At 33.5% G+C, this 72,089-nt stretch overlaps 1 protein-coding gene and 1 long non-coding RNA gene across 2 annotated transcripts; one reads left to right on the top strand and one right to left on the bottom strand.

Annotated features, from left to right (window-relative positions):
* Window positions 1-28,728: 28,728 nt before the first annotated feature.
* LOC127835006 (uncharacterized) lies at window positions 28,729-29,192 on the bottom strand. Its single transcript, XR_008028306.1, has 2 exons — window positions 29,089-29,192; window positions 28,729-28,801 (listed from the first exon to the last, which is right to left on the bottom strand). It is a non-coding gene; the product is annotated as an uncharacterized LOC127835006 (long non-coding RNA).
* A 990-nt stretch (window positions 29,193-30,182) lies between these two features.
* Window positions 30,183-32,426, top strand: LOC127833394 (zinc finger protein 60-like). The gene is made up of 2 exons (XM_052358622.1): window positions 30,183-30,300; window positions 31,389-32,426. The coding sequence occupies exons 1-2, from the start codon at window positions 30,257-30,259 to the stop codon at window positions 31,666-31,668; spliced, it is 324 nt and encodes a 107-aa protein (XP_052214582.1). The 5' UTR covers window positions 30,183-30,256; the 3' UTR covers window positions 31,669-32,426.
* The last annotated feature ends 39,663 nt before the right edge of the window (window positions 32,427-72,089 follow it).

Here is a 72,089-nt window from a genome sequence, read left to right as displayed (position 1 = left end):
TGCCAACCGACACCAATATTAGCACTAAATTGTTGCAAAATTGGGATTTCAATCAACTGATACGACTGATATAAAACTAAAATTTAATGTGAGCATGTATATACATTGGTTTTAAATTAACTTTTAATGACATATTTAAATAAACTTGTATTGCGCTGGAGATTACGGTTACTGCATTTGAATGGCGAACAAATCTCCCTGTATATATCTCCAATACAGTACGGAGAAGGACCTGTTTAGCCCTTATGTAAATATTCGTAAATACTTGTTTTTTTGTAAGCCACATATGTTGACATTTACTGTTGAGATTAACATTCCAACGTGATGTAAGGAAATTCGGACTCACTTAACTGTTTAAATTGTTTTGACAAATGGTGAATTTAAGTTGCAGCCTGTGTATTTCTTATACCAATAGATTGAATAAATGTTCTTTCTATTAAATAAACAGAATCATTTAACCGCTTAAAATGAACGAGTTTTGTTATTTTATTTGTAATTAAAATAATGGGGTTATTATTAAATTAGTGTATGAACATATGAATACGTGTGTGTGTGTAATCCCGGTCAAGTTAAAAATGATATTTTAATAAGTTTGGGATGCACATTAGTTTATCTCTCATGTATGTTGGTAAATATGAAAGTTGTATTTAATTATATTTTGATATGATAATACTAGAGACACGTAGATAATGATTTATCATTTATGCTGGTTAATATGTAAGTTGTATTTAATTATATTGATGTGCTAATACCAGAGACCCTTAGATAATGATCAAAGTGGATTCAGGGACACTTATAAGTAAATAGTTCCACCAGGTTAAGAGATAGACGGTTACAATATGTGTGAAATAGTAGGGGAAACAGGTGATGAAAATGATGTAAGTGTCAGTTGGATATGTAGAAGATATTAATATGGCCGATGACTGAAAGATGCTTATTAAGATAATTAGATTTGATTGGAAGAAAGGAACTAGGAGTGTGTCAGAATGTTGTGAGAAGGGAGTTAGCGATGGGAATGATAGTCAGTGAGGAATATACAAAGATTAAGAAATGGATGTCTAAAAGCGAGACACAACTATTAGAAATTAAGTAATGTGGACATTTTGTTGAGTAGAATAGAAATTAAATATAGAAATAGAACTTGTAATGAATGAAACTTTATTACACCTACTATGATAATAGTGTAAAAAGAGTCCTTTGACATATGTAAAACATAATAAATTCGCCAGTATTGAAACAATACTATATTTTGTTATTGTTGTTTTGCTTCATACATTTTATATAACATATCTCTTTAACTGTAGTGCTAACAGAAATAATCCATAAGTTTATACATATTAAAAGGGGTTAAGAATCGATATTGTAAGAATAATTAAACAACGTATTCATGAAGACTGATTTGAATTGTTTAAAGGTAGGACAAAACAAGGTGATTTGACTTTTAAAAGAGCTTGAGAATAGTAGAATTATAACTCGCAATATAAAATAAACAGTGTGATTGATAGTGGAGGTTAATTTCTTATTTGATGTGCAGTCGTTTACGTCTTTTATACCTTGTACAGTAGGACACATCTATTGAGTTGACAATCTCAATCAATGTGTGTTTGGTACACTGTCTCTGACACAGCGTTTTAACTTAAATTGATACATTGTTATTGCCTGTAATTGCCTATTCATAAATACACGATACGTTATTATTCATCATAATTCGGCCGGAAACTCGCACGTCTTTTTGGAAAATCCTGTACAATTATTAAACTTATCACTGAGAAGAAGACTTTATCAAGAAGTTATATTTAACCATAGTTACACTATATATCATGTCTCAGCTTTTACAATTAGCCGTTTTATGGGTTAATGGACTACATATTATATATATTTGTAACACGTCTGTCATATCGTATGTGTTTTATGGCATTGACGGGACTTTATATTTCGCTCGGAACACAACCTAGTTATAAGAATCCCAATGAGGGCTCTAGTACCAAATGGTAACCAGCCAGACAGCCCGAAAAGGTATATTCAACAAAGGCTAAACCATTGGGCAAGAAGTGGTGCTTTATATTCGTTATATTTTACAAAAAATGTTTACCCTGTTTATCAACCTATGTATAGTCAACGAGTTTATCAGCACTGATACACAATTACCAAAAGTCTATAACTCTAAAAATCATTCGTTATACGGCAAGTATTTCAAATGAACATTGAGAAGAAACATGTTCAGTTTTCAACAAGCACCATTGTTTACATCCAAATGTTATACAGCGCTACCGCATAGTGAAATGAAGGTGAGTATAACCTGTTCGACGTAACTAATTAATATTTTGTATGTGCGGCCCATATTAACCACGCGCAGTATGTATTAGACAATAGCGACATATACTCTTAATTGCCTATTCTACTGTATTCTATTTTACGGACCACACAACGGGCAAAATACATAAAGAAGGTTAATTGTAGGTCAGGTGCAATACTTATGTATTACATACGTGCCATATTGACCTATAATGTAGTATATGTTGTATTGTACATGCTTGACAACCATATCAAAAGTAGTAGTTGTTTTAATAGTAGAAGCTGTAATTATAAAATTGCTTTAAGAGAAAAACACGCGATCTAATGTATACTTGTTATTTATAATTTTATCAACTGCCCAGTTTAAGATGAACTCATAATATCTAAAAACAAATGAGTTATAATTGTTTTGTTTTTAAATGTACGTTCTTTCGTATACTTCTACATGGAATGCCATAGCTAATGCAGTATATGCTAAATATTAATTTGTACCTCCAGTATCAAAGCGTGATTAGTCGATTTTGTCAAATATTTATTAATTTATATACGATGTGTAAAGAAATATTAAACATATAATTCAATATAAATTAAAATAAAATTTAAAAAGAATATTTGTCGAAAAATGCGAAATAAGCCAGATATTCATTACCTGCCCAATTTAAGATGAACTCATAAATATCGAACAACAAATGAGTTATAATTGTTTTGTTTTAAAATGTATGTTCTAACGTTTACTTCTGCATGGAATGCCATAGCAAATGTATTAAAGCGAGATTATAAGATTTTGTCAAATATGTATTAATGTATATACAATGTGTAAAAAAATATTAAGCATATAATTCAATATCAATTAAAATAAAAGTTTAAAAAGAACATGTGTCGAAAAATGTGAAATTAGCCAGATATTTAATTCTGAAATCGAAAATGTCTGTACAGTCGAATTCGCCAGCATGGAAATCATGCATGTACGATGTGAATCTAAATTTAGTTTAACGGTTCTTTTTTAAATTATCCTGCAACAATTTATATTTATACGACACACGAACACTAACTAAACAGACGAATGCTTCGGTTATTGTAGGAAAATACGTACGAAATATCTATGTCACAATCGGGGCGCTAATTTGTCTTTGCTGCATTTTATGAAATTCGTCTTCAATGTATAATTGGTCTAGCCTATTTTGTGTTTTTGTATCATATTTTATCAATATATTACAATTTAGCAAATATAACACATCGTATAATCTCGCTTTAATAACGTCATGATTTGTTTTGTTCCATACGATTTCGACTGCTTTTATTATGTTTACTTTGTTCTTTACCAAAACTAGCCACGGGAAATAGAGGCTCTCGGATTTGAAACAGCGGAACTAAAGCCCTTAGTTATTGTTTCATCGGATGTCATTCCAATAAAGGATACATTTGCTCGAGGGATAAGTCCGTGCCATTTTAGTTGTATAAGCACCCTACGTCCAAGTGTTTACTCCTTGTTCAAGAGGCTTTTGGATCTCGATTTTTGTCTTTCTTGGTGTTTATCAGACAACATTATAGAAAAAATACCTGACATGTTTATGAGGCACATATGTTCATGACTTATATAAAAAAGTAGGTTAGTACAATTGTCTTATAATACAGATCCGGGCTTAATAAGAAGACGTCTAAGGCGCTGACCCCAGCTTAATCATTCTATGTGTGTATGTTGTTTCGTATTATGCTGTTTCATACTGTATATAATAAGAATACAATACTGATCCAGCAGCTGGAGAGTCACTTATTCATATTGCATTAAAACAACACGCTCCGAGGTCTTGTTTTACCCCTTGCTAAATTGTTTGTGCAAATTAACATAACAGCATAACATATAACAATGAAATTATCTCTTCTCCATACTTAACATGAAGGGCCATTTATCGCACAGTTTTATCATTGTGAATGCCATGTAACACCGTATTGTGTCGTAAAAATCGGAATCTATGAACACTGTAGGGCTATATATTCAAACATCATGAACAATTCTTCAGCTATAAGTATAAACATAAAAACATGTTGTTTAAATACCATCGGTTTGAAGCGATTGCTCTATGCATAGTTTGAACAATTACACAATATGTAATAGCAAAAAAAGCTATAGGGTAATACGTTTTAAAGTTATTACCATACAGAGAAATATGGCCCATCTTTACAAGCTATAAAGCTTTAAAGTAAGTTGCGCATGTAAATTTGTAACATTTGTTCCATTTTTAAAACACTGTGGTGTTCCTTTTCAGTATAAGAACATTATACTATCTAGTATAAGAACATTATACTATCTACTTTATGCGTTTTGTGCAATTGTTATTTAAGACAATTTCACAATTGTAAATAATTGTGTATGTTCTCGTGAGACATGAACATAAAACACACTTAATGTTGCATTGTAAACAATAGTGTTATTTTAATTGTTCAAGCAAAGATAACACACATTGTAAGGAGTATTTTAAGATGAAATTTAACTCTTTGTTAACATGTGTGACTTAAACATCAACGTTACTAAGTAACCACTGATTACAAGATAAAACACTGTGCAAGGCTGCAAGTGTACTATTTAGTGATGATGAACTGAAAGATATCCCCGATCAAACAAATATTAACAAGACATTGTAATATCAAAGATTGAGCCCAAAAGTAAGTAAAGATGATCTTATTGAATAGCATGGCCATAATGACATTCCTGAAAAAAGTCAGATATAGCATAGAAATAAGAACCATTGTCGATGTACGGAAAGAGTGTGACCGATTTTCTGAACACAAATCATTTGGGAGATTAGCTGACGTTACACTCTATATATTCACAACATCTTGAATTCAAGTTATATATCTTACAATAAGTAGTATAATACATGCGTGAGTATGCTCTTTTAAATGTTAAACATACATATGAAACTGACTGCAAACTTTGTGAGCGCCCAAATCTGCTTATAATGTAACCCGATTATGTTTATTGTGATTTATAATGACCTTAATTTCACCCTACTGAGCATTTTCATTCTGCAGGAACGTTACAATCATACCAATGATGTTATTTATTTCATGCAATTTCGTTTAATTACATTCATAATCTTATAGCAGATGGTAATGTGTTGTTATAAAAAACTTGAGAACAATTCAGCCTGTGCAGGGATAAATGAATAGTACAATCGTTGAGAGTTAATTAGATTTTTGAGATTAAATGTGTCGTCAATTTACGTTCAGAAAGTGTTGCTGAACAAATATTTACGCTCTTGTCACGATCTTTTCCGAAATAACTGAATTATGTTTGCTAAAGGACACGCACATAAATTAACTTCTCTTAAAAAAATTGTAATACATACAATTATGCTTTGAGCATTTATTATCTATACAATTATTTTAAAAAATGTTTGCTCTACTATTTCAAATGTTAATTTTGGTCAAAACTGGACAAACATATGTTTATAAAGGTTTTAAGTGTCCTATTTTTTACTGCTGGGATTTCCGAGTTGTTATATCACCTTTGGCCGTTACTAACGCCATGTACGTTTCGATCGTTCGTCCGTCCGTCCATAAGCCAACCGACTCAGAAATGAATAAAAGTCGTAGTTTAGTTTATTAATATTCATAATTTAAATCAATACCATAACCAAGCATTTGGCTAACCGAATTTCACATTCATCCAAACAGCACTCGTAAAATGAAACAGTAAACCGTCAGAAAAACAATTACAACGAAGTATTGGCAATATTGCAACATATCAACGTCACAAATATGTTTTAAAAACGAATTACTCTTGATTTATTACAATATATTGTTGGTATTACATTTATATTACTTATTGCCAAAGTCGTATTAATAAAGCGATTTTAACGTGATGATCAGATTGTGGTTGATGCGATATCCATGAGTAATGAGTCTTGCACTTTGACGCATTCATTGACTAGAAGTTTAATAATTATCTAACTGCACCGATTTCATGTTACCGTGCATTCAAACATATGGTCTGTATTCTAAAGAGGAATATTCTCGCATCACTTAGTGGTTGCTGTATTGGTCAAACATACATCGGTATAGATAATAGTATCAAAGCCAATGTTAAGGTTGATTACCTATTAGCTTATAGTTAAAAGAGAATACCAAAAGCTATGATGATAACATAACTGCATTTTTGTTACCGACTTACGCATTGTATATCATGTTATATTACCTTATTTACAGGATGTTATGGAATCAAATTGAATCTAGTTAACGTATTGTGAAGCGGTTATTTCGTAATAAAAAGCAATTGTGAATTTGCCGTTCTTATGTTTCAAAGTAAATAAAGTATTGGGATGCGTGAAGGTTTGTTTGTTGGCATTCAAATGTACAGTTTATAGCTTTATATTGCGCTGAAAATAACGGTTTGTACTTAATGAAATTATATATGATCACAATATACTCGAGCCATGACTACATTGTATGTGCTAGAAATACAATCCATTATAAAAGCAGCATTGAATGCTTCGTATTTGATAAATTAAATATTTATGTGAGCGCATAAAGAATATTGTTAAAAATATATGTTATATAATATATTAACACACTGCTTGGTTTTTGTGTTATTTGTAGACTTTAAAGAAGATTTGTGGTGTTCAGATCACAAACATGCGTGACATGACTAGAGGGAGTAAACTAACAACGAATAACAATAAACAACATATACAATTTACTCTCTAATTAATATAATTTATGTGCTGTACATCCTTGCCAACAAATCAATGTCGCAAAGTTATGTCGTCTTGACTAGCTGTGAATACAATTGGTAGAGGTTATCCATTTTGGGTGTGAATTTTAAAGATTGATTACATTATAATCCTTTAATTTACAAAACAAAAAGACATTTAACGCACACCAAGAGCCTGATGAGAAAATAAAAACATAAAGTTGTAAGGGAATCTTTATGCCCCAGAGCTTAAAATAATTTGATTTTATAAAACATTAAAGGGATCTTTTCACGCTTTGGTAAATTGACAAAATTGAAAAAAGTTGTTTCAGATTCGCAAATTTTCGTTTTAGTTATGATATTTGTGAGGAAACAGTAATACTGAACATTTACCAAGGTCTAATATAGCCAATATATGCATCTTTTGACGATTTTAAAACCTAAAAATTATAAAGCGTTGCAACGCGAAACGATTGAATAATTTGGAGAGTTCTGTTTTTGTCGTTAAAATTTGTGAAACTACGAAGATTGCTTATATAAGGTATAAAATACGTCAAGTATGAGTACTCGGCGGAATAGCTCAGTAGGCTAAAGCGTTTTTACTTCAGGACTCTGGCATGACTCCAGGGGTCACTGGTTCGAAACCTGCTCCGGGCAATGCTCTTTTTCTTTTTTTAATTTTATTCTTGATTTTTTACTGGAGCTTTTACGATCCAATGTTTACAATTATCAATATAAAACATTTAATGAATAAGTTAAAAAATGCCAAAATATGTGAAAAGGCCCCTTTAAACAATGGTTGTACACTTAAATATGTGTACGTTTTTTTTATTAGGCTTTTAATTTTCCGCTTTATTTTTCAACGTTAATGTGCCAATTATATTACAATATAATGTCTATGTATTTTCCGTATCACTGTTTTTCAATAATTATATTGTTTTATCTATCATTACTTCAGTTATTGTACTGTGTTACAATCCTCATTTCAATATATGTATCCAGGTTAATGAACATAAAATGCAAGTCAGTTCTTGAATGACGTAATATTAATGTCAGTATAGCTGTTAAGCCTTGTTCAGTCATAGTGTGACTGTTCATGTGAGTATATCGACAGTAAACATTTAGATATAGGAGGTAATTTCAAAAGTATAGTTTGATATTAATTATACTGAAATTTGAATTTGAAAATATCAACACAACCTTACAAAATCACGTTTATTTAAAACCATTGATTTGGATATTCCTCCCACGTGTACGGACGAGGTTACTATCGGTGATTTTGGACGGCATTGGCTAAACCCTTTACTCGAAGTGGCTGATTTTCTTGATACAGCCTTTAAGCCGATTTTTTGCTCAACCTCCAATTATATTATTTTGTGTTTTCCAACCACCTTATGCTCACATTTTGAAATAAAAAATTAAAACACAATCCTTTATGCAAGTAACTGTGAAGAACTTTCTTCTTTCGAACGTCTTCATTGTTTTTCCTTTTATGGAACTGTAATATGTTGTTAATCGTGTTTACAAACACACTTATGCGTTCCTATTTTGTGATATTATTACCTTGTTATACTGTTATCAATGTTGTCTGAATTTATATAGGTTAATTTATTCATTCGGGTCGAGGTGACTACAACCAAGACTGTAAAGGTCGTTATGCCTCTTCGGAGGGCAAGTATAAACATAATACCAATAAATTCCACGACAATTACTCATTAAAATTAAGCATTGTGATGGATTGTTATTTTTAAATTAGTTTTTATCTTCTTTAAGTGACTGAGTTTGCTCCTGGTCGAAGTATGTTAAGATCAACCCAATGAAAACAATTTATTTTCATCCGAAATACGCATAAGCCGGATGCTTGGATGTGTTAACTAGATAGCACCAATGCTGTAATATACTGTTATTTTAATCAAGTTAAAATTACTATCTATACAAATACAATCCGTTTAGTCAAACTTATGAAACAAAATTAAATCATTCCGTCAAATAGTAATTGCTTATAGGTATCACGCCTGGTATATTACATTACTTGAAAAAAGTTAATATTTCATTATATTCGGTAATACAATTTCGCGATGTAAATTCGAAAGTACATCGCGAAAATATGTGACATAACGATATACACACTATTAATATCGCAAGCAGATGGATCATTTTATATTTAAAATATATACAATTCACTAAGCATGCACCATTAGCATTCTTTGGTTTACTACGTGATGATGATGATCAATCTACTTGCGTTAACTGGTCGTTTCCTGGTACCGTTACCCAGTAAATTGTATTACCGAATATACTGAAAATATGGAAACTAAACTTTTTTTTTCAAGTAATGTTATATACCAGTCATGATATTTTAATCAATATAAACACATAATTGTAAAAAATACGGTACTTTACGACTTTTCTTTGTTCGTCATTCGTGGTTGACGGTACCTTTAAAACGTGTTTTGTTACCTTCATTAATTGTATCCTTAAACAAACAACGATTTAAATGTCTGTACCATTAATATCTTATCTATGTTTATCAATTGTATACGAGCTAGGTAACCAGAGTTCCCGCAGCGTTTTGGCATTCATAAGTTATTACATAAGGCAATGTATGCATTTTTGCAACTTCTAAATATGCTAATTAATTACACTATATTTTCTTTCATCCGTTTTGCGAAATTGATACAGTTTGTATTTCTTCTTTGAAGTAAAGGTCAAATAAGCTGAGTTCTTTAATTATTATATTCACTTCTTGCGTTCAATAAAACACCTTGTGTGTTTTGTTATAGTATATATGTTTGCATCATAAACATCGTAGTTATTAACTTGCAGAAATTCAAACTAGTGTGTGTTTTTGTTTATGGATGCTATTTGTCATACAATTTGTTGATAATGCAACAAATTGTTTGGTCGGTTTAAGAGGTGTTCATCAATTACTCAATTTGACAATCATAAACCCATTAACGTAGAAACTGCGTTAATTGGTGTTTTGATAACAAATCATGCACACAATGATAATGTTTATGAAATCATATATGTTCTCAATTACTTTCACATAAGTTTATCAACGATGTTCAACGTGATATGACCTCCTACTTGAACTAGTGATTTGGTTGTGTGATCAAGAGGAGCTCCCTAAAATAACAAATACATGATCTAGTACATATAAATTAACGTTTGGAAATTTACGACTGTCAAATTTTAAACAAATCAACTTGTTTCATATAATATAACCAATTATTAAAAGCGCGTGTTTAAGCTGGGTTAATCAACTTACGATTATTTCCTTATGATCATATTTCTTAATTAACATTATTCTGTTAATATTAGAACATACTTTATAAAATGAAATTCTAGACTCATTTTCATGTTAACTGCTCTTAGAAATAAAGATTGGATTATACATGGAATAGATGTATTGCAATTTAACATTTAATAGTCAGAAATATTAAGTAATCTCAAAGGACTCCTTTTATTAAGGGCGTTGGAAATGAGAACATTTTTATAAGCGATAATATACCATTCGTTCGTGCATACTGATGTAGTGAAATTGATGACACGTTTACTCATTGTAAGTTTTGTTTAGAGAAACACGGACAATCTAAAAGAAATTAAGAACCAGTCTTACAAAATTGCGTGTTATACCGGTGTACTTAGTGTTCATTGAATACGTTTGGCAAAGTATTACTGAAATCACATTTGCGATCACTTTACATACAATTGTCACACAAAGTTGTTTCAGTATCGAACATGTATTCAGGTTAATGGAATTGTAGTGGTAAATTTCAAATTTATCAACCGCTATCGTTTATAGAGCGTCATACATGAACTAAATATACACTTGTTAAAAAAATGCTTCAGAAATAGATGATACATTGAAATAGACATAACGATGGCTATTAGTTTGTCATTTTCTACTACGATACCATGTTGTATTCTTTTTAAATAGTCAACCGAAATTATAGCACTTTCCTGTTTACTATGAAGTACTTGCTGTTTGACATACATATACCTTTTAGGAAATCAAATAAAGTAATCGACATGGGCAAGAATAACATGAAATGTTTTAAATGTGTAATTATGTTACCTATATATTGCGATTCATCTTTGTTAGCCATTGCACTTTAATTTATAAATACCATTTTGTAATTTCCTTGTTTAATGTTAGCCATTGTAGGTGTACTGTTTAGTTCCTTGTGATTCGTTGACTCGTAATGCAATTCTAAACCTTAGATAATAAAAGCTACTTTTTATGAATCGTAACGTATTGCGTTTAATATAAAATATAAAATCAAATTATGTCAATACGTAGACGCCTCTTTATTAAAGTAAATTTAGAGAGCAAACATGATACGTTAATATTAATAACAGATATTGGTAATTCAATAAACAATATGTGTGTCTACACCTGTTTTATTAAATATTACGCATCGACATGTATATGTATGCATTTGTCAATTGATATGACAGATATCAGCCCACATGTGGGAGCAAAGCCAGTTTTCACTGTTTTGTTCGAGTTTCTCACACAATCTACGAGTCAGAGGTTGCTATTTTGGGTTCATCTGTGCTCATTTGTGTCAAAAGTATCCCACAAATTTCCGGTTATAATGGATTCGGAAATAAAATCTGCCTCACATTCGTATGCAATTTAACAGTGATAGGATTGTTGGAGTTGGACAATTCTTGATATGATTATCTCATATCTGTAAGCATTTCACCTAACGGAGATCATGCAACCAAGCAAGTGGGACCATGATCGCGTGGCGAAATGCTACTATGTCAGAATATAACGCAGCTTTATCAGTTTCACCCATTAACGAATTTTGTAAGTACAACTGAAGAAACATACTCACGAAGGACAATAGTGTACTCCTTAGGTAGTACATTATTGAAGACTAGTCACAATTGTATTATTCAATACATGATACAATGTATACCATAGCCTCAACCTCAAAACTCAATAACAATGAAGTCGAAATATTCGGCGGTCATTGCACATCGTTTCCGGTTCAAACTCGTTTTACTAACACCATATTCGGATTAGATCAATGTACTGCGATATTGATTAATGTCGTTTTAATATATGTTTTAATGTTGTTAACGTAAATTAATTGTTATTAAGATAGGTGAACCGTTAGACAGTTGATACCTTTAGAAAAATTTGTCTTTGCTGCATTTTATGAAATTCGTCTTCAATGTATAATTGGTCTAGCCTATTTTGTGTTTTTGTATCATATTTTATCAATATATTACAATTTAGCAAATATAACACATCGTATAATCTCGCTTTAATAACGTCATGATTTGTTTTGTTCCATACGATTTCGACTGCTTTTATTATGTTTACTTTGTTCTTTACCAAAACTAGCCACGGGAAATAGAGGCTCTCGGATTTGAAACAGCGGAACTAAAGCCCTTAGTTATTGTTTCATCGGATGTCATTCCAATAAAGGATACATTTGCTCGAGGGATAAGTCCGTGCCATTTTAGTTGTATAAGCACCCTACGTCCAAGTGTTTACTCCTTGTTCAAGAGGCTTTTGGATCTCGATTTTTGTCTTTCTTGGTGTTTATCAGACAACATTATAGAAAAAATACCTGACATGTTTATGAGGCACATATGTTCATGACTTATATAAAAAAGTAGGTTAGTACAATTGTCTTATAATACAGATCCGGGCTTAATAAGAAGACGTCTAAGGCGCTGACCCCAGCTTAATCATTCTATGTGTGTATGTTGTTTCGTATTATGCTGTTTCATACTGTATATAATAAGAATACAATACTGATCCAGCAGCTGGAGAGTCACTTATTCATATTGCATTAAAACAACACGCTCCGAGGTCTTGTTTTACCCCTTGCTAAATTGTTTGTGCAAATTAACATAACAGCATAACATATAACAATGAAATTATCTCTTCTCCATACTTAACATGAAGGGCCATTTATCGCACAGTTTTATCATTGTGAATGCCATGTAACACCGTATTGTGTCGTAAAAATCGGAATCTATGAACACTGTAGGGCTATATATTCAAACATCATGAACAATTCTTCAGCTATAAGTATAAACATAAAAACATGTTGTTTAAATACCATCGGTTTGAAGCGATTGCTCTATGCATAGTTTGAACAATTACACAATATGTAATAGCAAAAAAAGCTATAGGGTAATACGTTTTAAAGTTATTACCATACAGAGAAATATGGCCCATCTTTACAAGCTATAAAGCTTTAAAGTAAGTTGCGCATGTAAATTTGTAACATTTGTTCCATTTTTAAAACACTGTGGTGTTCCTTTTCAGTATAAGAACATTATACTATCTAGTATAAGAACATTATACTATCTACTTTATGCGTTTTGTGCAATTGTTATTTAAGACAATTTCACAATTGTAAATAATTGTGTATGTTCTCGTGAGACATGAACATAAAACACACTTAATGTTGCATTGTAAACAATAGTGTTATTTTAATTGTTCAAGCAAAGATAACACACATTGTAAGGAGTATTTTAAGATGAAATTTAACTCTTTGTTAACATGTGTGACTTAAACATCAACGTTACTAAGTAACCACTGATTACAAGATAAAACACTGTGCAAGGCTGCAAGTGTACTATTTAGTGATGATGAACTGAAAGATATCCCCGATCAAACAAATATTAACAAGACATTGTAATATCAAAGATTGAGCCCAAAAGTAAGTAAAGATGATCTTATTGAATAGCATGGCCATAATGACATTCCTGAAAAAAGTCAGATATAGCATAGAAATAAGAACCATTGTCGATGTACGGAAAGAGTGTGACCGATTTTCTGAACACAAATCATTTGGGAGATTAGCTGACGTTACACTCTATATATTCACAACATCTTGAATTCAAGTTATATATCTTACAATAAGTAGTATAATACATGCGTGAGTATGCTCTTTTAAATGTTAAACATACATATGAAACTGACTGCAAACTTTGTGAGCGCCCAAATCTGCTTATAATGTAACCCGATTATGTTTATTGTGATTTATAATGACCTTAATTTCACCCTACTGAGCATTTTCATTCTGCAGGAACGTTACAATCATACCAATGATGTTATTTATTTCATGCAATTTCGTTTAATTACATTCATAATCTTATAGCAGATGGTAATGTGTTGTTATAAAAAACTTGAGAACAATTCAGCCTGTGCAGGGATAAATGAATAGTACAATCGTTGAGAGTTAATTAGATTTTTGAGATTAAATGTGTCGTCAATTTACGTTCAGAAAGTGTTGCTGAACAAATATTTACGCTCTTGTCACGATCTTTTCCGAAATAACTGAATTATGTTTGCTAAAGGACACGCACATAAATTAACTTCTCTTAAAAAAATTGTAATACATACAATTATGCTTTGAGCATTTATTATCTATACAATTATTTAAAAAATGTTTGCTCTACTATTTCAAATGTTAATTTTGGTCAAAACTGGACAAACATATGTTTATAAAGGTTTTAAGTGTCCTATTTTTTACTGCTGGGATTTCCGAGTTGTTATATCACCTTTGGCCGTTACTAACGCCATGTACGTTTCGATCGTTCGTCCGTCCGTCCATAAGCCAACCGACTCAGAAATGAATAAAAGTCGTAGTTTAGTTTATTAATATTCATAATTTAAATCAATACCATAACCAAGCATTTGGCTAACCGAATTTCACATTCATCCAAACAGCACTCGTAAAATGAAACAGTAAACCGTCAGAAAAACAATTACAACGAAGTATTGGCAATATTGCAACATATCAACGTCACAAATATGTTTTAAAAACGAATTACTCTTGATTTATTACAATATATTGTTGGTATTACATTTATATTACTTATTGCCAAAGTCGTATTAATAAAGCGATTTTAACGTGATGATCAGATTGTGGTTGATGCGATATCCATGAGTAATGAGTCTTGCACTTTGACGCATTCATTGACTAGAAGTTTAATAATTATCTAACTGCACCGATTTCATGTTACCGTGCATTCAAACATATGGTCTGTATTCTAAAGAGGAATATTCTCGCATCACTTAGTGGTTGCTGTATTGGTCAAACATACATCGGTATAGATAATAGTATCAAAGCCAATGTTAAGGTTGATTACCTATTAGCTTATAGTTAAAAGAGAATACCAAAAGCTATGATGATAACATAACTGCATTTTTGTTACCGACTTACGCATTGTATATCATGTTATATTACCTTATTTACAGGATGTTATGGAATCAAATTGAATCTAGTTAACGTATTGTGAAGCGGTTATTTCGTAATAAAAAGCAATTGTGAATTTGCCGTTCTTATGTTTCAAAGTAAATAAAGTATTGGGATGCGTGAAGGTTTGTTTGTTGGCATTCAAATGTACAGTTTATAGCTTTATATTGCGCTGAAAATAACGGTTTGTACTTAATGCAATTATATATGATCACAATATACTCGAGCCATGACTACATTGTATGTGCTAGAAATACAATCCATTATAAAAGCAGCATTGAATGCTTCGTATTTGATAAATTAAATATTTATGTGAGCGCATAAAGAATATTGTTAAAAATATATGTTATATAATATATTAACACACTGCTTGGTTTTTGTGTTATTTGTAGACTTTAAAGAAGATTTGTGGTGTTCAGATCACAAACATGCGTGACATGACTAGAGGGAGTAAACTAACAACGAATAACAATAAACAACATATACAATTTACTCTCTAATTAATATAATTTATGTGCTGTACATCCTTGCCAACAAATCAATGTCGCAAAGTTATGTCGTCTTGACTAGCTGTGAATACAATTGGTAGAGGTTATCCATTTTGGGTGTGAATTTTAAAGATTGATTACATTATAATCCTTTAATTTACAAAACAAAAAGACATGTAACGCACACCAAGAGCCTGATGAGAAAATAAAAACATAAAGTTGTAAGGGAATCTTTATGCCCCAGAGCTTAAAATAATTTGATTTTATAAAACATTAAAGGGATCTTTTCACGCTTTGGTAAATTGACAAAATTGAAAAAAGTTGTTTCAGATTCGCAAATTTTCGTTTTAGTTATGATATTTGTGAGGAAACAGTAATACTGAACATTTACCAAGGTCTAATATAGCCAATATATGCATCTTTTGACGATTTTAAAACCTAAAAATTATAAAGCGTTGCAACGCGAAACGATTGAATAATTTGGAGAGTTCTGTTTTTGTCGTTAAAATTTGTGAAACTACGAAGATTGCTTATATAAGGTATAAAATACGTCAAGTATGAGTACTCGGCGGAATAGCTCAGTAGGCTAAAGCGTTTTTACTTCAGGACTCTGGCAGGACTCCAGGGGTCACTGGTTCGAAACCTGCTCCGGGCAATGCTCTTTTCCTTTTTTTAATTTTATTCTTGATTTTTTACTGGAGCTTTTACGATCCAATGTTTACAATTATCAATATAAAACATTTAATGAATAAGTTAAAAAATGCCAAAATATGTGAAAAGGCCCCTTTAAACAATGGTTGTACACTTAAATATGTGTACGTTTTTTTATTAGGCTTTTAATTTTCCGCTTTATTTTTCAACGTTAATGTGCCAATTATATTACAATATAATGTCTATGTATTTTCCGTATCACTGTTTTTCAATAATTATATTGTTTTATCTATCATTACTTCAGTTATTGTACTGTGTTACAATCCTCATTTCAATATATGTATCCAGGTTAATGAACATAAAATGCAAGTCAGTTCTTGAATGACGAAATATTAATGTCAGTATAGCTGTTAAGCCTTGTTCAGTCATAGTGTGACTGTTCATGTGAGTATATCGACAGTAAACATTTAGATATAGGAGGTAATTTCAAAAGTATAGTTTGATATTAATTATACTGAAATTTGAATTTGAAAATATCAACACAACCTTACAAAATCACGTTTATTTAAAACCATTGATTTGGATATTCCTCCCACGTGTACGGACGAGGTTACTATCGGTGATTTTGGACGGCATTGGCTAAACCCTTTACTCGAAGTGGCTGATTTTCTTGATACAGCCTTTTAAGCCGATTTTTTGCTCAACCTCCAATTATATTATTTTGTGTTTTCCAACCACCTTATGCTCACATTTTGAAATAAAAAATTAAAACACAATCCTTTATGCAAGTAACTGTGAAGAACTTTCTTCTTTCGAACGTCTTCATTGTTTTTCCTTTTATGGAACTGTAATATGTTGTTAATCGTGTTTACAAACACACTTATGCGTTCCTATTTTGTGATATTATTACCTTGTTATACTGTTATCAATGTTGTCTGAATTTATATAGGTTAATTTATTCATTCGGGTCGAGGTGACTACAACCAAGACTGTAAAGGTCGTTATGCCTCTTCGGAGGGCAAGTATAAACATAATACCAATAAATTCCACGACAATTACTCATTAAAATTAAGCATTGTGATGGATTGTTATTTTTTAAATTAGTTTTTATCTTCTTTAAGTGACTGAGTTTGCTCCTGGTCGAAGTATGTTAAGATCAACCCAATGAAAACAATTTATTTTCATCCGAAATACGCATAAGCCGGATGCTTGGATGTGTTAACTAGATAGCACCAATGCTGTAATATACTGTTATTTTAATCAAGTTAAAATTACTATCTATACAAATACAATCCGTTTAGTCAAACTTTTGAAACAAAATGAGGCAAGCGATTGCACGTTTCTCTGTGTGATAGTACATATTGCAATTCAAGGTCACACGATTGATCGTGTTCGTTAACACGTTGTATGTAGCTGAAATGCATACATTTGATGTTATCCATGACATACGGAATAAGCAATTTGTTTATGCATCTTAATTATTCAATTCAATTGATGTTAGCAGCTAATTTCTTAGAAACCATGCCTCTGGATTGGACAAGATTAGCTTAAAATGATACAACACTTAGAGTTTCGGGATGTAAGTGTAGCAGAGTTTAGAATAAGGAGAACGTAAACTGTCTAGCTATATGGGTCAGCTTTTAAAACGACAGTAGAGTGTCTTCATGATATGGAACAGGGAGATCCAGGGTTCAATTCCCATTGTGTTCGGCGTTTTTCTGGTCGGGTAACATACAAAACACTGCTATTCAATCACCGTACACTAAACCCATGCTTCACTGCTATTCATCATTTCTTGACGGTAACACCACAAGGCATTGCAGCAAACCTCGAACAATGTTTGCACTCATCAATCAACAATTGGAACTTAATTATCAGGGAGTTTTATCATACAATATAAATTAAATACTGAGCACACACTTAATGTATATAGTGGAATACCATTTCAAAAACAGCCGTAGTAATAAGTATCGGTAGTTGTAGCAGCAGTAGTTCGCATTTCTGCGTGTTATGGTTTCTTAAACTATAATAAACATCATCGTTACGGTCACCATTTTTACGATTTAACATTATCTACTTTTTTGATTTCTGGTATGCTTAAATTGTGCACAGTTTGTTGTTCCAATTTAAAACTGACGTTTTGAAATGTAGATACACATTACAAGGTGCTCCTAGATTGTTTAATTAATGTTCAGACGTAAATCACTCATTGGTATTGCATATCTTATATAGTATAGTTGTACCGTAAGTTTTATCTTAAGTATTGATTACTTCCTGATTTGCTCTGAGGCAATCGTGTGTGCCTTCCGATGGTCATATTTGCACTGTTTTTTCCAATACATGGAACGGTTAACTGAGGTACTCGAACATTATCCAGCATAACTACAAATCTTAGGTGTTATGTCATTAGAGGTCATTGCAATAAAGGGGATATTGGCGATGCAAATCCATGAGACTATTTGCTTTTTGATCATATAACGGAAGAAACATCTGTAAGTGTTTACTCTTTGTTCCAGGGGATTCTGGCATTTATTTCAATTCATGATTTTTGGGTAAAGTTATATGTATTGTGAATTGATTGTTTATTAACTCCCAAATGCCATGATTGTGTTATAAACACAATAAATATACAATTACTATCTTTAGTCTGAATCGTCTGAAATAGGAGGGTTGTAACACACATTTTCTGTAAGTTATTTATAATATTTTTTCTATATAGTTGCGAACATACCTTTTGTAACAGGCTAGTAGACTTAAATGTTATCAACATACAGCAACTTTTATATTAATAGCATAATTAATCATGTTTTAAATTCACACATAAAACTTTCATAAGAAAAGCAAACTGTACGATTTCTTTGATTGATTTTATTGTTGTGATCTTGCTTTATTCGTTAAGTGGGATTCAGCCGAAGAGTATAATATAGGGTATTACTTCGTCAATTCATTCTGAAGAAAGAACCACCAACCCACGATACCCCTTGCATTCGCTGAACAGTTTTATTAATTAACAATTTTGTTTAACGTTACTACATTTTCAGCTCCAGAATGAAATGAGTTGTGTGTATTTTTCCTCTTTCTACTCTCTCTCATTTTTTTGATGTATTTGTAGATTTTGATATGCCTTGATAAGTAAAGTCTTTCACCTCTTAACGTGAAATCAAATGCATACGGGACGCAATTCAATTCGAACAGTGATGGCAAACATTTCTAGTTCAAGAAGTATTTACAAACACTTAAAACTCACAATGTGTTTAGTTTAAAATGTTGTATTCATGTTATAAACATTTTGTATTTGAAAAATTGATATATTAAAATTTAATAAGTTATATGCCTATGGTTGGCATGCTTTTTGTACTATTGGAGTTTTATATCACATATATGTGATAGTTGCCTTTTATATTTTATTATAATTTTTATAAGAGTGTTTTCAATGCTTTGCTTTTACCTTAACTCTTCATATTTGAGTAAAATGATTAACATTAAAATAATTTTATAAGTGTATCTTAATAGCGTTTCCTGATATATATAGCATACGTTATTTAAAAAGGCATGCCGTTCTTCCTGTTTACTGTTGACCTTTCATGTTTCTCCTGAAAATACGACTTTAACATGCTGGCGTCCATCTCATGAAGGATATAGTTATTACGTTGTCTGATCTTGTTCCTTAATTACAGTTATTTTGTAGTAAGGTTACGTGTTTTATTAGTTTTATAAAAAATTTTTTGCATGTGTTTCAATTTATAACAATGTTGTATTATCAAGATATATTAGCAACACTCTGTAAATGATAGTATTATAACAGTATTACCAATGTAGAAGGCCATGATAGCTAACGGATCTTATATAACATACGATCATGTGTACTTTATATATCCCTTTAAGGTTAAGCTTCGACGATTTAAGATGTGGTATCGTGACACCGGTGGTTGCGTTGGAAACATGTATGTAATGTCATCGCCATTCACGTGTATTTGTGTCTCTCTATGATTGCAGTATTTTGCTAACGTGACAATCCCGAAGTAAATGTAGCAGAGTACGGTATAAGGAGAACTTATACTGCCTTGCTATATGAGCTAGCTTTTATAGCGACGCGGTAGAGTGTCTGCCTGATTTAGAACCGGGAGGTCCCGGGTTCGATCCCCAGTATGGTCGGGGATTTTTCTGGCTGGGTTACATTGGCGCCCAACGTAAAAAAACCACCATGTGTGTCAGACGTCCCACAGATGTCATTGCACTAGGAAATTCGTGGGAGAATTTCACGATTGGAGGGGGTATATATAGCAGGGTACGGTATAAGGAGAACTTATACTGCCTTGCTATATGAGCTAGCTTTTATAGCGACGCGGTAGAGTGTCTGCCTGATTTAGAACCGGGAGGTCCCGGGTTCGATCCCCAGTATGGTCGGGGATTTTTCTGGCTGGGTTACATTGGCGCCCAATGTAACAGGTCTATAAAATTAGTGTTTTGTAACCAATTTCTTGTATGTAAGGTGGTGTATCGGTTGTGACTAGTTAGACACGCAGAAGTTCCGGTTTATAATACTTGGTTTTACGTTTTGAGATTGACGGTTCAAATATCAATTGGAATCTTGCATGTTTTATGACATCTTTGTGCCAGGTGTGTATTTCCTGCATTTATGGCCCAACTCGCTTCTATTTTCTTCTTTCCTTTTTGATAAAACTCTTGGGCTGTCAATAACTTTTACATTGGCGCCCAACGTTGGGCGCCAATGTAAAAGTTATTGACAGCCCAAGAGTTTTATCAAAAAGGAAAGAAGAAAATAGAAGCGAGTTGGGCCATAAATGCAGGAAATACACAGGGACAGATACCTTTAAACAAAGATCACCATACCTGGCACAAAGATGTCATAAAACATGCAAGATTCCAATTGATATTTGAACCGTCAATCTCAAAACGTAAAACCAAGTATTATAAACCGGAACTTCTGCGTGTCTAACTAGTCACAACCGATACACCACCTTACATACAAGAAATTGGTTACAAAACACTAATTTTATAGACCTGTTACATTCTCCCCCTCTCCGAAAATCAAGTCGTCACGACTTGAACCTATGCTCACTAATATTAAGCACATAAACAACACCGATACCAAACTGGTAGTACTTCTACTTATAACAGTAATTTTTTTTTACTTCTAGTAAGTAATTAATTACTTACTACTCTAACCATGTCACTGGTATTGAATTGTTATTATTATGATTATATACAACATTTCCTCATAATAATGTCTAGTATTTACAGTATTTACTGTCTCTGGTTTGTGTCAAAAGTGCAAGCTTATCTGCAATAAAGACAAACGCAAAATTCATTAAAAACAACATATTAATTCACTTAAAAAATATTTTAAAAACAAATAAAAAATACAATTATCAGGTTATGTTGCTCTCCCCTCTCTTGATAATTGCTCCTGCAATAAATTGGAAAGTATAAGTATACAAAATTACTTTACAAATACTCATGTATCGCTCACCAATCCATATATCATACAAAGTTTAAAATCAATAAAACAATTATCATTGTTTGAGCAATGCTCTTAACAATTCAGCACTACTATTAGTACTTTGTAATTGCATTTCTAGCAATCTGGTCATATCCTGTTGCTGTCCCACATGGTAAGACTGAAACCAAACTGGTTACTTTCTTGTTCTTGTTGAACGTCTAGTTTCCATAGATGGGCCTAGATTAGATGCAGCTTCTATTTGGTCTTCTACTGGGTTTTCCTTAACTATATTAACTTCTTGTTCCCCTTCTTGTCCATCAGCATATGTTCCTTCTTGTACTACTTCCTCCATTTCTGTAGACACAGAAGATGACGTAGTCGCTCTTTTATCTTTGCTTTGTTGACCGGCCGGTCTGTCTGTATTCATTTTTACTACATAATAGTTGTCGAAATCCGATTCACTCGATTCTTCACGCCTGAAGTTCTCTAAACTTTCAGATTTTCTATAATCATGATCACCCTTATCTTTTCGTTTTACATCTACAATAGAATCATCCTTGGATTTCACTTTATTTCTAGGTTTTGGAACAGGTTTCTTTGCCACTGCTTCCTCTGCTGCATCTTGCTTTTCTTCTTCCTTTAATAGTAAAAGGTGATTGCGGTGTAAGGTTTTTTCATTACCACTGGTACTTTTCACAACGTAGACAGGAATGTCCTTATTTGGTTGACTTATGACTTCAAAAATATCTTCCTCAAATTTATCAGCTAATTTATGTGGTTTCGAAAATGCAAGGACTTTTACTAATACTTTGTCACCAACATCTATAGTGACTGCTTTTGCCTTCCGATCATAATTACTTTTTTGTTTTGATCTGGACTTGTTCAATGTTTGATCTGCAATTTTCCAGCATGTTTCTAGTCTTGACTTTAAGTCTTTAACATACTCATTCGACACCAAATCATCATTGTCAATGTGAAACATAGAATCAACCAGTAACTTTGGTGTTCTACCAAACATTAACTCAAATGGTGAGTATCCTGTTGACTCATGTCTTATGCAATTGTATGGGTATACTAAAGATGGCACAAATTTCTTCCAATTTTGTTTCTTTTCTGGTTCAAGAGTTCCCAGCATGTTAATCAATGTTCTATTGAATCTTTCTGCACTTCCATTGCATTGAGGGTGGTAAACCGTAGTTCTTACTTTAGAAATTTCCATGAGTTTGCACAATTCATGAATTACTTCAGACTCGAAGTTTGTACCTTGGTCAGATAATAATCTGGTTGGAACTCCAAAATTAAAAATAAAATTGTTTAAAATGGCTTCCGCGGTGGTCTTCGCGGTCTGATTTTTTGTAGGGACTGCAATTGCATATTTTGTAAAATGGTCAGTGATTATAAGAATATTGCTAATTCCTCCTTTGCATTCATCAACTTTTAGAAAATCTGTACAAACTAATTCTAATGGGTAAGATGACTGAATATTCACCAAAGGTGCCTTTATATTGGTAGAAGACTTCCTTCGTATACATCTTGGGCAATTTTCTACCCATTCAGCACAGTCTTTGGTGTAACTTGGCCAATAAAATCTATCGCGTATCAGTGAAATAGTTCTTTCTTTTCCAGGATGGCCAACCTGGTCGTGTAATCTCTGAAGAACATCTTTCTTGTAAATACTTGGTAAAACAAGCTGTTTCACATGTGTTCCATTTTCAGTCATTTCCCGGTACAAAAGTCCACGAATAATTTAAAATTGTTTAAAATGTCTTGACATTGTTTGGTGTTGTGTGTTCGTTAGAACAGATTTCTTTGGAAACTGTTTATCAAGGCATGCCCTCAACCAGACACCAACTATAGGGTCATTTCTTTGACTATTTCTCAATTCCCGTAACTCGACCTGTGCCATTTTTTCCCCTGTTTCTTCCATAACATCTAAACTATTCAATGTGCTGCAGGGTAAGATTTGTATGTATGGTATTGTTTGTATTGAATTACATATGGCTTTTATACTTATATTTTCTATTGTTTCAGAGTGTTTTGTATTGTCCTGTTGTAACGGGTATCTAGACATAATGTCTGCATCTGTATTCTTGTTTCCAGGGCGATACATTATGTCAAAGTTGTAGTCACTAAGGGCCGACACCCATCGCTGTCCAGTTGCTTCGAGCTTTGCTGTAGTTAAAATATGAGTAAGAGGATTATTATCTGTGTACACTTTAAATTTTTGTCCTATTAGATAGTCACTGAATTTTTCTGTTATTGCCCATTTCAAAGCTAGAAATTCTAATTTGTAAGCTGAATAGTTTCTTTCCGATTTGTTAAGGCTACGACTAGCATATGCGATGACTCTTTTCTTGCCATTTTGTTCCTGGTAAAGAACTGCACCAAGTCCTGATCCAGAAGCGTCGGTATGCAATTCAAATGGGGAATCAAAAATTGGATACCCTAATATTGGTGGAGAAGAAAGAAATTCTTTCACTTTGCTGAATGTTTTTTCATGGATTTCTTCCCACTACGATTCTATCTTGTTCTTTATTTTTCCTTTCTTTTCACTTGTTGGGGGTAAAAGATCTGATAATGGTTTTGTTATGGAACTGAATCCTTTAATACATTTCCTGTAATAACCAGCTAGTGCTAAAAATGATCTTAACTGATCTGGATTAGTTGGTCTAGGATAATTTTTTACTTTTTCACATTTCTCAGGATCTGTTTCAATGCCCTCTTCACTAACATAGTGACCCAAAAATTTAACTTTTTTCTTTAAAAATTGACATTTGTTAGGTGATAGCTTTATTCCTGCTGCTTTCAAACGCGAAATAATGAAATTTAAGCGCTGCAAATGTTCTTCATACGTGGAGCTGAATATTATCACGTCATCCAAATATATAATGCATATTTTCATATTAAGGTCACCCAAAATTTCTTCCATTATCCTCTGATATGTTGCGGGTGAATTTGTGCATCCAAACGGCAATTTATTAAACTCCCAAAAACCTAAAGGGCCTACAGTGAAAGCAGTCCTTTCTTTGTGTTTTTCTTCAATTTTAATTTGGTGATACCCAGACTTCATATCTAAGGTAGAGAAGTACTTAGAACCATGCAAACAATCTAGAATATCATCTATTCTGGGGATGGCATAAGAATCCTTGATTGTACGTGCATTTAATTTTCTATAATCTACGCACATCCTTATAGCACCTGAGTGTTTCCTACATATGACTACTGCTGATGCCCAGGGTGACATAGATTTTCTAATTACTCCGCTGGCTACAAGATCTTCAAAATGTTTTCTTACTTCATCAATCATGGCCGGTGGGATTCTTCTGTATCTTTCCTTGAATGGAGTCTCATCTGTTAGGTCAATCCTGTGTTTCATTATATCACATTTTCCAATATCTGTTTCTGATGTGGAAAATACATCTTTGTGAAGTTCAAGTAATTCCATTAGTTTGACATGTTGCTCACTAGTTAGATCAGGATCAATATTTACTTGGTCTAAAACATCCTGTGGTGTCCTGTTTGTATCCTCTTCATTCTCACGTTCAATTGTGACCAGTTGAAGTTCACCTACAATTGCTTTGGGAGAAATTTGTAAGACGTTGTTTGTAGTATTGCTTACATTTACAACTATTTCCTGTTTCTTTCCAGTGTATTGTACTATGGCTGGGGTAATCTCTGTACATTTGGGCAATTGTGACTCACCGGTTTCCTGTACCAATGCACTTGTAGGTTGGTAACTCAACTCCCTATCTGTGATACATCTGATATAAACAGACTGATTTGGTCTTACCATTATATTGCTGGTTTCGACTGAGCGTAAAATAGCCAATCTAAAATCATTCTTTTTTAGCATCTTTTCCCTTAAAACCATACATCTGAATGCCAAATACCAAGGAACATGTAATTTTGAATTTTGTAAGAATTTTTCTCCAAACTTACCCTTACACTCACTAAGTAATTCTGTTAGAATGTTTGTTCCTAGAAGTATTGGTGTGGTGTTATTATATTGTGTATTCGGTACCACCAGCAATAAACATTTCTGTTCTTGATTTTCAGGTATTCCACAGGCTTTCAACGAACTTTCAATATAGCCTTTATAAGGTAAAACATTGCCATCAGCACATTCAATTTTTAGTATTTTACTGAGAGGTTTCAATTCTATATTTTGCAAATGATCATTATAGAACTGTTCTGAACAGGTAGACACACATGATCCTGTATCACACAATGCTGTGGTCGCGATTCCATTTACTAAAATACTTACTTCTAAAGCTTCTCCAACTAATTTGGGGTCAGCTTGGTTTTTCATGTCACTATCCTGACCCGCCATAGAGACACTTACTCGTTTAAAGGACAGTTACTGGCAAAATGTCCAAATTCATTGCATTGGAAACATTGTATGTTGGGCCTGAAAGTATTACTGCCTAATGGCCTTCTTGGTCTATAGCTGTTGTTTCCTCTGCCATGTCCTCTGTATGGTCGTCTCTCTTGAAATCTTCCTCTTACACCACGGAAATGTCTAGGTCCTCTGTTTCCTGTTAAGCGAAACCCTTGGTTCATCCCCCTAGCATATATACCTGTATTACCTGCATATTTATTTCCTTGTTGTTGTTGTATATAGTCATTTCCTTGTTGTTGTTGTCTGTAGTCATTTCCTTGTTGTTTCTGTACTGCATTATCTGGAACTGTTCTCTTTCTTTCTCCAATACTTTAATTCTGCTATTCATGTTTTCAAGTAGAGTCTTAATTTCACCTAATTCTGACTTTTCTGGTTTGACATGTGCGGTTGCCGCCTGACATTGTTTGGATTTGGGCTTTTTACTCTGCAATTCAGACTCTACTTTCCTTATTTCTGCTTTAAATTTGTTTTAGTCAGAGGTTGTTTCAAATTTGAAAGCAGATGCGATTTTCATTTCAACATTCAGACCCTCATAGAATACACTTTTAAGTAAAATATGCTGAGTTCTATGAAGAGCTCCCAATTCTACAGCACGGGAAAACAGTTCCTCTTCTCTATTAGCATAATTGACCACAGGCTCATTCTCACCTTGTTCACAGGCATGACATTTCTTAAGAATTGACTCGGGAGTCTCTACATTGCCAAAAGTACTTTGAAACAAATCAAGAATATCTTGTATTTTTGCCTCTTCCCCTACTCTCATGACCATATCTGCCGCTTCCCCTCGAAGTGAGCGTCTGATGCCTAGTAACATGCTTGCATTGGAATATGCTTTCTCTCTCAGAAGACAGTTTACTTCATATTTCCATGCTCTGTACGAGACCTCACCTTTTCCCGTTTCTCCGTAAAACAATGAGATTCTTGGAAATCTTAGTGGATCTTTGTCTTTAACAACTTCTTCTACCTTACTAAGTTTCTGTGACAACACATATTCTAATTCATCAGGCTTCTCTAACTTCATTTTCTTTAAAACTTCTAATAAGGCAATTTCATCTTCGCTTACTTGAGCCATGCTTAATATTTAAAATATATTCTTAAAAAATAAAACTATTTCACACTTTCTCTTGCTTTCAATTAATAACCGAACATGTCTATTACACAAAGTACTATATACTAAACTAATCTATAGTTACACACTACACTTAACACTATGATGGGCCCACTAAACTAGTTTAACGCAGTACAACTACCTATCGACTACTTAATCCATGTGTATTAGAACAAGTTCGGTTTTACACCAAATACTTCAATAGCAAGTAGTCATTCATTCACATTCAAGTCTTTAACCTAGCACTGAATAATTATGCACCTATTAAAATTGTAAGTAACAATATTGTGTAGACAAAAGACTGATCACAACAAAACTCTAATAACTTAATTATCAGAGGGCAGACAACAGACTGATCACAACAAAACTCCTCTAATAACTTAATTATCAGAGGGGCTCAATTTATTTTTGTTGACAGTAACAAATGTACCTCGCTGCAAACTGGTTAGACTGGAACCCGAATACTGTCACAGCCTGTATATACTGCATGCGGAAGCATACTGGTTCTGCAAAGTAATCTTGTTAGGCATACATCTATTTAACAGTATTAACACTTTGTTATTTAAATTTATCATGTACTAAACTACTTCAACTCTTCCAACTATTCACCAGTTCAACTGTAGTCTCCTTGAGCAAGTAAAAACCAACCCAGAAAGAATCAATCCATGAAACAACATAAATCACCAACCATAAACGATCTCAAGGGTGGGATTGGGATTGTTGGTCCATAGTAAGAAGAGATATGGGCTGTCCACATACAAAACTAGTGCAGGGTGAATGTTAAAATGTTACAGTTAAATGTATTTACATATTTCATGCATGTTAATCACCATTAATCCAGTCACTTAGTTAAAATGTGTATTAAAACTTTTCTTTTTTTTTCTACCACACAAAAAATAATTCTCTCACATTTACTGTACAACAATTGTAATTATATATACATGTTTAAATTTATTTTTTTTCGAAGAGTTTTCAATAGATATATATTGCACACTCAATGGTAATAAGAATGCTTGACACTCTTGAAATACCGAATGCAATTCTAGTGAAAACCCTTATACATTGTTTAATACAATCACTCACCACCATACACAACAGATTTTTTTTCCACCACACAGTACTTTACTGTTCAAAATACAGTTCCTCAATCCTGATGTGTGTCACTTGGTGTAGTCCTCCTGAAGTTCTATGTTGTATGCCGGCACAATGCGCAATATTTATTATGTATTAATGTGATCACTTAATGTTTTGGTACCTTTTTAAGTATCAATACGAACATCTGTTCAAATGCTCCGCTGGTCCACTCCTGTCACTTGACAATCCTCACTGGGGGCTCCATTTGTAACACTGGCAGCTCCAAAATGTGGGGGCAGAATCCCAACAAAGGCACTGACAGTTACAAGTTTATTGAGTGGATTTATAATAAATATACGAGCGTTGAAACTGATCTGTAACTGACCGTCCTGAAAATATACAAATTATCAATACGCATATTTAATAATAAGGTTACAAATTATAGATGGTTACCGTGGTAACCATACTCAATAATTATACATACACATCAAACTCATATTCATCTTTAAAACATAATGGTATGCTGTGTGGTGGTTCCAATCAACATATTAACATACAAATGGCATATTAAGATAACATTAATTATCTTAAAACATAGGTATCCTGAAAACAACACAGTGACAATAACAATAGTGTTTATACATCGTTACTTTGACAAACTGCACATCTTACTTACGGAGTATAAGCTACTCTCGACCTGGTCTCTCTCAGCCTTGGGGGAGGTTAGCACTGTGACTGCTGTAATATTAATATTTCAAGGTGAAAGTGATGTGCAGCAACCAATGTAAACCATTCTGGGGATCGAACCCGGGACCTCCCGGTTCTAAATCAGGCAGACACTCTACCGCGTCGCTATAAAAGCTAGCTCATATAGCAAGGCAGTATAAGTTCTCCTTATACCGAACCTTGCTACATACACCCCCTCTAATTATGAAATTCTTCCACGAATTTCCTATTGCCATGACATCTGTGGGACGTCTGACACACCTGGTGGGTTTTTTACGTTGGGCGCCAATGTAACCCAGCCAGAAAAATCCCCGACCATACTGGGGATCGAACCCGGGACCTCCCGGTTCTAAATCAGGCAGACACTCTACCGCGTCGCTATAAAAGCTAGCTCATATAGCAAGGCAGTATAAGTTCTCCTTATACCGAACCTTGCTACATAAAGCGCAACCTGCGTAGGAGTTGATTACTTATATTACTGCTTTAAAACATTTACAAGCATTGGTTCTCAGAAATTCGATTAACCCATGCTTGAACGAGAGACCCTTGTCATATCGCATAACGAGACACAATAACATGTTGATAATGTGGCCCATACATGTTTAACGTCGAAAAGCTTGTAAATACATATAGTATACATGCAAACAACAATCGGCGTTCACCGATGACAGTATTGACCTTAATGCTCAACAAACGTACTCAGTTGATTAATTACTTTCGCTTAAGACCCCACATTTGGCTCCGTAATAACTAGTTGCTTTAAAAAGCAGATTTATTGTACACCATGATCAATCATTTATTCTACAATCGGCGTTGAAATTAACACTGATGCCATCTTTAGCCATACTGAACAACAGCCGTTCTAATTTTATTGATATCTCTTCTTTGAAGACCGGCGGTTTTTTGCTTTATATTAACTAATCTTTCTTTGAAAAAACAAGGCATGTAATTTATCGAACAGAACTCTATTAATATGCCCTTATTTGAACCGTAAACTCACATATTGCCAGCGAGTTTTGTAAGATAACGCCTGTGCATGTTTAAGGTAAACATAAGACGATTACGAAAAAAGGGACAACGACCACAACACGCCGGGTATGCGGATACTTTGATACCAGATGGCTCTTCGATACCAGATCACAACAAAAGCCACGCGCGAGAGGTGAGTTCTTCAAGTTTTGTGCATTTATATTACGTTCCTTTGGTTTTCAGACACGTAACATTGTTTGGTCGATTAATGGTATAGTACTTCGTATTGGGGAACAAGAAATTCGTGGAAAAAAAAAGTGGATTATAATAAAAAAAGTTAACATTCCATCTATAACCATCATTAATTCGATGATCAGCAGGTATTTCAACACAATAAAAATATTTGGAAATAAATAAAGAACGCACCAACTAATCGAAATAAAAGATCAATATGTCCATTAATGTTACAACATGTTAAATTTTAGTTGACTAACGTAATTAAGGAAATTCAAATTCGGATGCCAAATTTTCATGGCCACTTCGTTTACCGATCATCTCAAAGACAATGGCACTTCGATTCCAGATTAGTCGACACTTTTTACCAGATATTATACACTCTATTTAGTAAATCAGAAATGCAGAATTCGCTGTGGAATACTGTTATAGTAAGCAGGCAACACATAAAAAAGAATGTACTGACGTAAATTAAAATCGAATTACCGAAACATGTTCTTATCCCTTTTGAATATGATAATGCTTTTGTATGAATGTAAAAGACACATGAAACTAATTCGATATGTCTGATAAGTAAAGTCTGTATGAGTCACCCAACAGCTGGATTCGCATAGTACACGAGCTTAAACTTTTTAAAATTACATTTAAAATGTTTCTCATCAAACATATCGAAGATGGTAATTTAAAATGATTTAACCTCGTGTTCTAGGTAATTTTAAATTACTTTCTTTATAGCGAAACGGCTGATCTAAAGCATGTACATTTATGTCCTAATGAAGGTACTAATGCCATTTAATTATATACTAGATAGCGTGTCATGAAACATCACTCTGCTAAAACTGCACTATAGAGCTAAATTTCAGCAGCGATGCAGGTCTTAAACTCTATTGGCTTAATGCCAGTAAAAAAAGCAATAATGGTACAGGCGGTCGATTTAATCACACGATAGTGGTGTCAAAGTTGTGCATACCCGTCGTTGTTATTATTACAAACACAACACATTCTGTATACGAACTTGGATAAACGTGTCATTCTTATATATTTCAGGATGAGCGAATCGGAGTTAATGAATGCCGCCGACGGCTCGTTGTTAGACATTAGTTTAGAAGAGGAGTTGTCTACTAGCGAGCGGTTCTCGTGTGGAATTTGTGAGGCCAGTTATGCTAGGAAAGCCAACTTGAAGCGCCATTTAAAGGCACACGAGGATGGATGCATAAAGTGCTCAGTGTGCACTCAGTTCTTTAAGACTGAGGAAGATAAACGAAAACAAATCGAGGTGAAACATAGCCCTATCATGTGCGAAAGCTGTGGAAAGATTTGTTCATGATGCGATTCTAACGAGCACCAATGACAAAGGATTTTATGAAGAACAAATGTGTATTTGCCGCTTTAAGACTCCTTGCTCCCCTTATCTAGAGTCCTGCTATAAGTTCAATTGAACACAGTCGTGTTGATCTACATGATCAGTTGTATCTTCAATTCTCTTAATCTCAATTTACTACTTAAAAACAAGTTGATTATTTAGACAATTATTTTCGGTCGTCAATTGAAATATATTACTTCAGAAATAAGCATTTTGAATATTATTTAAAATTTGCACTTATAATATTAATTATATGAATTAATAGTTAAACGATTTTTGAAAACGAACATATGGTTATATTTTAAATGTGTATGTAATTACGCGCTTGACAATGCAAATTTATTCGTACTTCAAAATTTTTGGTTACAATAGCCATAATATACATAAGTGCATTTCAGGTAGAAGATAAAACTCGGTTATCAGAGTGCCCTATATCGGGAATCAAAGTGTCCGCAACTTCATGCATACCACCTATTGAAACATGCTCTATCTTCGTTTATATTTCAATGAATACTATCAAAATTTCAGTATTTGAAGCACAGTGATAACTCTACATGCTGGAATATCAAACAAATTCTTGCAATATTTCTAAGTAGTTTTATTTTGTTGAAATGTTTCTGTTCATTCTGTTTATGCTGTTTTCCGACCGATTTTTCTATTTGTGGGGGAAAAATCTACCATACTTGTTACACGTCGTTTTTGTTCTTAATTCGAATTATAATTGTTTCATCCAGAACATAATCCCTTAATATGTGAACATTCAACATAATTAAATCATTCCGTCAAATAGTAATTGCTTATAGGTATCACGCCTGGTATATTACATTACTTGAAAAAAGTTAATATTTTCATTATATTCGGTAATACAATTTCGCGATGTAAATTCGAAAGTACATCGCGAAAATATGTGACATAACGATATACACACTATTAATATCGCAAGCAGATGGATCATTTTATATTTTAAATATATACAATTCACTAAGCATGCACCATTAGCATTCTTTGGTTTACTACGTGATGATGATGATCAATCTACTTGCGTTAACTGGTCGTTTCCTGGTACCGTTACCCAGTAAATTGTATTACCGAATATACTGAAAATATGGAAACTAAACTTTTTTTTTCAAGTAATGTTATATACCAGTCATGATATTTTAATCAATATAAACACATAATTGTAAAAAATACGGTACTTTACGACTTTTCTTTGTTCGTCATTCGTGGTTGACGGTACCTTTAAAACGTGTTTTGTTACCTTCATTAATTGTATCCTTAAACAAACAACGATTTAAATGTCTGTACCATTAATATCTTATCTATGTTTATCAATTGTATACGAGCTAGGTAACCAGAGTGTGTTTTTGTTTATGGATGCTATTTGTCATACAATTTGTTGATAATGCAACAAATTGTTTGGTCGGTTTAAGAGGTGTTCATCAATTACTCAATTTGACAATCATAAACCCATTAACGTAGAAACTGCGTTAATTGGTGTTTTGATAACAAATCATGCACACAATGATAATGTTTATGAAATCATATATGTTCTCAATTACTTTCACATAAGTTTATCAACGATGTTCAACGTGATATGACCTCCTACTTGAACTAGTGATTTGGTTGTGTGATCAAGAGGAGCTCCCTAAAATAACAAATACATGATCTAGTACATATAAATTAACGTTTGGAAATTTACGACTGTCAAATTTTAAACAAATCAACTTGTTTCATATAATATAACCAATTATTAAAAGCGCGTGTTTAAGCTGGGTTAATCAACTTACGATTATTTCCTTATGATCATATTTCTTAATTAACATTATTCTGTTAATATCAGAACATACTTTATAAAATGAAATTCTAGACTCATTTTCATGTTAACTGCTCTTAGAAATAAAGATTGGATTATACATGGAATAGATGTATTGCAATTTAACATTTAATAGTCAGAAATATTAAGTAATCTCAAAGGACTCCTTTTATTAAGGGCGTTGGAAATGAGAACATTTTTATAAGCGATAATATACCATTCGTTCGTGCATACTGATGTAGTGAAATTGATGACACGTTTACTCATTGTAAGTTTTGTTTAGAGAAACACGGACAATCTAAAAGAAATTAAGAACCAGTCTTACAAAATTGCGTGTTATACCGGTGTACTTAGTTTTCATTGAATACGTTTGGCAAAGTATTACTGAAATCACATTTGCGATCACTTTACATACAATTGTCACACACAGTTGTTTCAGTATCGAACATGTATTCAGGTTAATGGAATTGTAGTGGTAAATTTCAAATTTATCAACCGCTATCGTTTATAGAGCGTCATACATGAACTAAATATACACTTGTTAAAAAAATGCTTCAGAAATAGATGATACATTGAAATAGACATAACGATGGCTATTAGTTTGTCATTTTCTACTACGATACCATGTTGTATTCTTTTTAAATAGTCAACCGAAATTATAGCACTTTCCTGTTTATTATGAAGTACTTGCTGTTTGACATACATATACCTTTTAGGAAATCAAATAAAGTAATCGACATGGGCAAGAATAACATGAAATGTTTTAAATGTGTAATTATGTTACCTATATATTGCGATTCATCTTTGTTAGCCATTGCACTTTAATTTATAAATACCATTTTGTAATTTCCTTGTTTAATGTTAGCCATTGTAGGTGTACTGTTTAGTTCCTTGTGATTCGTTGACTCGTAATGCAATTCTAAACCTTAGATAATAAAAGCTACTTTTTATGAATCGTAACGTATTGCGTTTAATATAAAATATAAAATCAAATTATGTCAATACGTAGACGCCTCTTTATTAAAGTAAATTTAGAGAGCAAACATGATACGTTAATATTAATAACAGATATTGGTAATTCAATAAACAATATGTGTGTCTACACCTGTTTTATTAAATATTACGCATCGACATGTATATGTATGCATTTGTCAATTGATATGACAGATATCAGCCCACATGTGGGAGCAAAGCCAGTTTTCACTGTTTTGTTCGAGTTTCTCACACAATCTACGAGTCAGAGGTTGCTATTTTGGGTTCATCTGTGCTCATTTGTGTCAAAAGTATCCCACAAATTTCCGGTTATAATGGATTCGGAAATAAAATCTGCCTCACATTCGTATGCAATTTAACAGTGATAGGATTGTTGGAGTTGGACAATTCTTGATATGATTATCTCATATCTGTAAGCATTTCACCTAACGGAGATCATGCAACCAAGCAAGTGGGACCATGATTGCGTGGCGAAATGCTACTATGTCAGAATATAACGCAGCTTTATCAGTTTCACCCATTAACGAATTTTGTAAGTACAACTGAAGAAACATACTCACGAAGGACAATAGTGTACTCCTTAGGTAGTACATTATTGAAGACTAGTCACAATTGTATTATTCAATACATGATACAATGTATACCATAGCCTCAACCTCAAAACTCAATAACAATGAAGTCGAAATATTCGGCGGTCATTGCACATCGTTTCCGGTTCAAACTCGTTTTACTAACACCATATTCGGATTAGATCAATGTACTGCGATATTGATTAATGTCGTTTTAATATATGTTTTAATGTTGTTAACGTAAATTAATTGTTATTAAGATAGGTGAACCGTTAGACAGTTGATACCTTTAGAAAAATTTCAGTTATTTATATAGATTGATAAAATGGTCATCGTAAGTCTGAATAGCAATCTAACAAAACAAAAATAAAACGTGTCAAAGCCTCAACAGCCATTTCGTTGCAATTTCGTTGATATGACTGACAGCCTTACACAAACTGATAACTCTAACGGCATGCAATCCATACACAATCGTATATACTGTATTCAGAAAAGTATGTGTCCAGCAAATCCATGTTAAATGTATAACCAGTTATACAAGTCGTTAGTAAAGCGTGATGTTACCGAACACATAACAATACAGTTATCGTTTAAATCCAAGATTATAATAGTTCAATATCATCTATCTTTATCATGATAATATGTAAAAGGATTTATATATTTTTTGAAGAAATTATGCAACATATTAAGTGCTCATCATAACTGAAAACCGTCCCGCCGTTGAATAATTAACATTAGAGTAAAAATTATTGGGCACCGTGGCATCCTAGATGGTTGGTCAAATAGGTTTTGTAATATGTAAATGCAATACACAATAGCTAGTCATCTACGGCTCTGAAGACCAACATTTTACTTTAACCTGAGCGTCAACAACGCTGTGTTCCCGTATTGCTACACGTATGTAATACACAGGAATTAGTGACAGGTTTTAATACCAGTAAACTAGGATCTTTGATAGTAAATGTTTCAATGTTATTGTTCATCGTTTACTCCAAAGCGCGCGGATCAGAATGCGGTTTTATTATATTTATTTTGGTAAGCTTTTCTTGATCTTTACTTGTTAAACGTGTATGGTTATTTACCAAATGTGATCGTGAATCACGTAAGTGACGAATGAATAATCAATGCTCACTGATTACATATAAGATACGGACAATATTGGTCGTTCCGCTCAAAGCTATTCATTTGATTGAGAAAAGATTCTTCCAGGATAAATACTTTTCAAGAAATACGACAACTATGGAGTTATGTATCGCCCAGTTGTTGCACATAGGTAAAATGTGACATTGAAATTAGAAGGCACATGGTACCTTGTTGCACCAATGGAGCGTTATGTAATGAGCGGACATTAGCGGAGAAATATATGTCCTAAGAGGACATTAGTGGAGAACTAAGTGTCGTTCGTTTCAGATTGATTTTTATTTCATGCAGTATATTCGTGATTGGGTTTGTTTTTGCAACAATTGTTATCATATAGCTCAATTTAAACAACAGGAAAGGCCTAATGTTACAATCACTATGTCATAGTTATTTTTGGTATCTAAATACTCATTACTTGTGATGAAATAAGTATCATTATAAAGTTATGGTCTTTTTTCTTTCTATATAACATGTACCACCTGAATATACATAACCCGCTTAATTTGCTTGAATACGAAGAATGAGATGAACTTAATATTACCGGATTATTTATCCATATTGATCAAGTTCACATATGACCGGGCGAACACATTAGCAGTTATTAGAATCTGAAACCAAATCAGTTACATCAGATAAAACATCATGCAACATTAAGTGCATAGTTGTCGGTCAAATGTTATAGAAAATAACCGGGCAATTCAAGATTGTTCTGATTTTTGTAAACGCTATATAATATTTATGGACAAACTGTTTAAAACTTAAAAAGCTACCATCCTGCTTATGGAGATGGATTTTATTTTTAATTTAAATGTATATGTATGGTATACTTTTTTAAGTTGGGAAAATAGCATTATGCCTATTGCGAAACGGTGCATGCATGACCATATTGAAATACAACAAAAGGCGACTTATTATATATATATATATATATATATATATATATATATATATATATATATATATATATATATATATATATATATAACTTAAGCGTTCAAATCATATTTAAACGAAAGTAATCGTAATAGTTAAAATTGCTGGTGCAGTCCTTACAGAAATGAAAAGTCCTGGTGGGCTTCGGTCAAATCTTTTTTTTTGATGACTCAGGGCTTCGTCTGTGAGGCCTCTAAGCAGGTTGTTGTGTGCTGGATTGAAACGTTAACCTTTATTTTTTCGATTTTTCGAACTCTATGAGCGCGAGAAAGTTGGCAAAGTCAAAAATATTTCCTTTATATGTAATGATGGTGGTTATTATTTTTATATTATGCATTCATACGTTTTAGACCAGACCTCCTTTTTCCTTGATATGTTTTGAAGTAATTGTAATAAAAAAAGATCTTTTTGTGGGCTTTCAAACTTCTCGCAAGGTTAATTCCTGAATAACGGTTAGTACTTAATACAACTACATATTGTCTCAATAAACTGGACCTATGAATTACATTTCTATAAGATATATAATTTATACTCAAACGGTGTTTATTGTATAAGCCCCATGCAGTGTAACGTGTTCATTATTTATGCGAACTCATACACGCCAGTTCAAAAGGTTTTGTACATCTCTATTTACGCAATGTTTTTTCTTGTTTTAAATCCTGTACATTTCAGAAGAGATGTGGTATTCAGATCACACTTTTCAATATACTACATGTCAATTCCACATAATTGATAAGGTTTGTGATATACCTTGGCAAAGAAATAAAGTTCACTGTTTATGTCGCTTGGACAAGATGTTTAAACAGCATTGGTAAAGGTGACTTTTTTGTTGTATTATGTAGTATCCACACTGCAGTAAACGAAGTATTACATCAGTTTCTTTTAATCTTGTAATGTTCAGACAATCTTTTTATATTGAAAGCCTTATCATAAATCCAAACTTTAACTCAAAATTATTAGAATGTTCATTATAATGATAACACCAACAATTACGCGCGTGTATATACCATTCTTTGTGACACAATCAAACCTGTGTGATAAATCGGATGCGCTCGTAAGAGGTTTTTTGTTAAATCTGTGTAATCAAGGTAAACTCAAGTTAAATAAGTTTAAACATTTGCTGTGCATGTTTGCTACAGGACATCGCAATTAAATAATATATAAAACGCACCAACACATTTGCATGTGTTCAGTGAAACAAATGTTAGTCTGTGCCCGTTGAATGACACAGTCATTTTAAATTATGCGTATGTTTTTTTAAATAACCTATTTTTTTAACATTCATTATAGTTACGTTTGTTGCAAACAAGAAACGTACACACATCAACTAATTATTTCCTGCTTTTCCAGCCACTCCTTAACAATTAATAGGCATTGCATATAATAAGAAATATCAAGATTATGTACATTTATGTTGTTGGTACTATTCAAAAGTAAATATATGTTTGTTCGTTAATCAACCTACTCAATGATCGAATTGATTTCTTAAGGGGGCCTGTGTTGGCTCCGATCCGAAGTATTTTTTAAACAACCCAATGCAATCAAGATATTTTCAATCGATGTTCTCCTAAGATAGATGCTGGCTGAACTAGACAACGCCAATTATTTTATGTAGTGTGTCTTGAATTGAATTTAAAGTTATATCAGTACGAATACAATACGCTTAGTCGAATACACTGGCTGAAACAGTACGATACTTTTTCATGTGACAAATGAAGGCGCGTTTCGTTTTGTTATGGTACGTATTGAGGTCAAACGAGCTACGATAGACCGAGTTCAATAGGCATATGATTAACACAATTTAAACTCACAAATGATGCCTTATTAACAATGACCCTCGGTGGGAATGGTTCTGACTGGGTAGTTTGTAACCTAAAATGATTAAACAAGCTGTGCTGCAGGATGCAATTTGAGGGAAAAACACACATCGTTGAAGAAATGCTCGTACGAAAGACGTTATGATTAATCACATATAATCAGCATCATCATTAATGATTTAATACTGTTGACTTATGGATGGCATATTCGTTGTTTAATATCAATACACGATCTAAGGATAATGCTTGATTTTTACTTCATGTTCTTAGGTTAATACTCAATAGAATAAAGTTTAGTTGTATCATTACTTTCATATTAAGTATTAAACACATACTGATTCGATTTGTGGCAAACGAATTTGACTCCCGATCGTTTTATGTTCCATGTTCTTTCCCGAAACAAGGTACGGGAAACTTAGGTACTAGAACTTTATCCAGGATAACTACAACTTTCGGGTATTATGACATTGGATTTCATTTCAATAATTGGGGCATTGGAAATGCATTTAAGGCGTATATTTCCATTCTAAAAATAATTGTGTAAATACCATATGTAAATATTTTTTCCAAGGGCATATGGCATTTTAAATCATTCGTGCCTCTCTGTACATTTAACAAAATAATAAGGATGGTATATCAGATTTTTATAAACTGCGAAGTAACTTGAGTGCATATGCAAATCGTATAGCTTACATGATTATCGTATGATATCATAACAGGTGAGGTACAAATTACCATAGCTTAAAAATAATTTAAACAACAAAAACACGTTCAATAATTATTGGAACTTGCTTTATTCGACATGTGAAAAACAGCCGAAAAGTGCTATGTATGGGGTGTTATTTCCTCAGTGCATTAGTAGATAAATTATACCAGCAGCACCATTAACAATTCTGAAAAACAGTTTGAAAAGGGCCCAGCATCAGTTTAACGTCAGTTATGTGCAATGTCGAATTACTGATATGCCATGTTGTCTTTCTTATCTGTAGTTTATTTATGACCTCCACAGTTATATATTGCACCTGTCAACTTGAATTCAATATTGTGTTCATGATTATATAGCAAGTGTTGACATATTTAGGCTATTGATGGAAATCGATGTCCCATATATGGCTTATTTATGCCGTTATGTTGATGTTTTGGTAATGTGTTGGATTAATATTGAACTTGTACAATACTACTTTTAATTGTATTTTATTGTGTATTATTTGAGAATTGCAGGTGTATATGTTTCGTTTTTTATTTCATTTTCTTAAACATATAGCAAAACACTTTTTGAAATATTTCATGCAGTTCTTCGTTATTATTGTCGACCTATCATATTGGTTCCTGAACGGACTATATTTATGTGCAAGCATTAATTTCGTAAAACATCTATACCTTTAAGTTGTTTTTCCGATGCTTTCAATAATGTTTATATATAAGTCATAATACGTGCTGCATAAGTGTTTTGATAAGGTCTTAACATATGTCTTACTGTATAAAAATGTTTTACAATCCTGATGCATTAGCTACTCTTGTTGAAGGACAAGCAATAAAAAGCAGAGTAGCAGTGAATGGCGTTCGATATGGAAAGCAGTGTTAGGTAATTACTCTTACATTACACACGTTTGTTTCTTGTATGTATCCATCTGAGGCTTACATTTAAATTTATATGGAATGTCTTCGCGACAATGGCATTGTTGGAAGATATATATTATCATTAAAGCAACATATTTTGATTTGGTTTTCTCTTTACTTGCTGTTTGGGGCTACGGCGACGATCCCATAGAAAAAGAACCCTGCGTAGACATTGACAATTCCTCATGCTGCTTTTCAGCTCTCTGAAATATTTGTCATATCCTACAGTGAGTTATAAGCCTGTAATTCATACATAAGAATAACCATATGGTTTTATAAATGTCCTTTGATTGACAGGCAAACTAATGGTTGTATGTAAGTATCTTTGCAAGTATTTTCCCACCTCTGATTTTAGCTCCCTAATTGCTCGTATTTTTTAGTTTTCGGACATAATGACCCATTCTTTATTTATAAGAAACCACATGATTTGTCATAACCTGTACCATAATACTTAATACAACCACATATTATCATGATAATATTTTAATGACGATTATTATTTTCGAAAATTAAATTGATCCATATATTTCAGGAAAAATTAAAGAAATATGATATCCTCCGAAAACGCAAGCAATATTATATAAATATTTCTCAACGAAAAGTGTATGTTGACATGGTTTTATTATAGTCTATATTATATGCATAATTAGTTATAAAATGGTTTATGTATGATGTCTATTAAGTTACATGAATACATGTTTTCTATAAAACCGTTACAAACGTTAACGAAAAATTTTCGACATGCATTTAACTAAAGAAAATCTAGGTAATACTGGCTCACTGCGACGCTTCTGTTTAAATAACATTGTTAAGCACTTAAAAGTGTTCAATATAACTCCGCAACTCCTATGCAGTGTCATGTACTTTTAAACAAATAATTAAAATTCGATAGTAGTCAACGCCATAACTTGTATTACATTGTTTAAAGGTACGTCCCTACTTATTTTGACAATTTTATAGCCATTAGAAACATGCACATGCGGAAAAAGTGAGAAGATAGCGTGTTCATTATTTAACTCTTATTGATTTAAAATAATTACGTAAAAACTGTGTAATGTTTGTTCTTGAAACAACGGCGTATATATCTTAAAGTAAGATTTGAAAAATATATTTAAAAAGTGTATTCACACAAAGTTTCGCTTTGAATCTTAATTTGAAACGAATGTACAACCCAGTTAAACCCGACGATATTGATCCATTGTACCCGACGATATTGATATCGTGTACCCGACGATATTGATCTCGTGTACCCGACGATATTGATCACTTGTACCGACGATATTGATCTCTTGTACCCGACGATATTGATCACTTGTACCGACGATATTGATCTTATGTACCCGACGATATTGATCATTTGTATCCGACGATATTGATCTCTTGTACCTGACGATATTGATCTCGTGTACCCGACGATATTGACCTGTTGTACCCGACGATATTGATCTCTCGTCTCCGACGATATTGATCACTTGTTCCCGACGATTTTGAATCCTCGTACCAATCAAGCGATTTTATTACACACTAAACTGCAAATGTCTGCAGTATTCAATCGATTTGTCAATCCATTATCATCACAAAAGCGTTGCTATAATGCCCATATTCCATTTAATTGCTTCTTACGTTAAATAGCAAAGTACAACGTTAGGGTGAGTATATTATGTATTAATGAACCGCAAATCCATACGCAAATCACTTTTTGTGACGTTAACCATAGCGAGTGGGTAATATATTTTAATAGAATAACAGACCGTATTTATTTCATTTTGACGTTATGTTTAATTTCTTGTTGATATTATGCTCCTTATACAAATAGGATAAAACGTAATCTTACGAGACTGTATTTAAGTTATTTGTAGTTACCTATTCGGGTAACAGTTTGCTGAGCCTGCAGTATTCAATATCTAAAACTGACGTAATTATATTGAAATGTAAGTTGTGTTCATACACATGCTGCAGGAAGCGAGGTTCCACAATGGCCCGCTTGCCCACTGATCAAAACTAAGGACAATTAATGAATTATAACTTCAATTTGCTTATCGTGTCTGATAACATGTAGGGGTTTATTATGTCTATGTTTGGATTCATTTGTTACCAATAGTGTAAAACGTATCAAGTATACTACCGGTTTGCATGTGAAATAAAATCTTTCACAGCTCTACATTGTTCTCAGAAATGAATATATGCACTCTGCAAGTGATACTAATGTTCGTTTCATGAGTATCTCATTGCAATAGAAACGTCACCAAACAGTTGCCTAATTTAAGTGTTACCATGTTGGCGTGTTGATATACAGCATTCAAAATATTTTGTGCTTTCTCGTATTGATCGAAATATATATTTAATTGAATACCTAGTTTAAGGAAAGGTAATATTTGTTCATCTAAAATTGTAATTTATTTAAGGCAAGTTGCAAAATGCGTATTCAATTCTGGTCCATGTATAACCCAAAATTTTAAAAAGAAACACGTTTTGGAGATGCGGTCAAATTATTTACGCGGTCAGTGCTAATGATTTTGGTTTAAACCGGTCAGTTGCAATTTCAATACAAAACGAGATTCGGTTTTATATTTAACTTGTACGTTAAATCGTAATCAATATTTGAAATGTCGTTTGAAAACCATTCATTCATGTTGTTAACGTACTACACTAACGGCATTACAGATGAAGATATAAAGCAGTCGGCGTTTATACACGAATCTGGTATAAATAAGGATTAGCATGTTGGCGTGTGCACCTTTTTATCTAAGGCTATGCTGCCCTGTTATGATAATTTGCACACATAAAAAGTTGATCTCCGATAACAAAGATACGACCATATTGGAGTATGGGGTATATAGCGTACACTCGGTGTTAAAGAGTAGCCACCATCCCCATAGTTCTAACATGAGTACATATATCCTTTACACAATTTGAAAAATCACAAGTCATTATGAAAGGTCTTTGTATCACGCGGGACTTAGCCATCGACCCCATTATGCCCAATTATGTATAGTCCCACGAACTGCTTTATTGTTTTCTCTATTTGCTGTATAGCAAAACCACTTAACATAATGTATCAACTCGAACAGACGTCTTATATAGCATTTTAGCAACTACATCGGTTTCATGATAAACTTGTTTATTATTTAAAACGTATTTTATGAACTATACGTCATGATTATGGTGCAGTGTTTCGTTTTCCAATGGATTCATGCGTTCAAAATCAATTATAACATAAATTAATGTAGATGAGTGTTATTCTATCTTCAAGATTTCATACACTATAATGCAATTTTAAGTGAAATGCTATCAATTTTAAACACATTTTTTATTAACATTTTGTATTTTAAAGAGTGTAATGGATTTTATATCCGTTCTTTAATACTCATGTTGGACTCCTTGTTAGAAAACACAATCTACTTCAAAGTTTTGCACATATATTAGCCTAGACTATACCACGACTCACTATACATATTCAGAATATCGAATGCAATTATTCAACACATGTGTCAGACATACAATCTTCTTCACGACTTCACGAGTGATTAAAGCTATATTCTCTCCAGACACGTACAGTATACTGGGATTAGAAACTAATTTAAAACTAGGAAAACAGATTATATTGCACTGTTCAGCTTTTTTGTAAAAATGGGTTTGGTTGAAAAGCTCATATGCTCGGGCGTACATACATTTAGTATAAGATGTCATGTCCAAAGAATTAGGAGCTAAGTTTAGAGTTTGTTTATATGCATTACAAGTCATAATGAAGTTTATAAAACCTGACCACTATTCAACTAAGCCAATATTTCAACAATAAAATATGTTATGCGTGAAACCCTATATACTATTTAATAATTATACTTAAGTTTTGCAACATATCAGTCTTCTTTCTTGATCTAGATATTTAATTTATACTAATTAAAATTTGAAGATTTTTAAATTTGTACCTGAGAAATAAAACATGGCTGAATTGACTAAGCCCGATGGTATACCACTTACCACACGTTAAATATTGCATTGTATAGTGTAGAAACCCTCTATACATTATTAAGTATATTATTTAGTCTAGGAATAAACTAATCTTAGTTTAACTCCAAATTGTATTGACAATATGAACATCGGATAATTGAAAGCAGTTTTCGTGCATTTTATTAAGTATACAGGCTGATCTTAAATTAATGCCGGCCACGTGTATGTAGGCATTATTTGTCCATAGAGATGTTTTTTGTAACGCAATACAATAACGCAGTTGTTGATGTTATGTAATTATGTTATCAACATAATAAGAGCCGAAGTATTTTTATCGATTGTTTTAATTAAAAAATCTGCTTAGATGAAACATTTCGGAAGATTCAAAGCCTCTTCAGCAAAGTTCGTGAAATTCGGAGATTACCAGACAATCAAACGGAAAGTTATACTACTAACGCATGTAATATGTGCAATCACTTACAATAGTGTGCATAAAGAGGTCTTTTAACGGCACCTCGCTTTATGTTTATATCCATGTATATGGTATGTGAGGAACATATGGTGTGTTGTAACCCAACATATATCCGTTACAAAGTGACTTAACGGAAAAGGTACACATCAACAACACTTTTGTTGAAAAAATGTGTTCTGCGTGAGTGAGTGTATTGAATGCATCTGAATTAATAACAACATTTGCATTCATCTAAAAAAAACGCCACCATTCGATTGTCGACGATAGCTGGAAAACGTTTCGAATAATTTGATTCCAAGCATAAGAGTCGAAACAATTCGTAAACCTTTCCTTAATTATTACAGAGATTGTGTAATACTTCAATAAATAAACTATCCGCTGCATTATACAAAGCTACTTATTGCCATTCATATAATATGCAAATCCATATGCAAACATTGACGGACGATTTCAAAAGAGTTTAAAATACATTTCAATGTCAAAGTAATATCAAAGTCCTATGAGGAATGCCCACAAACGAGCCAATTATGGTGTTGATAATACCTGTTAAGCAACGACATTAAACCAAAATTGTTCAATGTACCAAGTGTTGTGCAGTGTAAAAGGAACTGTTTATGTGTCACACAAATAATACATTCATCAACTTATCCTTATTGCAGGAACATGACCTCTATCAATCACCTTGTCTGCTGTCATTTAATGTGACCTCTATCAATCACCTTGTCTGCTGTCATTTAATGTGACCTCTATCAATCACCTTGTCTGCTGTCATTTAATGTGACCTCTATCAATCACCTTGTCTGCTGTCATTAAATGTGACCTCTATCAATCACCTTGTCTGCTGTCATTTAATGTGACCTCTATCAATCACCTTGTCTGCTGTCATTTAATGTCACCTCTATCAATCACCTTGTCTTCTGTCATTTAATGTGGACTTATAAGAATTTTAAAATGGTCAATGACAAATCAATACATTTTGCGCTTGTTTGTGTTGTTATATTTAAATGTTCGTTCATTATGTGAAATATTTAACTAATTTAAGGTTGAAATGCATAATGAGCGAATATTGTACATTTGTTTAAATTATCGATTAATTATGCTCGTGGACAAAAAAAACTAATGTTTTTGGGAAAAAAATATCGGCTCTGACACCGGATAAATATTGTCAAACGATAAACGTTTACAGTAATTGTAATATATATTATACTTGGGTTGTAACATACATTTATTGATTTGGTACTAAAATTTAAATATCACATGCATAATTGGATGGGAAAGCATTTACTACATAAGAAACAAAAGCATGAATTAATAAATTCAAAATATTAAAACACAACAACAACAACAGCATACCGAATAAAACCAGACACACGATGTATGCTTAAAGGGGCCTTTTCACAGATTTTGCATATTTTGAAGTTTGTCATTAAATGCTTTACATTGATAAATGTAAACATTGGATCTTAAAAGCTCCAGTAAAAAATCAAGAATACAATTAAAAAAAGGACAAAAAAAGGAGCCGGTACCAGGGCTCGAACCAGTGACCCCCGGAGTCCTGGAGTTAGTCTGAAGTAAAAACGCATTAGCCCTCTCTGCTATTCCGCTGGGTATACACAGTTTAAGTATTTTATACCTTATATAATCAATCTTCGTAGTTTCGCAAATTTAAACGACAACAACAGAACTCTCTTATGTATTCAATCGTTTCGCGTTGCAACGCTTTATAATTTTTAGGTTTTCAAATCGTCAAAAGATACATATAATGGCTATATTGGACTATGGTAAATGTTCAGTAATACTGTTTCCTCACAAATATCATAACTAAAACAAAAAATATCTAATCTGAAACAATTTTTTGTAATTTTGTCAATTTACCAAACCGTGAAAAGATTCCTTTAATTATAACCAGAGTTATCTACAGTCACACGAAGTGCGTTGCATGACGGTGATTCTAGTATAGATACATGTGTCGAAATATTTACGAACCGCACATTAACTTTGTCAAATATGTGACTTAATTGCACAATCATACTGAACGTTTTAATAGTTGTGCAATTTATATATGACAATTCAATATAACTTGTAAATAGTTCGTTTACGTTAATACATTTATTATTCGGTACATGCTTAAACGTTCGAGATGTCAGAAGACGAGACACAGTTTTTGCAATCGAAAATCGATCTTGCTTGTCATTGAAAATTGATTTCCAGTGTAATTGATAGGCAACAATGAAAATCGATGTCAGTTAAAATTGATTTTCGATTGCACAAATGTTTTGAGAACACGAGGCCTGGTTGTTTAAAGTAAAGTACGGATAACACAAACGTGTATTGCCAGTGCACTGTTAAGTTCTGTACAATACAATAATGCTGGTATATCCAAATGCAAAAAAATCAACTTGTACGGAACACAACCATTGCATCGCGTATGTTTTAGTGTAATTTGAAGAAACCCTTGTATGCGGTTAATTAGATATCTAGATAGATCCATATATACATTACTAGTAACGTACATGTATTAATTGAACTTTACCTATATCAAAAGCAATATGCTTATTTAAACGCATCTGAGTCATTTTATTTGTCACCTGATAATGTTTCAGGAGTTACATTTTTATTGTATAACAAAACTTTCACACGAGTGTTTATCTGATTTATATGGTTACAAACACAATACACGTTGCACAAGTATTGCAGTATTATGCTTTAATACAATTGCATATACATAAAATATGATACGGAATTACCTTATGCGGTTGCAAAGAAATGGTACTCTAAAAGTTCTAATTAGTGTGAAAACAGTGATATTATTGTTTGTCCATTTTCAATTTCAATTGACGGTTCAGCATATCGCGAAATAGTACATGACTTATCTCAACACTCAGACCAAACAGAGAAAAACGGTTGCTACTCGCTGAAACCGCTTCTGGCTTGCCCTTTGGTAGGCGTCATCCGATTTAAAACAAGTTAATACTAAGGAAAATGTACCTGTTTGAAAACTCGATTTCTCGATCGAATCGAGGCATCGGCGTCCATTTTTTTCTCAATTCCGACCACGTGATTCCCTGCATTGTAATTAAAGACCTTTCATATTAGATTCAAAGTTTAAAGGCTTCATTTTCTAACACTTAGATACCGATGGGCAGCAAACAGGATAAAACCTGAACAGACTGCGAGTTATTCCCACGCTGTTTTGGTGTTTACGCTGTTTGCACATAGCCATTTTCACTTTACTTCTGAGTGGGGAAGGGTTAACATAATGCCAGATCTAAAAAGGTTTATACAATGGTCTACTTAAACATTTGATGTTCTGTTTTGCTGTTATTAAAACAAACCATTATGGCACTGTTCTTACACATAATCCTGCGTTTGTTATGCAAGTATATGGTATTTTCTCATCGGGCAATAACAGCAAGACTATTAAGGCAATTATTTTAAAGAGATCGCCCATCGCCTTCGTGACGCATCAATAATCAACGATAACCAATCACATATTATATCGGGTCAGATTTGGTCAGACCGCTAATAGCAATGCAAATGCAATTGCTTGATGGAGTATTTTTAGGAGAAATATTATCTATAAATGAAACATCTAGGCGGGTAATTATGTCGTGGGCTGACATCAGTTAGGGCACTTGTTGTGATATCAGACTGAAATATATAACTTGCATTGCCTTTGGGGTTTGTGTTTGTTACTATATAATTATTTCTTATATATATTTAATTGGAACGTAAGCTCTGCAAACAAGCAATACCTTAAATTACAATTACTAGGTCATATGTGGTGTTTGGCCAATGGCTCAGTTATCTAACGACCCATAATATGTTTATTTCGTGAACACACGTATTTGGTAACTGCCTTGCTTTAACAATAACAAATTAAACGTCAATAATGGAATATTGATGGATATTGTTGAATTCATTCGTCCTGTCAAGTTCCCGGCCAATGAAAAGACTCCGGAACCAAATATTGTGCATCAGTTATTCACTTTTGACTTATAAATGACCACAGAACAACGCCGAGCAACAGTTGTTAAGACGGCATTTAGAGAAACTTTCGGAATGCTTTTACCGCAATATCGTGTACCTGATCAAACTGTTTAAATTGAGTGAAGAGATATTATCTTACGTGGATGACTTTGTCGAAAAACTGACATTGGTCACACTACTTAATTTTTTGCGTATTACTTGTCGAACTTTGAGAACATACCCGTTGTCTAATGGTCTCTTTAATTGCCATATTCACATTCAAAATAATTTGACTGCATGTATAATGTTGAAGACAATACATTGACTAAAACATGAGAATCACATGTTGAAGAATGCAAGCGTTATATAAATATGGTTGATTATGGTGGTCACTACGTTACTGATGACATTCTGATAGCAATTTACATTCCTTAGGGGTTAAATAATTAACTTTTGAGGGAATGCTTTGATTATCCATGTCCTGAGATTTAAAGGGTATTTGTTAATTCTGAGATACGAATCGATCAAGTGTCATGTTTAATATCTTCAATCACATAAGCTGATTGTATTTGTAATTCGATTTTAAAGTACTGCCCCGTTAATATCTTTTTTACAGTACTGCCCCTTTAATTATATTGGATGTTTTCACGTCATCGTGTCATCACTTTTAAAGACGGCATACGACAAACATTAACTGTTTGGGTTACATTGATTTTTTGACGTCATCGTGCCATCGCTTCTATATTACGACACATTTTCACTGTTTTATGCTACATGCATTGGTCAGCGGATTTATAGCGTTAAACTTCATTAATATTTTCCCTCTGACGGGCGTGTCTTGTTTTAGCAGTCACATAAACAACCATGCTAAGTAATATTGATCTGTTACACCCATTATTGCTACTTCTTCCTGTATGTGCGCGATGATAATCTGAAATATCAACTTTTTGATGCTATATTTTTAACGCTTTTTCTAAAATGAAGGGCTGTCGTTGATACTTGTTAGTAATTTCATTTCATCGTCCCTCGATAGGTTCAAACTCAGTTGATGTTGTCTCTTTTCTACTATTGAGTAATTAAATGGTAATTAAATTGAATGGGTTTTAATTTCCTTTAATTATTGTTTAATTTGAGTTGCAATGCTGTGATATTACTTTTTATTTACACTTATATGTGTCATGAATAGTGCTGGGCCAAGTGTGAGATTGAGCGCTCTTAAACCGGTTTAAACTACCAATCCTTTGCATCGACCGTTCCAAGGCCGTGACCCCAGCTTTATTCTTATATGGGTTATGTTGTTGTGTTTTGTGTTGTTTTGTTCTGTTTAGGAAATTGGTCACTTACATTGAATAAAGGACCAACTGATTGTGAATAACACGAATTCAATACTGCTCCAGAAGCTGGAGTTTCACATCTTTAAATTATAAACATATACAATTTGTAGCAGGAATATCGTTTCCCTTAAAAAGAGGTGTCTATTAATCCCTTATGAAAACAACTGATAGACAATGCTATCCAACTTCAAATGTGTTAAATATGCCACTGTTGTCGCTATTAAGTTACATGATTTCCGGCATACTATTCAAGCCAGTCATTTTCAAATATTAACAAAACATCGCAAATTAAACACAGCATGAAAATACAGTCTGTTCATTTATGTGCACCGCTGCTTATTTAACCAAGCCTGAATGTATCATATATATCCTTTTATTCACACACATGGCCTATACGTGATATTTAACCAACAACTGCACACAACAACTATTCATTTTTTATTTTTGCGGTCTTTATTTTAAAAATACATTACACCTTTTTTTTCTTGAAAACTTTGCTTTCTTAACATGGAAATATTAACAGAATTAACTGTCACACAAATAAAAAACATATCGTCTCTACAAGCTAGCACTAACAATTGAGTATTGCCCTAATTACATGTACGTTGTGTGCAATAACTACACACTTGGAACTGTCACTTCGTGTTAGCCTTAATTAATCGTAAATAGTGTCAAATAATCGAACTTTGTGGAATTGGTTGTATATTCCGATTACCTTTTCCCCATCTGTCTGTTCTAATTGATGAAATATATGTTATCTCCTGGGACTGAAATGATAGCACTTCAAATGAGGATTTAGTGAATAAGATAAACTGACTGCTATGAACATTGAGCTTCTCTTTGTGTTTTCTGATACAAAACGTGTTTTGCGGCGTCGAGTCACGTGATTCACTTTTAAACAACTAATGTGTAATTAATGTGTAATGGTAAATTTATTTCCAAACAGTACACAATATATGTTTATGTTTTGCTTTATAATTTAGTGTATAAACTTATCTGCTGTCACTATTTTACAATTGCTTTCATCGTGATACAATGTTGTCTATGTTAAATCATGATTCATTGCAATGATATTTCACGTTTTTTGTTGGTTTAAAAAATACAGTATCCATATGGGACTAAATTGATGTTTTCAGTTTGGAATTTATAATTGAAAACGAATTTGTAAGACGTGCTTAAAACACTTTTAACCATATCCGTTTTTTTAGTTTAAAGACGCATTACAAGAGATGCATCCAAAATGTCAGTATGTAATACATGTCGTAGATGTTGCTTTAAAACTCATGATATTATTTTGTTTCCGAATAGTCAATTGTTGTGTGTGTGTGTGCATCAATGTACAGTGATACCAACCAATTATCATTTATTTGATGAAACAACAGTTTTATGTTGAAGGGAATGCTTTCGCCGCTTTTGTCAATTGTTTTAAAAACTTTGTAACGCTTAACCGTGACCGTTTGAAGGTAGTTACCGTTTTATATTAGTTTTTTGGTCAAGGTATTTTCCAAAAATATATACATATTTGCGTACTTGCATTAACTAAAAAATAAAAATGGGAGTGTTCATAAAGTAAACCAAATAATATATTTACGGACTTGTATCATAGCTAAAACTATGACGCACCCTTTGGGTCAACAGTACATATACGCCAACAGCTAAAAGTAGATATCACCGTGGTCACCGCGATGACAATTTTGTCACTGCGGTAATAACTTTATCACTGCGGTGATATATTTGTAACTGCGGTGAAACTTTGTCTGACCCAAAGAGTTTGATAAGAGCTAAATGAAACTGACCAATGAAATAACGTCTTGCAAAACGGCAAATTGGCGAATATTTTAATTAAAGCTTTATTCGCTCTAACTTAAGAGTCGTCACTTTAAGTTTATATGATTATAACTTCATAAAGAATTAATAATCTAGGTGACAAGTTGAAAAACCTTATTATTTTGTCTCAACGTCTGTGCGTGTTTTAACAGCCGAATAAGTGTCATAAAACCGGGTATAGCAGTGGACCGTTAAACAAGCGAAAACGGATTAATAGCAAAATTCTTTAACAAGGTATTCCCTATATCTAATTGCGATAATGCAGATAATATATGTAAAATAACAAATAAAATGTACGCTTCACTAACCATTTATTTACTAAAACCGATAAGTATGACAAACAACTGACGATCTTTATAAAACTCTTTAAAACGTTGCTAGTTTACTAAGAATAAATCTATATCAACTGAACTTGTAAAGTATGTATTTCTTATTTTGTTTTTGTTTTTGTTTGAAAGATCCATGTATAAATAATGACACATTTGTAGAACACACTCGACAAAAAATAAAGGTTGACATGATTTTGATAGATGAGAGTCGGTTTGTTACGGGGAAAATTATTGGTTGAATACTGACCCAAACAAATAATTGTAACAGCAGGTATAAAAATATACCAACAGTCATAATTTGTCACCACTGTGAAAAAATTGTTATTGAGTGACAAAATAAATATCACCGCGGTGACAAAATTGTTACCGCAGTGACAAATTGTCAGCGCGGTAGCAATGCTGTCACCGCGGTGATTTCTATTTTTAGCTGTTGGCGTATTTGAACGTTTGCCCCAAATGGTACGGAATATCAATCCGAATACGTATCCATTTACACTCCAATACTGCAAGTCTGATATAATACAATATAACACATCCATTGACAGCTGGAGTCAGCTATGCACATATTTCGACACCATAGGCGAATTGTGAGTTCGTCTATGAACTAATTGTCTTTGATACGAATTTAGAAATGTGTAGTTGACAGGGACGCATTAATGTGCATTCATGGGGTCATTACAAATTTTCGTATACAAAACACATAGTTATACGAATATGAACAACATGTCAAAGCGGTATGTTTTTGCCTTAACAAAGGTAAATAGGAATACCATGCTAAACTAATCTGTGTTTGAAATACTTCTTGTGCAGGATTAATAAAGATGTCAGTAAATGATTCGCACAGTATAAACACATTGTTTGCATCATACATGTTAATAATTATCAAATTTGTATTTAAGGAACAATTTAAAATCATAAATGTTGTTGAATATTTATAATATTATGCGTTTAAACGAAACTATGGCATTATATAACAATGCGAAAGTCGATTTTGTTTCGGAAAAGGATTGCGTGATGAATGCTGCTATATGGTAAAATCACGTGTCTTTATTTATTGCCTTAAAGTTGCGTGCTGACCAATTTTAAAACAGAATGGTTTCAAGTCATTTCAATACAAGTCGTTGCACACATGTACTACCTGCATAATTAATTTAAAGGGAAAGTAATTTAAAACTAACACCAGTCTAAAGGGAAAGTATTTAAAACTAACACCAGTAAATGAATCGTATCGTATCGTTGTCCATTGAGTTTATAATTGTATCATATGTGTATCCACATTCTCGCCTTATTCCGTACCTTGTGTAGGAGCATGAAGTGACGTGAATGGCAAATTACGCAATAATTAATTCATAAATTGTCATTAAAATGAAGCAAATGGTATAATTACGCATTTATAAAGACATTATTTCTAAAAGCAGCCTGGTTTCCATTAACAGCTACGACATTACAAATGATAAGAAAACAAAATGCATAGGAAGCTGCATAACGGTATTGAACAAAACAGTGATTAGTGTTTTCTACAGAAGAAACGAGGCGCCAAGCAATAAAATACTATACATTTGCACACTGTATTCCTTCATTCGATTCTAGTTTCGCGATATGTTTTTATACATGTTCTTCACAGTTGCCACAGTTTGTCATACACTAGACAGGTGGTTATGTGCGCGGCGACGCACATACATACCCTTTATTACATTTTTATAACATTCATGCGTGAGTAAAAAACAAAAATCAACAGCTCTTATTTGGTACGCGAACTGCTTGTTATAATACAACCAATACGGTTTCTTGTAGATTATAATTGCGTTCATTTTCACTCCATTATAATGGTTATATAAAGAAAAAAAAATACCATCCACATTTTAAATTATATGGTTTCATAGTGGACATAATCTAATATAATATGGTAATATGTGGTAATAACTAGCCTAAGCACCATTCAGTATCTGCCGTGAAAAAATGATAATCAACTTCTTGAAAGTTAATTTGATATTCGAGATCCAAGAAGTCCTGAAGAATTGCTTAGAAGACTTTCGGTGAACAATATTGAGATCTTTATCCTCCAAAATGACGCTTCCTAAACAACACAGCAGTACATAAATTGAGTACTCATACTATCATTTCTAAACATAAAAATTTGTCGGAAATATAAGATTTCAACCATTATTAACATCATACTTGTTTTAATAATGTAACAATTGTTAAAGTTAATAGTTTGATTTCGTCAGACACAGCCCATATATGCTTAAGAATTTTAAGCAGGTTTGTACTGTATTATTGATAACGTATTGAATTAACATGTTGCTTTAGCATTTTACGCACTAACGAAAGTTATCTGTGATGAGTTTCTTGGGCAAATGTCCAAAGTGTTATATTGTTTAAAGTTATTTTCATCGACGGACAGTATCACAGTTAGTGTTGTGTTTACAATATATATCAATGTCAAGGTAATACCAAAGCCGTAATGCGAATGTCAACAAACGAGCCAATGATAATTTTGCTGATATATGTTTATCAAGGGCATTTACTAATGACAGACTTCAAACCGACATGTACCACGTGTTGTGTACAATAACAATAATTGTTGTTGAGTTATAGGAATAGTAAATCTTCAATTTATCCTTATTAGAGGAACATAACGTCTTTCAAGCACCTCGTTTAAGTTTGTTATTTGTCCAAACAATAAAACTTACGTATTTTAAGTGTGGTTACTGTTCAATGTTCATTATGTGAACTGTTGCTTTAATTGATTGGTGACAATGCAAAATGCGCAAACACAACTTGTTATTGTTTTATTTGTATCGCGTAAGTACGGAAATTTAAAATATACTATCCGAGCTCGATGGGAAAGCGTTAAATACAAATCAATTATTAAATTATTGTAAAATATTTTTTTATAAAAACAGCACAGCAACAGCATAACGACTAATGGAATAGACACACGATTTATGTGTTATTATTTTCAGAATTATCTGCAATAGCACAATGTGCTGTGCATGATAGCTTGCTATTTAATGTCATCAATGCCACAATAGTGCATTTCATGGTCAGGTTAGTCGTATGATTGGACATAAAAACATTTTGCTGGCGTACGTCATGGCGTTGGGAGAAAATGCCAGCATAACATCAAACATATCACGATATTACATATTAGTTAAGGTTAAATTACAATTTTATGATTTTGATAACGTATACGTTAATATTAAAGTACCGTGTAACATACGCCAGGTAGGATATTCACTTAAAATGTATGTAATTGCAAGCATAATGACCTTTGCTTTTCACATATTCACTTTTTACAAGGAAACCTTGATGTATAAATAGTCATACAATTCCGTAAATTATTAACTATTTTTCACATAACGCTTCGTGATAAATTTAACAGAAACATAACCATTAATATGTTTCACTTATAAAAACCGAAACGATTATAATGTACTGTGTAACATAACACGGGACAGTTTGGATATCAATAACATAAATGATGGATTTTTGGTGCTAAAGACACGTTATTAACGTTATTGATCGCAAACCTCAGTGTATTCGAAATTTAAAAAAATGTCTGTTTATAGCATACTCTAATGAAGCGTGAGTTTATTAAGTAAGCTTACTTTCTTCAATTCAAAATTAACTTCGTCAGAAATAATGTGACATCCTGAACATTATTGAAGCAGGAACAGCACCAAAGTAACGTATTGTTAGCGTCAGCAATTGTGTTTCATTGCGCACGAATCATCGAATGAGTGAGCAAGCTTAATTATCGAATAGCCGTCCTTTTGTGTTTCCGTAACTCCTGCGAGGATAATGCGCCCGTTAAGACAGCATGTCCGCTTCTCCAGCAGACTCTTCAAGTACTTTTCATTTCAAACTGCTAGAGAGATTGTCATAGTGCTTGTAACGTTTCTCGTCCAATGTTCTGTTCCCTACAAGACCACTGGCTAGCTTGTCGAACATTCGTTCATCGTACCGCTTGTCTATACGACCGTTGTAAGCGAGTCAAAAAACTTAATACCATATTATCAGTGGCTGCGTTTTACAATCAGTCCGCCTGCTATAATGTCAAAGCTACGTCCATCGCCATAGCGTTTACCAAATAAGCTGTTAGCCAGCGAATCTAAGCTGGCTGCAACCGTCGCTATAGCGTTTACCACTTAACCCGAAGCTAGCGTGTCAAATCTTCGACCATTCCCGCAGCATTTGCCTATAAACCGACTTGCTAGCGTGTCAAAGTTGCGCCGATCGCCTTAGCGTTTGGTAACAAAAACTTGCTAGTGAATCTTAAGTCATGTACTCTGGCCGTTCTTACCATTTTGTTCATGTCGGTGTTATCATCTGAATCGAATTTTGTGCACTTTATTTGGTTCCATCAAATCATGCCGAACAAAATCTAGGACATTACCACTGTATGTTTTGTGTTCTTTATAAAGATATAATCTGAATGTTTAAAAGCGACTTGAGAGCAGGTAAATGTGTCGAAATGCTAACGAACCTCACATTTACTTTTGAAAATGTTTTTAGAGACTTTATATCTATAAAAGCGATTACCGGTACCGGACCTCTAAAAGAAACAAATAGCAAAATATAATGTTTTCAGTTCGAAATTAAGGTGTCCGAAAGGTCATTCTGACTGTGTCTTTTTAAGTGGCATCTCATTTATAAATTAAAAGGTAATATTAATTGTGAATTATCGTACGTTAAAGTACATTCACGTTCATTATTGACACATGCTTGTGCATTCTTAATATCACCATAAGGTGCCAATAGACGAGACACACCCTGTCGTGTAAAGTAAGGGATCATACCATGCGAACTATTTAGCTCTGTATTAATACAATCATTCTGGTTTATTGAATACCTTCAATCAGGTACGGAAAAATACATTGACATCGCATATGTTTCAGAGTATTTCGAAGAAATTCAAATTTGTGACTTAACGGATATCCAGGTAGATCAATATGCTCGTTACTTTAAATGTATTTACTTTAGCTAGATTTTATCAAAAGCCGTATGCTTACTTGAACGATCTCGACTTATTTGTCTAAGCAGAACCAGTACTTGGTGACTTAAGTGGGGATCAAAAGAACAGTACAACTGTAGGCAAACAACTCGTGATCTCCCGGTCGCTGGGCTTCCAATAATTTAACTACACAATGGCAACCTCACAACCTATGCCTTTTGCATTGCTCATTCATGGGGAAAGATCCAGCTTCGATAGTTTTATTATATTTTTTATAGGTGGTCAAAAAGTATTGACCTTTATTATATTGGCTAAAAGTGCTTAAACAATTACTGCTGTATACTAATTTGAATTTTCGCTTTCATGTTTTTAGAGTTTCTGTGTCATGTTATTGAATAACCTAAGTTTTACCCTTGCAATAAAAACAATAACAAAATACACAAGTATAGTGGTATAATGTTTAAAAATAGTTGAAGAGAATTATTTGTATACGTTTGGTAAATATTTTCAGCTTCACTCAAACTATTTGAATTAGAGTTAATGCGGATGCAAATAACCATGCAGATGACATTTGGAACTGATCGATTGTTTACACGCGTGATTATTTTTCTATTATTAAATGAGGAATTTATTAACGTATAATTTGTGACTTTATTTCAGACATTAATATATTTATAGTATAATATTAGCCAATAATGAATAACCATCTTAGTAGATTAATTAATCGCAGATTATAAAATACTATCGAGCATCTACATATAATATTTTATGATATGAACATACAATACAGGAGTACACAGGTTTGTAAATTTGACTGGCATTTATATTTATCAAAGTCCGTATTACAACGTCCATCTTTTTGTTGATTTACCCTCACGCATGGTTAGCAGAACATCACATTTCAAAAGGTTAATACATCGGTTAATTTAAACGTTTAATCAGTTGTATTTCGATTATTAAACACTGCATCATGGTACACTTCTTACACAAAATCCTGAATTTGACGCAATTTCATTAATTTGCAACTATCTGGTATGTCCTCCCTGTTCAATATACGAAAAACGAAACATTACCGAAAATATGTAATATACAGGAATTAGTGAACTTTTCACAAAGCAGAATCTCGGGATGTAAATGTATATTCGTTATTGTTGAACGTCTTGACAAAACAGCGCGGATAATAATAATTGTGTCTTGTATTGTTTCCGTTTCGTTAAGATATTATTTTCTCTTTCTTCTTACTATTAAGGCAAATGATCAAAAATCTCCAATAACATATGGGATTGGGTCCGATTTGGTCAGTCCGCTTAAAGCAATACAAATGCAAGACAGGGGATACATTTAGAAGAGATATTATCTATGAATGAAACACCTAGTCGTGTAATTATGTCATGGGCCGACATCTGTGAGAACGTTCGCTGTCATATCAGATTGAATATTATAACTTACATTGTCTTCGGGGTTTGTGTTGGTGTATATAGGAATATTTTTAATAAATAATTAAGTGACATTTAATTTCTGAAATCAAGCGATACCTTAAATAACAATTACTAGGTTATATGGGGCTAGTAATGCATGGTCGTGTTATCTTACGGCAAATATTATTTTAATTTCCGATAAATTTGTTTTAATGAAATATACAGGTAACACTCTACTTAACTATTTCAGTATTACTCAGAACATACCCTTTGTGAAACGGTTACTTAAATGGCCACATTTAAATAACATAATATTTTACCTCATGTAAAATATACAAGAAAATAAATTAACCAAAATATAAGAATACCATGTTGAAGAATGTACGTCTAAAATAATTATTGCTCATTATGGTGGTCAAACGCTACTGATGCATCTATAATAGCAATGTCAACGCCTGACGGTTTTAAGACTTAATTATGGCTGTGTATTGATGCTCCTGAGAATTCAAAGGGTAATTGTAACCTCTGAGAACCGCAACGATCAAGTGTCGTGTCGTGTTAAAACAGAGAGAATTTTTAGAGAGAATGTCGTTTCTACGAAAAGTGGTTTTCATTGATCCCGAATGAAAACAGCTGATAGCCATAGTTATTCATCTACAACTGTGTAAAATTGTGCAATTGGTGTATCGCTATATGATCAACGTCATAATTTTCAACCAAGTTATATTTAAATCTGAACAAAAATAAGCATAACTCAAAATAAAACCACAGTGTTTAAATTGCTGTAATTTCATGCTTGTTTAATCACGATTCATTATTTCAATGATATGTTTTCTTTACACACATGGACTTTAATGATATAACACCAACATTATCACACCATATCTATTCTGTTTCGATATTTATGTCTATATCTTTTGAAAATAAATGTATGACTTTGCAAAATCAGTGTGTTTCCAAAACACTCAAATATGACCAGTATTGCATGTACGATATATTAATTACATGTCATTTCTACTGGCCAACATGTCCGAGTAAATAATGCTTATTTTAGATCAACGTAATTTGAAATGACCAAACACGGTGAAGTGCTACTTCTTGTAAGCCGTAATTACTGCCTAACAGTGTCACATAACCGAATATTGTTTAATTATTTTTTTTTAAAAAACATTTTCACCATTTGTTCTGATGCATATAGGAACGAACTCGCCGGTGACTGACCCGATAGCACTTCAAATGAGGATTTAGTGAATATGTAAACTTGACCGCTAAAAGCTTGCTGTATGATATGTGCATCTCTTTAGGTTGTCTGATAAAACTGTGCTGTATAGCGTCGAGTCACGTGATTTAATGTTAACAACTTAAATGTGTAATCATTCGTTTAAATGCCAACATTACACAATGTGTTTTTACGAATTGCTTCAGATTTTAGTTTTTAACTTATCTGCTGTCCATGTTTTACTATCGTGTGACAGTTTTTGCATTTTATAGCTTGATTATTTTTGATAAGATATGGCAAGTTTGTATAATAATTATGTTGCTGTAAACAACATAACCATATTATATATTTTGAACATACATGGTCTTTTAATCGTGTAATTTATAAATGATAACTGATTTTCAACACGTGCTTAAATTACATACACCCACATCCGTTTGTATTAGATCAATGGGACAATACCAGAGATGCAACTGACATGCCAGTATGTAATACATTTTATAGATGTTGATACTAAACGCATGATGATATTTGGTTTTCTAAAGGAGATTTCTTTGTATTATGCTGACCCAGGACAACTTGAGTTAGTATGTGTGAAACAATGTGAAGTTTTACCAACCAAACATCAAATATCGCCCCCTTGGTGCAAAAAAAAGGTACCATGTGACATTGAAATTAGAAGGCACATGGTACGTTTTTTCACCAATGGGGCGAATTATATTTGGATGAAAACCATTTAATGTTGAAGGCAAAGCTTTTTCCGCTTCTGCAAATGGTTGCAATACAGTGTTCTAAACAAAACTGTGTAACGCTTTACAGTGACCGTTCGCAGCGGGTAACTTTTGCTTTAATTAGTTCATTACGTATTTGTGTGAAGGTTGTTCCAATTATGTAAATAGTTGTGCGTATTTGGGTTAAATAAAACAGTACTTATTGTAGCGTTCCTGGATTTAAACTATACACATACTGACGGAACAGTATAAGATTTTGATCCGAATACATGCACAGATAGTTTAATACTCTAATACTACATGTTGGATATAATACATGATAATAAACTGATTGACAATTAGCACCAACAGTACACATACACACCCATAGGCGATTGTCAATAGTTCGTCCTTGACGAAACCCCATTTGATAGCAATTAAGCAATGCGTTGTAAACAGGGACGCGTTAATTCGGATACATGTGGTAATTACCATTTTTCGAATACGAAACAATTAATTTAACGAATATCATTACCTGTCAAAGCGTTATGAATTTGTAAGAGATCTTAACATGATACAGTTAGTATTTAAACTTAGTTAGAACAATACATTTTAACCTAAACCGAATCTTTAATTAATGAACAATTTTACATCAGAAATGTTGACCATGATTTGAATAGAACGCGCTTAAAGTCGATAAGCATTAGACAATACAAAAATCGGCTTTTATTACAAATGCGCAAAATTCATGTATCCCACGTTACTGATTTTGCAAGAGATTGTTCTCAAGTAATTTTATTACAAGTCGATGCACACTAAGGAATAAGACTAACTCCATTCTGTGATTAAGCCATCTTTAGGGAACGTAATTTAAAACTAACTCTAGTTAATGAATTCGTATCGCTGCTAGTTGGGTTATAACTTAATCTCATTGATCTCCAAATTCGCGCCTTATTCTGTGTAGAAGCATACAGTGACGCGAATTACGCAAAACCGAATTAATATATTGATATTGAAATGAATCTCGAAGGGCATACAAACGTGTTTAGAAAGACATAAAAGCGGCCATGTGTACTTTAAAACCAACGACATGACAAATTAAAAAAATGTATGTGGGGCGGTATAACCATATTGAAAACAGTGCTTGGTGTTTTTACAGAAGATATAAGGCACCACGCAATACATATACTATACAATTCCACACGGCATGTCATAATTTGATCCTGCTTTTGCGATACAGTGTCATGTTCTTCTAACCAAACGGTTTGTTATTAGCGCGGCGTCGCACATAAACATCCTGGCTGGCAATGTGTATAACATGCATGTGTGATCGAACGCTTGAAACTTTTAAAAGCGCCCAACAGGTTTGTGCATAGCTTTAAATAATACAACCAAATACGGTTTCTTGTAAATTATTATTTCGTCCCTTATTAGTCCATTCAATTATGTATATGGTGCCTTAACGAAACAATCCCTGCCTCATGTCATACGCATTCCAAAAAAAAGGTTTTATAACAAACTTAATCTAATATAATATATGGTAATATTTTCCGCCCTTACGAACGTTATATTTGATTTTTTTTTGTCAAGAGTGTGACATGTTCTAAACTTCTTTACTATCAAATGTATTGATAAATTGTATCTTACCAACCCTATTGTTAACATTATGTATTATTCAACGCACCCTTTATAGACAAAACATAATATCAAATGTCAAATGATTCACTTGAAAGCAATTCTAAATATATAAATGTGTTTGCTGTTTTGCTCCTAAATAATTGTTTACGCGTTGGTTGTATTCATGTTTGCGAGCAATGTCATATATTCCAAACATAATAATAACAATGTAATATAATAAATCAGATAGCACAACTAACTAAGAAATACAAACATATCGTTCAGTCTATTTATTAACATTATTTTGAATCGATACTATAACAAATCAATTGCAAAGCGTTACAACAGTAATTTGGAATACACTAACACATTGTTATATATACGCTGCCTAAGGCATATAAATTCCATTAGTAACGCACACACTTTTGATAACAAAAGCCACTAGTTTGAATCCCGGTTGAGTCTAATTCTCTTTTGAGTAGATGCTGCCTTTAAAATAGTATTTATAATTCAAAATATTCAGTAATATCCTAAAATTAATATTTCTTAATTGGCTTATATCTAACACTTGTTTGCTGTAAATGCTTTAATGCAATCAACACCGTTTTTGTTTGACATTTTATGCAAAAACATGCTGGTATGATATGTTTAGAAGAGAAGCGTTAATTTTCAATCTACTTTTTACCATTTGGAGAAGGCAATCATATTGCCGCAGGTACGCTTCATAGGCGTCATTGATTTACAATGGATCATTATGTTTTACGATTTGCATGCCATATTTAATCAAATGGTCACTAATTGGGTAATGTTTGTGTATGACCTTATTACCAATGTAGTCAATTCTAAGCATGAACATGCAGATATTCTGAAATGATTTGCCCATCTATGAGAAAAAGGTGCAATATACGTGATCCGCGATATATACTCACATTTTCCACCATTTTGTAACAAACTTGCGAAATGTTATCAAGTGTTATATTTCTTGGATCAAAGCCCATATATTTATTTTGTATTTGGATTGAAATATATATTTATTAAAATTATGCGAACAATTGATGTAATCTGCGGCCTATATGCCGTTAAAAGACTGTTATTAACATGTGTCTCTGCCGTTAAGTCTGATCATATGTTTAAGTTATTAGTTTTATTTAAAGTTCATTTTAATAAATATGTTTATGCTTTATTCACGGAATTGCTACGAAATCAATTACACTTTTATTTAATGCATTTGATCTTTGTGTTTAATATTACAAATTAACTCCGCGTTGTAGACAATTTGTATATGCATTTTCTTGTTGATGTATTTTGAAGTAAATATGTCAAAAATACAATTCTAGCGAGGAATTGTATTTTGTTGAATATTAAACATTTATCGAAAACTAACCTGTCCATAGCAAAAGCATAACGCATGTAAATGAATTGCTGTGCGTTGTACTGACCAAAACATTAATAGCAATACAGATTTGATATCATAAACCACTTAAAACATAGATCCATATTCAAAACTGTCGTCGATGTTCGTTAGAAGAACGTTTAAAAATGAATTCGCATAGAAATAAAGTGTTGCATTGTGTTCTTGTTTTCGAAAATGCAATGTACGTGATGTATAAAGTTGGTTAGGAACTTAAGTGAACAACAACAACATTTTATTGCACTTAACTTTAACACTATTTCACTGCATTACCATTACGAAAGCAAACACATGTCCTCTTAACATATTTGTCAGTTTGTATTCCTGTTTGGTTTTCTTTGATTGAGTTAGTAAAGTTATCTAAACTTTAACATCTGCCAGCGTAGCAATTATGGTGTCAGTTTAGCGACCGGAAGTTAACGCGATCCATCCCAAGAGTTCTTAAGATTTAAACCAAAGACGCAAAACACCGAATTTACCAATATTGAACGCTTTTCAACATCTATGGCTTTCGATATAATCGAGGTCAAATAAATAGGTTAAAAATAAAGTTTACTATATAATGATCTCCAATTGTTCATATTGTATTTGCCATATATCGAATGCGTTCTTTACGGGCGTCTTGTTAACATATTGTTATGAGGCCAAATGAGTTGTATATCTATATGATTCCATTACAACATGTATATCTGTAACACAACATGTTTAAGTTAAAAATACCATACACTGTGCTTGTATAAATTGAACAAAGAAATTGTGTTGTCGTTTCCAACGTCAATCCATTTTCTTACCAGGTTAGATACACGGCATAAATACAATGAATTGGGACCATAAATATTTTATTGTTTCGGGGATGTACAGCATAAGTATATTTCACTCAATACTATATAATCAGGCTTTATACACATTTAATAAACAAGCCAATCAACTTCTGCCATTCAAAAGTTTCAACAACAATTAAAGTTTCTTATTGATTTCATAGTAAAAACAAACATCACATCGAATGCTATATGCATTTAACATATTTGTTATTAGTACCTATTTGGAAAGCCTAAACAGCGATAATTTTTTCATATCGGAACTTAACTGTAATACCATAACGAACAGCGAAGTAGAAACCTGAACCCATCATACAATTAATACATAATGTTTGATTAAAGGAACATGATGGTATGTACGCTGGTATTTAATAAATCAAATGTACGGCTTAAATAAATATTTTGCATCTTCATACATTCTCGTGTTGTGCTTTAAAAACGTTTTTGTGAACCATTTTATTTAACACATCAATAGCACAACATGTTGAAATTTTTTAATCGTATTCGTGTATTGCGTGTGTGCCTGCTCTGAAATATGTGTGCATCATCCGATGTTTCAATAAGCCATATGCATAGATCCATACAGCATATGCCAATGCTGTAATGTATTGCTTCTTTAATTTCATTCAAAGCTGTAATTGTACAAAAATACAATCAGCTTAGTCAAACTAATTGACTGAAGACAAATGCTACTACATGTCCGTTACAAGTGATGGCACAATTCCCGAAGTAAGAGTATATATTGTAGTTGAAATTCCAACGAAAAACGATATACCGAGTTCATTTAATTGTCATATGAAATTGTAGTACATACATGTGATATAAGCTTAATAAGGAATTAGCATATTTTTCATGTCTGCATATTTTGTTTTTTAAACAACTGAAGTATTCAATCTTATTTATACTGAACGCTATTGCCTCGGCTGGATACCACGTTTAAACTTAATCTATTATTCGTATATATCGTATTATTTGACAGTTTTATCTAAAAAAAATACTCACAGTTTGAATGATACATACGACATTAAATGAAATCTGGAAGTATATTTTTGAGGAGTTATAGCATCGAATATGCTGTAATTATTCATCTAAACATAATTTACATGGTGGCATACGATTTCAAACACAAAATTAAAATTAGAAGCATTCTTTATTTCCGTTCGTATGATTCTATGAAGCATAATCAACTTCATCATCAATATCACCATTTTAAGAGTATACATTCTTTCTTATTAAATTCAGTTTAACATCCTTTAAAGCTTGATACATCGTCATGAAATATCGATATCATGTTCTGACCTAGACAATTCAATTGAGTGTTATGGTTTATATAACCATGGTTTTGTACTGTTTGGGCAATTGGTCACTTGCCTTAAATAAAGGACCAACTAATTGTTTTTAATGAAAATTCAATACTGCTCCAGCAGCTGGAGTTTCACTTCTTTATATTATATAGTATTTGAACCGTCAGTTGTGCCTTTAGTGTTGATAAATTTCTGACTCGCTTTGTGGAAAAATATTTTACACCCGATCGTCTTAGTTTCTCTGTTATGTTCTTAAGCGAGGAACGAAAAAAATGAGGTACTCGCATTCTTAAGCAGCATAGCTAAAACTCTTAGGTTTTATATAATTGGATATCTTTGAAACAATAGAGTCACTATAAATGCGTGACTAAGGGCTGTTTTGGTTTTGATAACAGTTATGCAAGTGCCATATGTAAATATTTACTCTTTGTTCCATGGGATCCATGCATTTTATTCCATGAAGGCCTTTCTGTTTATTGGTAAATGTTTTCAAGATATTAATTCAGCTTTTTCTAAATCTTGTAGTAACACTATGTCATGTTGCGATCGCATAGCTAACAATTTGTATCGTAAGTTTTATTACAAATCTTAGGCTCATAATTTAAATGAGCGGTGATAATCAAGTAACCCGTATGCTAATGCTTTTCCATTGAGTGCTAGCATTTATATAACATTAATACAAGTCACAATGTGTCTAGATATTAGACTTGATTTTGTTTCAATACCCAGCAATGTTTCGATATACATTGTATTGCATTATCTTTTGAATGCGCGAATACACAAAAATCCACAAAAATTTCTTACAAATCAAAACAATCCGCGTTAAACGGTGCCAGAGTACTTAATTTCACAGTTGGAATAAAGCTTAAACGTTCACATACGTGACATCATATCGATGCAGTCGGGAAGAAAAAACCAAGAAGGCAATCAATAACATACTTGATAAACGTAGACACCAGTTTCAAGTCCCTTTTAATTTTAGTTAGAGCTATAAGCACAGTCGTATCAATTTAACGCATGTTTGTACATGGCGTAGTTTCAAGCAAAATATTATGTCCGTTTTGTTTATGTTTACTTTACTTATCTCCTATCAGGTCTTTTGTTTATGTCCTTCATAGTGGTATGATGAACAACCCAACGTTAAATCAATGGATTGGTCAATGAATGGCAATGGATGACGTTGTTCCAAACAAATTTATTTCCATTAGAATATACATATAAGAAAATCACTAAAGTGGTATAGTTTCAAGTTAGAATGCATGCTATATTGATATGCCCTACATATAGGAACATTGAAGTGTCTAACATTTGACTATATTATGAATTCAACTTAACTGACCCATTGCTGTACCACTCATGTATTGAATATTTAAGCCATGATTTAATTTGCATGCGAACTTGTTAAATCCACAGAACAGCATACAAACAAAAGACATTGCCGTTTAACAACATTCCAACCACTAATTGTAAATTCAACTTTCGCTGTTGTTGTTGTTCATTCTGTGTTTAAACTTCATTTTCATGTTACGATGACTAAATTTGTGCACATTGTAAGTTTCTTATAACGTGAAGTGACTATACCTTTACATCTTCGCTGCACGTCTCTTTAAATATGCATACATTAGTACATTTTTCGTATGTTTTGTCAGATAACTCACATTTCCGATCTAGTCGCAGCCATCTTGTCGCGTTGGATTGTGGTTAAATTTTAGTTATTTCTGGCAGCGACTCAACCAGGCATGAAACAGGTTATTTTTATATATGATGAAATCTCTGTATTATTCTTATTTAAAGTGGTGTATCCATCTTTCTAAGCGGCCATAGTTTGTTTAACGTAAATTTTCGTTTAAAATCCAATATGGCGGTGTATGTTTGCGTAATGTCATTTTGAGCGTTAATGACCATTTTTATGATCGATCGACGTCACGATGACCATCTTTTTTGGTCACTGACTCACTTTTTTGGGTCGATTGCCAATAAGTTTGGGGCAGGCGACCTAGATTTGTTGGTCGGGCCACAAAAAATGGTCATCGACCAGCCTTTTGGGTCGCTCGAGTATATAAGGGTCCAGAAACTTTGTTAAGCAATTCAGTCAGGCCATAACATCAAGGGCATAGCATCGTTTGTTAAATATTCCGAAACTTGTAAGAAAAACTTATTATCAACTGAATTCATATAGCTAGTGTGAAATACTTTAACCCAACAAATTTAAAGATGTCTTATATTAATATATTAAAGAGTGCGTATTTATTTAAAACGTATACACTTGCGCGAGAGAGTTGTTTGAATGTATGAATTATTTCTGAGAAGTTATCGTATTGTGTGATGTATTTGAACCTTGAAGAAAGTTGCACTGATAATATTTACGTTGTATTAGTCACATTATACCTTTTTATGAATTTCGACGTTAAAGAATAAAAGGTTAATGAAGTTTGAAACTGACTTGTTTTCCTCATTTTAATAAATAAGCATAAAACCACATTAGTAATATTGACATATTTCTGACAAGAATACGGAACTACAGACGACGCGCAACATTTTATGGTGTCAGAAATGGGGATCTTTTCAATCAACAATTCAGGGATCCAGTGATTTGACTCACGTCTGCGCGTATTAATATTAAAGTGAACATTTTAAGCATTATATCTTTAATAAAAAAACACCAAGATACTTTCCACGTATGTTGCGGCGATTAAATAAGTTAACATGAGCGATATAAATGACAGAGACCCGGAAGTAACTAATAGAGCGGGGCTCGTGAGGGGAACACGATTTTCACACGCAACGTGCGCTCAAAGGGACGAGGCGCGCACGGAAGTCTCTCCGGACGCACCGAGCGATGTACCAATCGGCGTTCAATATGTAAATGAACGGAAAATCGAGCATGTTTGCAATGGTCGTAACAGGGTACAGCAGGGTGTATGGAGGCCAAAGCGAAGGGAGGAACGTCTATAGGCAGCAACGGGACGACGGATATACCGGTAGGCGCAATTAAGGATTCCCGTTTTCGAAATGGGAGTTTAACAGCATCAGCCAGCGTCCGTCGATAGTTGATCGCAAAAACTATCATGAAGATCAGGACTGCTACGGTGAGGGAGACGACATCGAAAGTGATAATGGGCATGCCTACAATTGTATACAGCGATTGCTTGCACGTCACGCACAAAGGGCTGATTGTGTCTATAGAAGGCCAGCAGTTAGGCGGAATACTCGTTCGATACAAAAAATACCACCATTCACGGGTAAAGAAGATTGGACAGTATGGTCAGCGAAATTCGAGGAAATTGCCAGAAGGTATGGTTGGGATGAGGACGATACGCTGGACAACTTGCTGCCAATAATAGAAGGTCAGGCGAGCTTATTTGTGTTTGCATAGCTGCCTATGGAAGTGTTGTCCGACCATCATGAATTGACCACAGAGTTGACCAGGAGGTACCTGTAATTGAGACTAGAAGATCTTTTGAAGCCAAGTTTAGTAGGCGAAATCAGAAGCATGGGAAAAGGCAGAAGACTATTCCGCCGAACTCAATCGTCTTTACGATAAAGCGTATAAGCGACGGGATCGGAGCACATGAGATGAGGACCTAGTACTGAGGTTCCTAGATGGGCTGGTTGACCAGGTAATAAGCAAGCCCACTGTGACGCTTTATCGCTTTGTGAAAGTCCCTGATACTGTACGTGCAGATACAAGCGAACCGTTGAAGTGCGGCCCATACAATAAATGCTGAATGAGAGCAGAACTAATTATGTTGAAACCAAACGAAAAGGAAGGCAGGAAAGAGCAAGGTGAAGTGAATGCGGGGTCACCTGAAGACGATTGCGTAACGACTGTCGTTTCAACCGAAAACGCACATGTGATCAACAGTGTTAAAAATAGCGAGTGTGAGGTGCCAAAGCCAGGTCCATCAGATGCCAGGGGAAGTTTCACCCTGCAAACATGGGCAACTGAATTCACAAGCGTAACAATGACAGCCATGCAGAGTGACGACCCTTATATATCTAAAATGTATAGTATGATACGCAATGGTATGAGAGCGCCGGTTGATGAAATGACAACGTTGAGTCCAGAGACACGTCATTACTGGGAGATACGGGACTCGCTAGTACTAGTAGAAACCGTGTATATAGAAAGTTCAAAGGGTAAACGAAACACACGATTGCCTTCAGCTTGTTGTCCCGTACACACTACGAAAGTTAGTATTGAGTAGAATGCATGACAGTGTGACCTCTGGTCATTTAGGGGTCAAGCGAACTAGGGCAAGGTTAGCGCTAGGATATTACTGATTCAATATTAATGCTGATGTGCGTGTATATGTTGTTCCGTTTGTGACGCTGTTAAAAAGCCACAAAAACCGCCTAGGGTACCTATGGATCATGTCAGGTCTGGCGCACCCTGGGACGTCCTGGCGATCGATTTTACAAGACCGTTTCCAGTCACCCAGTGCGGTAATCGGTACATTCTCGTGATAACGGACGTGTTTTCAAAATACGTCGAGATCATCCCAGTGCAAAACCAAACAGCAGAGTATGCGCATTAAAGGTCCTAAATGATGTCATAGCAAAATGGGGTACCCCGTTAGCGATACATTCCGACCAGGGCGCAGCGTTTGAGAGAAGGGTCTTCAAGGAGCTGTGCAAGTTGTTAGAGGTCAGGAAGTCTATAACTAGCGCCCGTCATCCTGCAGGCAACGGACAAGCATAACGATTCAACAGAGCGATGTTGAGCATGGTAAGAGCGTATCTTGGCGAACAGGAAGAATAAGATCAGCATTTGGCCTGCCTAGCAGCAGCTTTACGGTCGACCTCACATGAGAGCACCAAACTTTCCCCCAACCTGCTAGCTTTAGGAAGAGAAGTCCGCATGCCAGCCAGCCTCATCTACAGTCATGTTGACGCATCCTCAAAGCAAGAAAACCCAGGCGAGTACGTCCTATCACTATCAAATCGGCGACGTGGTATGGTATCTGCACGAAACTCGGAAGGTCGGCGTCAACCCTAAGTTTGAAAAGGCTTACGATGGTCCTTATCCTTTAACGGCGAAACTCTCCGAGATCAACTTTACCACCCAGTACAATTAAGGCCAATCCAGAGTTGTACACCACAACAAGCGCAGCCTTGCAACGGGAGTGTTTTACCGAGATGGGTGTCATCCGCACCATAGACCAACGTATCATCAGTGGACATTATATTCTGAAACTTTATGTTATGTTTTATACCATGTATATTTGTAACAGTTTATGAGTAATGTAATGTTAATGACATTAAGTTGAGAAGGTTGAAGATACCTACAAATCAATGCCTGTGTGACAGTGGCCGAGTGAAAGATAATTAACTCGTATTATATTTCATATAATCAAAGGATTACCAAATTTCAAACAAAGATAATTCCTAAGGTGCAAGCGCTGCAGCGCCCAAGGCGTATGTACAAGTGCTAAGCGTGCGGGAAGACAAACAGGGAATGTATATTGATTCGCCACATCCTGAAGCACCATGTGCCGATTTACCAAGCCCCATTTTCTTACGGATTGTGCAACTTCCGCTGTACGGAAGTGGCAGATCTCACTAACCATATAACACGGTATAAGCGTAATGTCGATGATGCCAAACGAGCAGGAGTAGTTGATCTCTCGCAAATCTTGAGAAAAGCGCAAAAGACCATCGAGGTAAACAACTTGATGGACTAGGATGATGGCGATCTAGAAGATGGCTCAAAAGGTATCTTTGAACAAGACGCAGGGGAAGTAGTCCTAACCGACTGGATGTCTCAGGCTACCAGTAGTTTACCAACGCCTGGGGCCTCAACTCTTGTGTCTGCGTTTAAGCAAGTAGAGAAGCCTGTGGAAATTAAAGCTATTAGTGTTGCAAGAGTACCAAGCCGCTCTTTCGGGAAATTCGGGCACCAGCCCCAATGCCGACGTACGAGAATAAGAAAGGGACGCTCCAATTACATTCACACAGTCATCAACGGTTAGAGCAGAGTTAAACACCCCGTTAACGTACGAACAGGACTCTTTTGGTAATGTCATTGCTGAGTCGTTCCTTGAGGATTTATGTTCTCCGGCAACCGCTGCAACCGCCATTGTGTTAGTTATACCTTCTGAGTAAATTATACCTTCTGTAAATTTCGACGTTAAAGAATAAAGGTTAATGCAGTTTGAAACTGA

Source organism: Dreissena polymorpha, chromosome 6, assembly GCF_020536995.1.
Source record: "Dreissena polymorpha isolate Duluth1 chromosome 6, UMN_Dpol_1.0, whole genome shotgun sequence".
Lineage (NCBI taxonomy): Eukaryota > Metazoa > Mollusca > Bivalvia > Myida > Dreissenidae > Dreissena > Dreissena polymorpha.
This window is presented reverse-complemented; position numbering and strand designations above follow the sequence as displayed.

Bases quoted from the DNA above. Each gene is read 5' to 3' on its own strand.
- LOC127833394 (XM_052358622.1), top strand. From the start codon at position 30,257: ATGGCTCTTCGATACCAGATCACAACAAAAGCCACGCGCGAGAG. The intron at 30,301-31,388 runs GTGAGTTCTTCA...TATATATTTCAG, and splicing joins ACAAAAGCCACGCGCGAGAG to GATGAGCGAATCGGAGTTAA.